Consider the following 72,089-nt stretch of genomic DNA (forward strand, 5'->3'; position numbering starts at 1 on the left):
TTTCATACACCAATGCCACATTGCATTACAAGCTGCCCAATAGATGACTGATGCTTTAATCCAGCTCTCAGAGGAGATCCCTCAGGAGAACATCCCCCACCTCATCAGGAGCATACCCAGGCATTGCAGGGAGGTCAAAACAACAGGAGAATCAGGAAGGGAGATGAAGGTATCAAACCTATATACCAAGTAAGTCCAGATCCATGTGGTACGTAATAGTGTGTGGGTCGGACCGGTATGGCAAGTAACACACCAAAGAGAGGCTTCCCATGAGCATACACAAAAACAAAAGGTACCCCTTTGAGGAGGGACAGGGAAAAAGGGGTAAAAGGAAGCACTATGAAAGATCAAATTGAGTCTGAATAATGGTAGTAAAAAATACTTTATTAATGACTATTTAAGACAGAATGATAAAAGCAGGATGAGAATCCTCAGACAATGCTGAGGGGGAATGACAGTGCAAGGCGGCGACAACAAATGAGAAAGTCGTCACCCCGGGCAGACATAGGAGGAATTACACATGGACAAAGCATGCACATGTAATAGGTAAGGACAGATGGTACATATAATGAAGGCAACAGGTGTAAAGTGGCACACAGCTGCTAACATGCATAAACATAGGTAATGTGCACAAACAGGTAGAGATAATACCTTACCAATGAACAAAAGGTGAGATGAAGTGGACCTCCACTGTCCGGGATGGTGATATCCCCGATGCGCGTTTCGGCTCGTAACAGAGCCTTCGTCTGGGGGTAGCATCATTCCGGTGAGGGGAGTGTTAAAAAGGAACAGTCAACCAATGGGAGCGCAAAGCCCCTGTCATGTGCGGGGGCGGAGCTGAATGGTGGTGTGACGTATCAGTCACGTGATCGCTGTCATGTGTGGGGGCGGAGCCGAATGGGTCACGTGATCGCTGTCATGTGTGGGGGCGGAGCCGAATGGGCCACGTGATCGCTGTCATGTGTGGGGGCGGAGCCAAGTGGTAATGTGACGTGTCGCATGGTAACCAGTCACGTGATCAGTGATCACGTGTATCTGGCGTAGCGGTATTGCACGACAGCGTGTAAATGCAGGGAAGCCAGGTATGTATTGTGACAAGTAATGGGTAAGTTGAACACCATTTAGTGCAAATACATGTGTTACAAGAGATTTGCAATGCGTAGATGTATAAAAACTTGATTCAATTACATTAGTGTTACAATAATAGCGTTAAAGCCTGCATACAAAAAAACTTTAAAAGGGACTTCAAAACATTATCCCAACATGTATTTATGGCTAAGGTGCCAATTAATATGCATGAAACATACCATACAGGGGATACCTATATAAAAATGGATGGTAACATGTACAATGTAAGGTTCCCGAGAATGAAATGAAAAACTTGTGATAATAATGAATATCTAATGAGATCGCAATTTTACAGTGATACCATATTATGAATCATAACGGCGGTGAATTATGACTAGGGAGGTCATACAGGAACGTGGAGGCCACACACACTGCTGAGGCTCATTTCGTTGTCTTGAAGCGTTTCGCTTCAGTTGGATGAGCCTAAAATTTTCTTTTCCGGTTTGAAGTTTCAAGTATCATTCCAAATCTAGACCTCCATGGGATATTATTATTGATTTCTTAATTGATCATTTTTTATGTTTTATTGTTTTCAACAGATTCCACTATGTAATGAACAAAGAACTGCAACAGGAATATTTAATTCCTTGAGACTAGGGTGTAGTATGTCCTTATTTTTTGAGGAGTGTACATCCCATTATATGGAAAGTCCATTATGTTAGAATGCATGATTTTCAGCATGTTCGAGACATCCTACATAAAACCGAGTATCGTAATTAATTTTCTCCTGGCTTGTTCCATACATGGGAATGAGGCTAACAATCATAGTGCGTATTACCTACAAGAAAATGGGGAAGGCTCCTGCAGCCAGTCAGCAAGAGTAGCAGGGATTATTATGGATCTTCTAAGGTCACATTCACACATAGCTTTTGCATTGCATTTTGAAACAAAAAAGAGCTACAGTTGATCCCATATGGGTTTAGCCCTAAGCACTTATTATCGGGAACAAGCACCATGTGTTTTGCATTGTTTACAGACATACTTGCAAGTATAACTTAACTTATAGAATTGGATGTTAATTTTCATGGACTTCTACTCCTCCCCTTGGAGGCATGCTGTGACATCATGTGATCAGATAAATACATGAGGTAGATTGTGAAAATTTTAGTGGCTAAAGCGCCTTAGATGACATCCCCCTTGTTGCATGACATTGAGTGATGAATGATTAGAAGGGGGCATTGTGTATGGGGAAGAAAAGAGTGAGGTTGGGAGGGCCTGCTGGCTGAGCTGGACACATCCCCTGGCTGCTGGAATCCACCTGTATGCCAGGCAAGATAACAAAGTTCATTTTATGGGGATGTGAGGTAAACAATTTTTAACAATTCAAAAGCCACTAGCTGTATTTGTGAAAAATGCGTTGACAGGTTCCTTTTAAGATATTATTTTTTGGTCACTGAAATAGTGTCACCAAGGGTTTATGTCTGTCAATGATATTGTGAGATCTGTGACTTAGTGTTTAAAAAAAAAAGTGAGATAATTAGAGAAATGTAAAAATAGAACTACACGTGGCACTAAATCATTCAGTTTATTCTCTGACCCTTACCAGTTGACATAAACTTTGAATTCTTTAAAAACTAATTTGCTGACAACGACTGTTTCTTCTCAATAAAATAACTGATTTCTAAGCAAAAATCCAATTTTCGTTTTCTCCAGGGGTCTGCTGAACCTCCTATCTAGATGATAGGACAATGTGTTGAAAAAACAACGGATGTCAATGACACAGGTCAAACGTGAAAACAATGGAAAGATTTTGCCTCTTTGAAATTTTAACCCTTCTGCAGCATCGTAATAAAAAAAAATTGCCCTCTCACTTTCCTTTTCCCTTGCCAGAAATTCCCAGGCAACTGAAGTACACATAGTTATAGTAGATAAAGTGAATCTCAATCAAAACATATTCCTAGTACTAGCATTCCATAGAAGCAGTGACTGCGTGGACTATATTTTGGCCTCTAGAATGTGGCCCCATTTTTCATATCTGTCCTGTGTCACTGTAAGTGCTTATAGCTTGGAACGCTATAAGATATCCAGAGGATTTTGAGATTGTTTTATCGTGACACATTGTACTTCAAATTATTTTAAAAATTTGGATGATATCTTTAGTTATGAAAAAAACTGAAATTTGGCAAAAAATTTAAAAAAATTCTTAGTTTTCAAAGTCCTAAATGTTCTACTTTTGAAGCAGATAGTCATAGCACCCAAATTAATTCATAACTTACATTTCCTAAATGTCCGCTTTTTGTAGGCATGGTTTAGGATTCCCACTTATTTTACTAGAATGTTATAAAGCTTAGAATTTGGGTAGCCATTTTTTACTTTTTTTTTTTTTTTTTTTTAAAATGGCCAAAACTTATATTTAGAGGGACCTGCTCAACTTTAAATTGACTGCGAGAGGTCTAAATAATAGCAAGACTTGTAAATTACCCCTTTATGGAAACTACACCCTTCAATGCATACAAAAACAGTTTGTTAACCACTATAAAAAACCCAAATGGTTAAGACAAAATGGAGGTGCAGTCTACAAATTATTTTAGGTACTTTTTTTTTTAATTTTAATGTATTAAACATTTTTCTTACTGTCCTATTTTTAAACTTGAACTAGTTATGCTCTGATCCCTTGCTCAATTCCAATACACTGGCAAGACGGTGGCTGAGTGGGTAGCACTTCTGCCTTGCAGTGCTGGGGTCCTGGGTTCGAATCCCACCCAGGTCAACATCTGCAAAGAGTTTGTATGTTCTCTGCGGGTTTCCTCCCACTCTCCAAAAACATACTGGTAGGTTGTTTAGATTGTGAGCCCATTGAGACAGGGACCATTTTGACATGCTTTGTGCAGCGCTGCATAATCTGTGTGCGCTATATGAAGAATTATTATTATTACTAATCTATTATAAAGCAGTGTAAAGTGTCTGGCATGAGGAGTGTGACTGCCAAGGACATTGGGCAGCCCTGGGACACTCAGCAGACCTAGAGGCTGCCCTAAAGAGGATTGGATCTGGCACCGGGGTTCGAACCCTATGGGGAAGACCCTTACATACCGTGGTCATGCTTGACCGCAGAGTGTAAGCAGTTAGCACTCACAATCAGAGTCGGCTCCACTCGTGAGGTGGTGCCAGAAGCTGGACAGAATAGCACGTCCCAGAGCGGGATGTATCTTACCGCAAGGATGTACTATTACTTCCTAGTGCGTGTAGTGGTTAAAAAGCTACTTTATAACCAGACTGAGTGGTTATCAGGTAGAGGGGGGAGTGCATACAGTAATGACTACACAGCCTCCTCCATCCACCATAAACCAGCAGGAAACCATTTGAAGTCCTAAAGTCTGGTGGTCACATGACCCATGGCTCCCAAGAAACTTTTTCAGGTTGAGTATAATATGGGTGATCCTATTAGGGTCTATATGTGCCCTGTTAAAGTTTCCTAGAAGTGACCAAACCCATGAAATGAGTCTTCTGGGACATGACAAATATGGCTGCAATATTTTGTCAGCACCTCTTTTGACCATGGGTAGTGTAGGGCACTGCAGTTTAGCTCTACTAAACTAGGAATTAAATAACATTTAAAAACAAATACCTAGGTAGGCCATAAAATTTTATGGAATTTTTTTTTACCCAAAAATCAGTTGAAGCATTTAAAATAATAGGGCTTGTACAATTCGGCTCAATAGTAACCGGATATGTTTAATTCTATCTATATATTTGTTTTATTATATTTCTATAATGATGGGGACTGATCAAAAGGAAAGTTTCCTCATGTATCAGTTTCCTAGTTTATCACACATCATACATGCCAGGGTAACAGAAGGGCTTGTAAGGTAAAGGACAGTAAACAATGGAACATGAGATGGGGAACGATGGTTAGAAGTGAGGGCTAGACCAATATCGCTGTGTTATGGCTAACAATGATAAGTATAGTGACCTTCATGATATTAACAGAAAACTACAGTTTCTTAAAGGGGTATTCCAGGATTTTACCTGATCCGCTCTGTGGCATCTTCAGTTTACCAAGCTCATTGCTGTACATTGTATATTGGAGCACAGAACCCTTCACTTGAATGGACACAACCACAAACAGTACGTGCAACTGATGGATGTAAAGGGCATCTACCACCAGGATGAAGGACTGTTTACAAATGAGCTTGAGGGGTTTATAGGGGTTCAATGGAGCCTGGAGTCCCTCACAGTCATTTGCATACAGTCTTTTATCCAGGTGATAGATGTTCTTTAAAGCAGTGGTCCTCTACCTTTTTGTATCTGGGGAGCGGCTGCACCTAAAAAATTTTTCCAGGGACTGGGAGCAAGTAACCCTCTTTCCATGGTCATTGGAAAAAAATGTGTGCCCCACAAATACTCGATATCTAACCCCATCCCATATAGTGCAGGTTTTTTCTGTAGTCCTTTTTTAATATCTTGATAAGAAGCGGCTACAGAAAAGGTGACATTATAATACCCTATTTCTATAGCAACCTCCCCACACCTATATTGTCCCCTTTGTCTTTGGGCTTCTCACAGAAATGGCCCCACAGCAGTGCCAAGCCCAAATGAAATGGCCCCACAGCAGTGCCAAGCCCAAATGAAATGGCCCCACAGCAGTGCCAAGCCCAAATGAAATGGCCCCACAGCAGTGCCAAGCCCAAATGAAATGGCCCCCAGCAGTGCCAAGCCCAAACGAAATGGCCCCACAGCAGTGCCAAGCCCAAATGAAATGGCCCCCAGCAGTTCTCCCCCCACTGAAATGCCCCTAGCAGTGCCACCTCACTAATGAAATTCCCTGAGCAGAGCTCCCCACCCCTCATAAAATGCCTCCAATAGTGCTCTCCCCCAAACCGATCCAAAGAAATGTCCACAGCAGTGGCACAATAAAAATAACAAAGACAACACTTACCTCCAACTTCTTCTCTCTTCAGGTTCTGGGCAGAGACATGCTTTGGCCCGGAACCTGAGGGGAGAAGAAGTCGGAGCCGGGGACTGAAGAGGAGTGCCAGAGGAAAGTACATATTTTTATCTTCAAGTTAAAGTTTGTGGCCGCGACCATCAATGATGTTGTAAAAAAAACAAATCTCGCCTCACAAAACATAAAAAGCCAATGAAGAAAATCTCTGTATAGCATTTCCACACTTTAAATCTGCAGTAAAATACAGGAGAAGTGTAGTGTATGGGGTATTCCACTAACCCATTCAATGATTCAATGCCAGGGGTGGGGGTGGGGAATCGGCATCGGAATTGATAAGTTTTTCATCTATAGCAATAAATAAAATATCATTTTAAGCATCAGAATCCAGATGGCTGGGGGATTATTGCAGGGTAAATCCGGCAGCCATCACGCTACCATGTATGGATACCCCAAAAGTCTTTTTTTGCATGGCAAAGTATTTGGCATTGAGTGTTGCGATACTACACCAAGTTTCCGTATCAGAATCCAAATTCTGCTACTGGTGCAACCCTAGATAGGACGCTGCTGTACCGAACTGTCCCCATGTACAGGCAGTCCCCGGGTTACATACAAGATAGGTTTGTTCTTAAGTTGAATTTGGATGTAAGTCGGAACTGTATATTTTATCATTGTAATCCCAGACAGAACTTTTTTGGTCTCTGTGACAATTGGATTTTAAAAATGTTGGATTGTCATAAGAACCAGGATTAACAACAAAGCTTCATTACAGACACCTGTGATAACTGTTATAGCTGATCATTGTAGCCTAGGGCTAAAGTACAGTAAATTACCAATATCCAGAGGTCCGTTTGTAACTAGGGGTCGTATGTAAGTCGAGTGTTCTTAAGTAGGGGACCGGCTGTAATACCTTATAGTTTCTATGTAACAGGTCTTATTATATTATGGTTTTTATGCACTAAACTTCACATCATTATAAATTGCTAAGAGTTTGGGAAGGTCACAATCTGTTTAACCGCTTTCAGTTTCTGCACTTCCATATTTTTCTCCCCATCTTCAAACATCTAGAACTCTTATTTTTCCATGTACAGATCTGTGTGAAGGCTTGTTTTTTGGATGAAAAATTGCACTATATAATGGCAGTATTTACTATTCCATGGAGTGTACTTGGAATAAATTTTCCGAATGCAGTAAAATTGTTGAAAAAAATGCATTTGTGCCATTTTCTTGTGGGCTTGGTTTTTACAGCTTTCACCATGCCCTCCAAATAACACCTCTGCTTTATACTTTTGTGGTGGGATATCAAATCTATATAGATTTAATTGGGTTTTTAACTTTTTCATACTTCAGTGTACGGAGCTGTGTAGGCACAATTTTTTTGTGGGATGAGTTGAAGTTTTCTTTACTACTATAGATTGTATGACATTTTGATCACTTTTTAATTACATTTTTTGCAAAAAGGAGAGAAGGTGGAGTTTTGGACATTTGGATTATTTTCCATTTTGGGGTTCCAAGTTGGGAATAACTTATTACATTTTGGGATATGGCAATACCCAACACTTTATGATTTTTATATCATTTCTAGGGAAAAGGGGGTGTGGATTAGAAATTTTTTAATTAACTTTTTTTGTTTTTTAATTTACTAATCATCTAATGTGCCACTGGCACATTGTAATAGATCTATTGAATATACACTCACCGGCCACTTTATTAGGTACACCTGTCCAACTGCTCGTTAACACTTAATTTCTAATCAGCCAATCACATGGCGGAAACTCATTTAGGCATGTAGACATGGTCAAGACAATCTCCTGCAGTTCAAACTGAGCATCAGTATGGGGAAGAAAGGTGATTTGAGGCCTTTGAACGTGGCATGGTTGTTGGTGCCAGAAGGGCTGGTCTGAGTATTTCAGAAACTGCTGATCTACTGGGATTTTCATGCACAACCATCTCTAGGGTTTACAGAGAATGGTCCGAAAAAGAAAAAACATCCAGTGAGCGGCAGTTCTGTGGGCGGAAATGCCTTGTTGATTCCAGAGGTCAGAGGAGAATGGGCAGACTGGTTCGAGCTGATAGAAAGGCAACAGTGACTCAAATCGCCACCCGTTACAACCAAGGTAGGCAGAAGAGCATCTCTGAACGCACAGTACGTCAAACTTTGAGGCAGATGGGCTACAGCAGCAGAAGACCACACCGGATGCCACTCCTTTCAGCTAAGGTTGCAATTTGCACAAGCTCATCGAAATTGGACAGTAGAAGATTGGAAAAATGTTGCCTGGTCTGAGGAGTCTCGATTTCTGCTGCGACATTCGGATGGTCGGGTCAGAATTTGGCATCAACAGCATGAAAGCATGGATCCATCCTGCCTTGTATCAACGGTTCAGGCTGGTGGTGATGGTGTCGTGGTGTGGGGAATATTTTCTTGGCACTCTTTGGGCCCCTTGGTACCAACGCCACAGCCTACCTGACTATTGTTGCTGACCATGTCCATCCCTTTATGACCACAATGTACCCAACATCTGATGGCTACTTTCAGCAGGATAATGCGCCATATCATAAAGCTGGAATCATCTCAGACTGGTTTCTTGAACATGACAATGAGGTCACTGTACTCAAATGGCCTCCACAGTCACCAGATCTCAATCCAATAGAGCATCTTTGGGATGTGGTGGAACGGGAGATTCGCATCATGGATGTGCAGCCGACAAATCTGCGGCAACTGTGTGATGCCATCATGTCAATATGGATCAAAATCTCTGAGGTATGCTTCCAGCACCTTGTTGAATCTATGCCACGAAGAATTGAGGCAGTTCTGAAGACAAAAGGGGGTCCAACCCGTTACTAGCATGGTGTACCTAATAAAGTGGCCGGTGAGTGTACATAGTTTTGGGTTTTTGAAAAACCCGCGGCTGTCATGACAGATTGTTGCTCCCCGATGACGTCACATGGAGTGAAGGTATTAACCCCTTGCCACATCGACGCAAAGTCCACCAATGAGCCTCAGTATACAAAAGGTAGCATCAAGTTATACTGGAGCACCAGAGAGGGGCATGCATAGCAGGCATGTTATTTATGTACCCCCTGGAGCCCATCTAAAAAAAATAAAAAAACTCCTGAACAATGCTTTAATGTAAGGCCAGTTAAAATGATCAGTCAAAATCGAATGCGCTGACTGGAAAGTCCAACCCACATGTGAGCGATCAGAACCAAACTGATATGTCGAGCACAGTTCCAGTTGTTCAGCGTCGGGCCAGCACACAATGCAAATTGGACAGATCACACTCGCTTGTGTGTAACCGGCTTATATGTGTGAATGAGGTTTCACATACCATGAATTGCTGATGTTCATTACATTGGGAAATTATCAGAAAATGTAAAACTGTTCTACTTTCCCATGCAAGCATTGATTGTGCAGGAATGGACGGCTATCAGTCAGGATTTGGTCCAGAAGTTGATTGAGAGCTGCCAGGGAGAATTGCAGAGGTCCTACAGAAGAAGGGACAACACTGCAAATACTGACTCGCTGCAGTAACTCCTTCTCACTGACAATAAAAGCTTTTGTTACACATAATATGATTGCACTTATATTTCTGTATGCGATATAAACATCTGACAAACCAGAGGGCAACAGATCATGTGAAAATATCATATTTGTGTCATTCTCAAAACCGAATTATAACCGATAATCACTTATTCTCATAGTAAACGATCCAGACAGCCAAAGGGTTCACTTACTTTTCCCTTGCATCTGCATACACAATTATGACATTGTTTTATCCTGTCTTAACTGCTACAAAACAGCACAAAAAGACTTAGCCATTTGGTTAATAGCCAAATCCTTACATAGACCAGCATCCTCTAGTGACTGATCTGTTTTAGGGCATATTCACAGGCAACAGACAAGAAGGAATTTAGGCAGCAGGCCCATTCATCTGAACAGGGTTTGCTAAAAATCCATTTGTTTGTTGCCAAAAGAGCTCAGTTCGCATGAATGAAACAAAAATCTGTCATGCAAAAGGGTACAGTCCAATCAATGGAGCAAATATCTCTGGATCCCTGAATACTCCTACAGTTATTCAGGATCCCCTTATTGACTTAGAGCACATTTTGTTTTAGGGGAAAAAAAACTGCTGTAAAAAGGATCTTCTGGCCTCATGATGCTCCCCTTTTTGGAGAAATGGAGAAAATGGTTGAAAAATTCTAGTCATGCGAAATTTTTTTTGACAAATAAAAGGAGGGGTTTGTGCCTTTCCTACACCAAAATTGATAAATGTCTCCAAAGGAGAAGGTACAGCACTTTCCTATACGATTGAATAAAAGGGCACACCCCCCATGTAGTGATTGTTGGAGGTCCAAGTGGTATTTATACATACATGATACCATGTCTGATATTTCTATGCAAATGAGCATCATGGAGCAGTTAAGTAGAAGCAATTTACACATTTACCATTTATTTTAATGCATTGTGAACCAAACATACCATGAGAATGCAGTAGCTACACTGATGCAGAAACCTAATCTTTAATCCCTGATACCAGTGGGTTTAAAAAAAACAAAAACAAAACAACAACAATTATAAGAATTAACGACCTTGGGAAAGTTGGATGAAGAGTGCCTGGCATGCATAAACACATTACACAGAGCTTCCTGAACTGTCCAGACAGGACTAATCAACCTGAGGAGGATGACTCCTACACAGCAGCTGGGGGATGGTGCAGCAATTGATTACGTCTGCCTGTCAGGGACAATATGGTGATTGCATCATTCACTGAATCAGTGCAAGTTATTTTTTTTTCTTTTAGCAAAACCACTAAGTTCAGGAATTAAACAAGATATTTTTGTAGCTACAGCATTCTCAAGGTATGTTTGCTTTGGAATGCATAAAAACAAATGGTAGATTTCCTTTAATTTTACATGTTTTTACTTGTGGGATCGATTTATACCTTGTCCATTATCAGAAGTCTCCACCACAAAACCTCATTCTGCATGTAAGCAACTGGGAAATAGCCACACACCTGCATTATGCTGCGACAATATGGAAATGAAGTTCATGTGACTGCAGAGAAATGTTTTATTAACAAGTTATTGAATCAGAACATAATACTGGACATGATGTACAAACAGTGTAAATGTATAGACCTCATATTGACAAAAATGAACCAAAAAAAAAAAAATACAAAAACTAGAAAGAAGAAAAAAATAATAAAATCACGGCAGCCGAGTGATGTAGCATTAGAGCTGGAAAGCCGAGCGAACAATAAAACATTTCCTGCATTAAAAGGCCGAGTAACAACAGAATATGAAAACGTTCCTGGTCAACAGAAAAAAAGAAAAACAGTCATGGTTTTTGGCAAATTAAGACTATTGTTGACAGAAGCAATTGTCTACCCAAATATGTCTCCCTGATTGGATAAACCTAATAAAAGGTGTGGAAAAACTACACTACATTGTCTTACAGATATGGACAACTCTGTTACCGGCCTTTTAGAAGAGCACTAAACCCAAATCACATGCCAATCACCGCAGAGTTATGGAATTTGTTACTTTTTGTTTTTTTAACACATGGATACAGTATTGGAAAATGAACATCTTTTAGGGACTTACAGATGGGTTAGGCGCAAAAAAAAAAAAAAAACACAACCTGGAAGATTGACCGAAGACAGATTTAATACTTAGCCCTTGGAAAGCGCCATTAATAGGATCCTACTGGTCTACTAGACCCAAAATTCTTGAGCAATTGTGTCATATTTTCGCATTTGTATAACGCACTCAACGCCCTGAAATTCTACTGAACGCAACAATGATCACCATAGGTACAGACTGTGACCCCAGTGACTATTAGTAGAATACAGCCGTCTGCATGACTGTCCGGTTCTTCATAAATTATTTCATTTTTAGGCCTCATTCACACATACAGTTTTGGGAAGTGTACCAAACATTGGCTTCCTAGGCTAGCACACGTCCTCGTGTATTTCTATAGGCTCAGCCACACGACGGTGGTTTCCAGAGTACCGTGTATGAGCAAGAAGCAAATTTTGGAGCAGGTCCAATCGCTGCCGGAGTTTGCAGCTGGGGCAGTCTTTTCTCCATTGGTGTGTGAACGGACATGGCTGCTGGCCTATCGTTACGGGCTTGTCAATGTAAACACTCATGTACAGGTAGCCCAACTCTTCAATGCATAGAAGATGCCCTTAGACCTTTGTATATAGAAGAAGCAGAGAAGAGCTCTTACAGATTTGGTTTGATCAAGAACGAATGTGTTGTTTTTGAAGAGAGGCGGCTTATATCCCAGGGAAAAAGATCATTGGGTATAATAAAAGCTAAACCGCCTGACCCTTCCCTAATAGGAGAGGGTGCAGAAAAAGAAACGTTCATATAAAACATTTGCCCACTGCACTGATTTTTAAGGTAAGGGCAATCTTCTCAATTGTGTATATGGCCTTAAACGTCTACAAAAAAACTTTCCATAATAATAATTCTTTATTTCCACGAAGCCAAATCAACCGAGTGACTACAAGAAACATATCGTAGAGAAAATGGTCTCTCTCTAGTTTTTAAATTATTTTTTTAACTCTAAAATTTCTTCTGAATTCCATCTACTTAGCAAGACAGACAGAACATCAATGTCGTATCAGATTACACGAGGTCTACGGAGAGGCAGGGAGTCACAGCAGATAAAATAGGAGCTATTAAAAAAAAAATCAAGTTTTAGGATAACCAAAAACATTGTTATTTCCACATAAATGAATTCTGCAGTTTGTTGACAAGTTAAAAGGGGTTGAATTGGTCGTTAAAAAAAAAAACCAAAAAAAAAATGGGGGACATTTAGCATGGTTTTCTGGTGTACAAGCCCTAAAATAATAAGAATGCCAAGTGAATCATCATGTATTGCGATTTCCCCCTTTACGCCACCTCCACAACTAGCGGGCATGGTATACTGTGTCAATGCAGAGTGCTCCGGCTATCCCGGAGCGGTGGCGCTTCATCATATTCCGACAGGAGAAGCCCAGTGTATGATAAATGTCACCCAATGTATATGTATAGCGGGGATTCTTCTACTCCCCTGACAGAGGTCTATAAAGAATGTTGGAGCATGTCGAACTTTGAGGGGTTGTTCCTATTCTGGACTTCTGCTTAGCCCCTCTACCCAAACACAGATACATTAAATGGCATACAGAGGTACTATGTGGGCACCGAATAGTCTGCAGTGTCATTCTGCACACAGCCGCTTAGCAAAAATAACCACATAAAAAAAAAAAAATGAAAAATGTGAACTTTTTGTAAAATTGAGCCATTTCAACAAAATTGTCCTATTATACCGAACATCCTTTTCAAATATTGTAGGCCAAGTGTACAATTATTATTTTAGCCGTCACTACCCAATAGTCTCTAATGGCAGAAAAACAATGCCCCAATAGGAAGTAAAGAGTAAATTTTTCACAAGAAGTCGCTACAATAAATTTTTCACAAGACAGCATGTGTTTTAGGTTTAGTGCCCCAGTCAAGTAGAATTAACAAAAATCTAAATGAAATATCCCATCCAAGGTATCGTTTATTACTTAATGTAAGTGGCCAGCAAAATTGGGGGGTGTCAGGGGTCTAGAGTGCCAGAAGTCACCAAACACCAACCGCTCCACAGATGCAAATGTAGGATCACAAAACTTTCTGAGATGGGTGAACAAAGAAGATTCAAACTTTGACTGAACTTTCGGTTTTGGTGAAATTTCCTTTTTAGGGATAATAAATGAAGATCTTTGGTTGCCTCCATGGGCACATTGTTGATGCAGTGTTCACAGTACAATGGGGGGAGGGCACAAAATAATCACAGATTTCTATGAAGAAACACCAAGGTATGTTCACATGCAGTTGTTGCTACCGTTACACCGATGTTGCAGTAGTGAAACCAATATTAAAAAGGATTGTCCATCAAACTCAATTTTTGGCTCAGAATGGCATAAATCTATTTGTTAAGCAATATCTTAATTCCTGGCACCTCTCAAGGCACTGTACATGCCACATAGCTAGTCACCGATGTAAGACCAGTCCAACCAGTGAGGGAGGTGCACCCAGTGACCGGCGAACTAGGAGAGAGCTGGTAACCAAGTCGTAAGGACACACAAAATAATGAAGCAACAAAGCTAAAAATCTTTGCTTTAAAGCGCAACTAAACTTTTAACCAATTGCATAAAAGAGTAGAGATAATTGTATAATATAAGTACGCTCCAGTGTCGTCCTAAATCTGCTTTCCTTCCTGTTCTCACACATGACAAGAGATTGATAATGGAAAAGCGGATAGTTTTTAATTACTTAAAGGGGTTTTCCCACAAAGAAAAGTTGGCCCCTATCCACAGGATAGGACCCAACTTGCTTTTCAGTTGGTCTCTGTGCCGAGACCCTCACAGATCACGAAAACAAGGGGTCCAATGGGGTTCCAGGTACCACCGTCGGACCCCTCGTTGCTCCGTCAGACTAATAGAGAAGACCGTTGCTCATGACCGTTCTGTTCCAATAATCTCCATGGAGCGGACGCAGATTGCCCTCTGCTCCATTAGCCTGACGGAGCGACGAGGGTTCACCTCGTTTTCAGGATCTGTGGGGGTCTCAGCACTAAGACCACCACTGATCGGCAAGTTGGGATAGGTCCCAACATTTCTTCGTGGAAAAACCCCTTTAACTATTTACACACAGTCACTGGAGTTAAAGGGGTTACAAGTCTAATCTCCTCAAGCGTTCACTTATCCAGTGAAATATTCTCTAGGTATGCAAGGAGTTAATCTGTAGCCTCCCATCCTTGTCCATTTGTTGAGTGCAGATTTGAAAACACTTTCACTGCTCTCTACAGGAGAAGAAAGGAGCAAAACATGTTATCACCTGCGCTATTAATTTCAGAAATGTAAAAAAATAAAAATAGCTTAGTTTGTTTGTTAGTTACCAAAAATGACTGTCTGGCCAATCTCTTTAAAATGGTAAAAAAAAAAAAAATACTTAAATCACAGTTTTTTTTTTTTTACATCACGGCTTAAAAATAAAACCTGCAGCACAGAGAACACCATGTAATAATAATTTACATGTGCTTGTGCAAGTTGGTTTCCTTAAAGGCAAATTTTTAATAGCAATTGCACAAAGCCATGTGTAAGCTACATGTATGGTATGTATGTATGGTATGTATGTATGTATGTATGTATGTATGTATGAATGACATTGTTCTGCAAGTATGGCAGTGGTTCAGCTTCCATGTGAACATACAGAACAGTGGTGGCAAGTGCTAAGGCTTGAATACCCTGCATCAACAAGCTGCACATAAAGACAACCCCTGAACCAGGTTCATACATTGCGTTCCAAAGTTTTTAAACACAAAAGGTTGTATTTCTTATATCATTTTTTTTTTTTTTTTTAAAAGGCAGAAAGTGCATTACGACAACTGGCATCAGCAGAAGAAGTTCCCTGCTGTGTCATCTTCGGTAGGATAAAATAATTTTTGTATAACTGTATAACTTTGTTTTACAACTGATACCAGGTGGTGTATAAATAAATAGTCCTAAACTCAGGACTATCCAGCGATCCAGCTCAGCACCTCCCATCACCGATGGTACCTGGCGGTATCCAGAGACGCAGCACTAACGTCCCATTGAAAACATAGCCACCACATCCTCTGCCCATGGCCTATATTAGGCTGCAGTGGGCGTAGGATGCCGACTGAATATAATTTATGAGCCTCTATGTACCAACAGAGGCTGTGCCGATCCACATACAAGAACTGCAACACCTGGTGCCAATCCCAGTCAACCCTTCTTTTTCAAGCCAACACCTGGTTTATAGACGAGATCAATGGGAGATTAAGCACTTTTTTCCATTGCTGGATTTCTACAAAAAAAAAAAACATTGCTTATTATGGTTTACTTTTCCATTTACATGAAAAAAAAAAAATTAAAAGTGAACATACGCAAAGTAAGAACCCAGTTTCTTTTCATGCGGCATTTAAAATTCTTTGATGGGACACAAATACAGAAAACAAGGCATATAGGGTTAAAAAAGAAAAAAAAAATTACAAAATTAACTTGATCCATTTTATGACAGAGATAACTTTTGTTAAGTTTATAATTCGAGATGAGTGGAGCTGAAGTCTAGATTTGGGCGTGTACCTCCCCTACTTGGGCCTATCGCTGGATTGGCTACCGATCCAGCAATTAACACCCCTCACAGCTAGCCATGGACACCCTTGTGTTGCACCTACATTTGGCTCCGCTCGTCTCCATTTATAACCAGGAGTGACCATTTACAGTGCACATCCTGTACTTTGCCACTCTATAGATCAAGCCTCGTTTGACAATTTTTTTTTTTAGGCAACTTAAAAAACTGTTGGGTCATTTGTTTTTCCTGTGGCAATAATAAAAAAAAAAAACCCAAAACACATAACATTGTAAAGGATACTAAACTCTGTAGCAATTTGTGCATAATTCCAGCAGTAAAAATAAATAAAATCCAAGCAACAATTGGCCGATATGTTCTATCTAAACTTGTCTACAAAAAAAAAAAAAAAATTAAAATTTGCTGCCAATGTTTTGTTTTATCCAAGCAGCTTTTCTAATGAAATGTTATAATCATATACATGAGATCACAATCTGCTTGGAGACCGTGCCAACGACAAATGGTTAAATTATCGCTAGACCCAGGGTGATAATAAGGGGACGTCTTACCCCTCCAAACCCTTGAGGGTCCCATAATAGCATAATAAAAACCAGGTGCCTTCTAAATATATATATATTTATAGCACCATTCAAATCTAAATAACTTTTTTTTGTCGCAGAGGCACAAATCTCACAACTATTGGCTGCATAGAAGCCCAACACTGTGTGCTCTGCATGGGTGGTATAGGTAACAAAGCAAACAAGCATGGAGGACATTGCCTGAAGACGAAGCGACAGCGAGCCACTGCGGGGTGACGCTCCCTGTGCCGCAGTGACTCTCCCAGCGGCTTCTGACACATTGCAGGCCACTCGCTTAATAGAAAGGGTTAATACCTTTATTGCTCAAGTCCTGCTTCCAGTAATGTCCTTCATACAGAAAGGGCACCAAAATTATAGAAAAAAAAAGTAAAAAAAAAAAATATATATATGTATCCAGCCCCAGTTAAAGGTGTGGGGAGGGGGCTTACAACATGATGTTTGTGTGCAATCAGGTGATATTCCATTCAACACAAGGGGGGATAAAAGCAGATAACCAAAAAGGACAGGTATCCACACACATGGAGATGATGCAGCCAGAGTCCAGGACATCCTCTCACGCAGTTCTCTCCCCTTTCATACAATGACATCAAATATGGAACAGATTCCATTCTCTTTATATATATATTTTTAAATATATTAAATGCCTAAATAGATTATTTCTTTTGCGTTTCGCTATTTGTTTTTTTATCAATTTTTTTTTGTCCTTTGTTCTTTTTATTTATTTATTTTAAAGCCTCTTTTCTAGTCTTCGACAGATGGGACACCAACAGTCAGAATTTAAGAAACCTGCTTGTCCGAAAAAATTTTTTCCAGAATTTGAAGAGAAAAAAAAAAAAAAAAAAAAAAAAAAAAAAAAAAAATGTGCATCTGTCTCCAGTTTAAAAAAAAAAAAAAATTAAGACAGCTTGCGTTATTTTTTTTTTATTTTTTTGAGTCATTTTCTTTTAAATCCCAGGAAAAAAAAAGCAATAGAAAAAAAAAAAACCATGGTATATAAAGTGTTATTTATTTATATATATTTCATCTAAATAAAAACGTGTTCGTTGTTTTAGCCGAGATAAGTGTCGTATGCAAAAGCCATTTGAAACACACAGGGGGGGAAAAAAAAAATTTACAAGGTAGAGGAATAGGAGTGGGAAACGATATGACGTGCTCTCTTATTCACTGGCGAGTACACAAGCCTCCATGTCACGGAAGAAGGGTCACATCTACAAAGCTTTTTTTTGCTCTCCATTCACTTTAGTCTTGAGTGAAGATGATAAAAAGGAGGAAGAAAAAAAAACAAAAAACACAACAACGAAAAACCTGAAAAATAAATTGCGAGGTGGGGAAATAAAAAATAAGTTGTACCAGTTTTTACATTTTTTTTTCCCCCCTTGGAAAAGGATGTTATGGATCCTGACCGGATGAAAACGGTTTTTAATAACATTCTCATTTTCAATTTGTTTAAATAACTATATATTTATATAGATTTATATAGATAGAATTTTCTATACATAGTTATCTAAACAAAATATATAAATAGGTTCTATATAGTCCTATATCCAAGGATTTGATTCGGTTATCTTCTCCTTTTCCCCTCCTTTAAAAGGAGCACGACAGCCAGATATCGTCTCTCATGCACCAATGAAATGACTTAGGAAAAGAAAGGCCAGCAGTCCCCCGGCGGAAATCTCAGAGATCAGGGCAATCCATGGCTTCATTATAAGTGATTATCCTACTGGGATCTGAAAAATAAGAGAACAAAGAGAAGTCTTTAGGGGGATGAAGATAAAATAGTTTAAATAATTGTAATGACTATCAATTTATATTAGATAGAGATAGATAAACTCTACATACACGCAACACTGTCCACTTTCGGTCTCTCTTGGTTTACGGAGGCTCAGCAGAGACATCACCTACCCGATAAAGCCCAATACATACATGTGACAACATGACGTAACCAAAAGGGATCGGCATGGACACCAGGCGCCGTATTGGTTGAGGACCGAGGCAAGTATTTTATCATTTATAGACCACAAAAAGCCTGTAGTTTAAAAGTTAACAAAACTCAACACCACATTTAAAAGGAAATCTGCCATGCTAAAACAGGGACACTTACTCATAGATCCAGGGACCATGACTTTGGTAATCTTCTTGTATTTTAAAATGAATCAGAAGGGCACTGGGGGAGTTACCAGAGTCCCTGTGTGTGATGTAGCTTCACAGGCTATTACACTGTCTCACCCTCCGCCTGATGTGATCTCATGGGAGCATAAAGTGTATAACAGTTTGAGGTAAGGGCGTGAAACTGTAACATGGATGGGGCTCTGGTGACACCACTCAGAGCACTTTAGACTCATTACCACAATTTAATAAGTTGATTTTAAAAAGGAAGGAGGTAATGAATCACAAATTTAAGATTACCACAGTCACAGTACTTGGATCTACGAGTGAGTGCCCCTTGTTTCTGATGATGTATTTTAAAGAGTAGTTTTACTTTATGTACAAGCATACAAATACCGTTCCCCCTACTGTTATAAAGGAAAGGGGTTGACATTCCCCCCTATCATGTACACTACACAGACATGACTGGAACACCCAGTTGTCAATTTAGTCATGAAATTCAAAGGGGAATAATAGGGGAAGAGAACATAAATGACTAGGAAAATATGCAAACCAAGTAGGATTGTATAGGGCAGTGGCGGCGAACCCACGGCACGGGTGCCAGAGGTGGCACACGGAGCTCTATTTTTGGGCACCCAAGCCATCAACATAGCACTCGACATAGAACTCAAAGAATCATCCTAAAGAAACACTTTCTTGATTGCATGGGACTGCAGGAAGAGGTAGAACATGTGGAAAGAGGAGGATTATCTTTAGATATCCTCTAGGCCCCACATTTCTTCCTGTTCCGGGGGACCATAGCGAGATGCTACAATATTAGTCCAAATTTGCCCTTCTTCTTTCAACTGTTTTATTGTCCTCAAGAGGCCGAAATGATTGAAAGTTGTGGTAGAACAGGTAGCAATAAATTACTACTTAAATTGCCGTAAATAAATAAGTGGGTTTTGGTTGTAGTTTGGGCACCCAGTCTCTACAAGGTTCGCCATCACTGGTATAGGGGATATATAGCAGATCCCATTTAACCAAAATCGGATCTATAAACAGCGGATGTCACTGTGTGGCCTTATAAAGAGCTGTGAACGGGCCGCGTTAATGATTACAGGTACATAAAAGACATAGATAAGGCACTTTGTTTGGTCAAGGTCAGCAAATGTTCTCCGCTCGCCCCCTTGTCTTATGTCTCAACTTACCTTGTTTTTGCAAGTTCAAAATAGATTCCATTTCTGGAAAACAAAGAAGAGAGAGCAGATGTCAGTACATGGCATAGATAGGTCAGAGGTCACAATGTCCTGAAGCTAAATTCTCAGACAAGACAGAGTATTGTCATATACAATGCAAGAATCAAGTATGGACCAGAGAGACAGACAGACTGACTGACTGACTGAATCATGTAATGACATAGGTAAGGCGCATGCTAGGGCCAGATGCATACAGGTCATGTGGGTACATAGGGGGGTCATCATTGATGCCAAGTAAACCAAGACTGGCAGGGAGCACAGATTTTCTATGTGACCCAATTTGGATGTAAACTTTAAAAAACTTCTTTCACTGAAGCTTTAGTCTTAATAAAATGATGCATGAAACTGGGTTTAAAGGAAAAGCTACCACTAAAAGTTAAGGAGGACCCGTCAGGACGATTTGGTACACTAAACCCCCCACAGATCCTTATAGACTGGTGGTTTAGTGTCCCAAACGGCCGTTTATCAAGTCCTTTCACCTCATTTGACTCATCTCTGGGCAAATATAAAGCTTTTCTTTTTCATTGCGGGCACGTAGGGACTTGGTAAAAGGGGATTTGGGACGCTAAACCACTGGTCCACTGGTGGGTGATTTAGTGTCCCAAGTCGACCTGACAGGTCCTCTTCATGCTGGGAGGTGACGTTCCGCGAGAGGTGTGAATAATTAACACCCCGGAGCGGCGCACATTGCGCCCTCGCACTCCTGGCTACATTGTGAGACTCTGTTTTACAGCGATTTTGGCGTGTCAATATTGAAGACGACCAATCACAGTAAACAGACACTGGCAATGCTAGCCCTCACCTCTGCACTGCTATAGTGAGCAGAAAATCAGTATTAAAGTAAATACTTAACATATTTAAAGCTTAAATGAACTGCACATCTGTAAATACTTTCTGTATGCTGCTTTACATTCTAGTTTGCCTTTTCTCTGAGCTCATGTTTGTATGATTTAGTTGAGGTGAATGTGTCTGCACATTATGTACATGCTCAGTAGTGAAGCTCCTCCCCTACAGATCAGAGGGGATGGAATGTCTGCACTTATTCTAGAACTGCCTAGAGTGATCGGGAAAACTGGAATAAGGCAGGATTGTTCAGTATCCGAGTTCATGTTGGTATAGGTTAGCTGCTCTAATAGATTCTATACACTATGCATAGAATATGAGGGGTAACTGTTCTATGAAAGATATAGTTATAAGGTTGTATTCCATTAAATATTTTTTTTATGTTCTACCTAAATGACTGTTATTAACTGTAAATTTATGACTTAAACATGCCCCTGTATGTAGGAGTCAGAGTTAAAGAAATAAAGAAGTTAGACATTTGGGCTTACGGACTCCACTCCACAGCCCTGTGCCGAAATAAAAAGAATTTTTTTTTTTAATACCATTGCATTTTGGTCCCATCTCTACACAGGTCCCTATTGGTCCCCGACATACACAAAAAAGCCCACATAGCTGACCATAGGCTGAGGTAGGTCACTAAATTTTTCTTTGGTTGGCTGAGCAAGTGGAGATTAGCAACTACCAGGGTGGCAGTGTGACTGTTTGTGTTAAGAGAGAAAAATTAAGTTTTGTTATGTTTGAGCCCCCATGATCCATATTTTCATAGAAATTTTTGTCATAGGCTGCCATGAAATGGCACTCAACAAAGAGAAATAGCTACCAACTGCATAATATAAGACAACTATATCTCAGATCTGACAGGTATGATTAAGGACTAAGACGCTTACAAAGTCCGAAACGCGTTACCTCCACCACACTGTGCTGTGTTTCTTTTGTCTGCCTGCCTCTGTGTCCATATCCTAGCATGTTGGCTAGTGATGTTTTTAACTTTGTTGAAATAAACCTTTTTGGAATACCTTTTTAAGAAGTCGTTTTACCCTTGGACATTCTTGTATGGCTGCCGGATTCCCGACCTTTTTTCCTTCGTTTTCCTTTCATCATGAAGCATATCACTGTGGACTGCCGGACCAGTGAATGGGAATATTCCGTGCACCTGGCCTGATCTCACGCCGAGCACAAGCTGCTGCTACATTTGGGTGAGCCGATACCACTACTTTTTTCTCTCTTTTTTCCTTTCTATATCTCAGATCTACAGGCGTTGATCAATCAGAAATGACACCCCCCCCCCCCCGCAAAAAAATTATTTAACTCCCCATCCCAAAGGACATCTACCACCAGGATGAAGGATTGTTAACAAGCACACCGTAGGAGTAGGTGTGTGCCTACTCTGTGCAGGATCTGCTCTTTTATTGGCTTCTTTTGCCCTGCTGTTTGATATCAGAGCCCCTCACTTGCATAATTTTTAAATCTTTTTTTTTTCTTAAAAGCAAGGGCATAAAAAGCTAAAAGAATAGCAGATCCTGCGAGAGGGGTAACACGCCTGCAGGTAAGTGTGCTTGGTCTACAATACTTGACCCTGGGGGTAGTTGTCTTTTAAGAACTTGCTGGAGACAAACAGATGAGATGTATTATGTTATAACTTCCCTTAACGTCTGATTTTGGAGACATAGCAGCGAATGTCAGCAGAGGTAAAAGCGCACAATGAAGACAGCGATTTAGTCAGCTATTTGCGTACGGGGATTTAAAGAAGAGCATTATAATTAGGGGAACAATAGCCCAACATATTATAGACCAGCTCATTGTGAAATCCTATTGTTACCAGACCTCAGCACCTAAAGACACCGTAGTCCATAAAGGGAACCTGTCCACCAGGGACCCAATTTTCACAGGTTACAGAAGCCCACACCCCTGCATTGCAAATATGCCTTTCTGCTTTCTCTAAGCATTTCAATATAAGGCTACATTCACACTGACGTAACTTACTACGGTACGGCGGGCACACAACACACAATTATGAAAATGCTTAAAGTCAGCAAAAAGATATATTTGCAACGCAGGTGTGATGGGCTTCTGCAACCTGTCTTAAGTAAAAGTTAGCTCCCTGGTGACAGGTTCCCTTTAATTTCTAATAGTTCAACGTGCACCAACATCCCTGCAGTCACTATACAACAACGTATCACACACTGGACTCTATATTTTGGTCATAATGAGCAGATTGTTTTTTGCAATTCTTAAAGGGATTTTCACAATAAGCACACTGCAAAAAAAAAAAAAAAATTCATGTGCTGTTAGGCCAATGCTGTAACCAGAGGACATGCCCATTCCTTAGCCATCATGAAAACAGGGGTCTGCTGGTGCTCCAGCGCACCGTACATATGGAGTGTAGGTTTGCATGCTCAAACTTTCACCTCTATGAGAATGAGGAACACTGGTAATACTATAGAAGGATACAAGCCAACACTATTCACATAGGACACATGTAGGCCCCTGTCCCCTTGATTGCTGGAGGTACCAACATTTAGCCACACACGATCCATGCAAATAACGTGTGCAAGCAGCAGTTTTTTCAGTATTAATATACACCTGAAATAGTAGAGGACCGTCAAAAATTATTGAGATTTTAAAAGACACAGTGCAGTTCATTTGTGTAAAGAACAAATTTAGGTTTTATGTGCGGTTTGCAAACTGCAAACAAGGGGCCCTAATCCCCTCGGCCAGGAATAGGACCTGCTCTATTTTTTACTCCGGCACAGAGCCGTTGAATCCACAGCCATGGGTGCACAGAAAAAAAAAAAAAAAAAGGTACGTAGGCTAGCACATACTAGCGCCATTTTATGTGCACAAGGCCATAGTCTGCGAACTTTCACATCTGCGTCATGTCAACTTTCCTCTACGATCCTGCAAAGGTTTTTCCTTACTCCGCTGGAGAAGATAAATCCACAACTACGAAACATCACCAAACCTGTTGACCACCAACAGCACCGCAGGAATCAAGAGTCAGAGCAATGCACATTACTTTTCTTCTTGCCCCCCACTCCAGCAAATCTGAAAAACCTGTTTGATTGGCAATCCACACACATACCTTTAGCTATTACCACTTTGCAAAATGGAAGAGAAGATATAACCAAAACCATCTAAATTCTCGTGACAGCCATTAGGAGCTGGCCATTGTATCACATGTACATGCCAGTCTTTATTTGCCACCCTCAAATCTGTCCATTACCTCCCATTGCACATCACTTATCTCACAAATGATTAAAAAAAAAACACACATTTTTTTTACCTTTAGTGTGATAGATTATAGCAGCCCTCAGGTCAAAAGAACCCCAGCTATCTTTGCAGTCAAGATCTCCGTGGTACCTCTTATCTTTGGCGGAGTTCTGTAAAATGTTTTTCAGAGAGGTCTGAGGAATTTCGTCGCTTTCGCAGACCTTGGCCTGAAACACCAATAAACCCTGGCTAGCAGCTTCCGGCTTTTGCAGCAGCTCCTCTATATGCAGAGTCTCTAAGGATGAAGCACCCCCGTCTCCCCCAGAACTAGGAGCTGCTTTTATTGCGGCACCATCTGGAAGTTGAGGGCTAGTCCGTTTCTCCAGGTCATAGGCCTTGGGAAAAACAGGGCGCTCATTTCCTGAGGGAACAGATTCAGCACCCTGTAAAACACAAGGGGTTGGGTGCTCCCAGACAATCGGCCCAGTGTCCGGCTTTTCTGCTCCAGCCTCAGGGCCAGCGCTTGGTTCATTTATAAAAGACAAGCCCCACTGGTTCTGAAATATTTCTCCCAAGCTATGCGGATTGGGCTGTCCAGACTGGTCTCCCTGCATAGTGTCCGGCAGGGCATGTTGCATATTTGAAGGATAAGTAAAAAGGCCAGATTTCTTTTGATCTGAGGGGTTCAAAGAGGCAGAAGACGATTCGGTGGGCAAAGGCTCTGCTCCCCCAGGCAGTGCATGAGAAACAGTACTAGCAGCAGTCACCATAAAACCCACATCAGTTCCAACTAAAAGGGGTCCATTGGCAAAATTAAGTGTAGATACAGACTTCATGGCAGACATGGGAACCTGGGACACACAGTTTGATGATGGCGCCTCTGCAGTTTGAGAGGAGAAGGTAAGGGAAGAGGGAGAAGTTGCGTTGTTCTGGGCTGCTTTATTGAGGTTCTCTTTAACTTTACTTGCATAACTAATTTTAGGAACTATTTTAGCACTACTGTTGTCAACAGGGAACACAGGAGGGGGTTTAAACAAAGTCCACGAGTCCTCCTTAGCGGAGCTAACGGGCGAAGCTTTCCCCTTGGGCCGATCATCAAACTTCTTTCCTGCAGCAGGTTTGGCGTCAGAGTTTTTCCTCTGTAAATCACCAGGGATGGATTTCCCCCGAGTTGTGCCTGCAGCTGAAAGTTCACTTTTCCAAGTTGCTTTACCATTATCTGCCCGAGTTGCCCCTTTCTGTTCCCCGAAAAAATCTGGTTTCAAGTTTTCAGAATCCAGCTTGGCGTCAGAGTCGGCCATCTTGCTATTCAAAAAGCTGGAGTTGTCAGCGGGCTTGGCATGGCTGAACTTGGCTTTCCTTTTGTTAGATGTGGCATATCCGCTCTCTGAACCGCTGCCATCGTTCTCGCCACCTTTGCTTACATAGCCGTTAGTCATAAAACCAGAACTGTTAGACAGCAAACCATTCTGAACGGGCGCGCTCTCGCCCTTCTCGGCGGATTTGATATCTTTAGGTTTGCTTTCGTAACATTTCTCATTCTTTTTGTCCATACTGTTTTTATGAAGCAAAGTTTTAGTTTTGTTGTTCGCTTTCCCAAAGTTTAGATTCTTGGCTAAGTACTTGGTGTTTTCGGCAGGGGCTTGCTGACCACCGTTGGAGATCCTGGAGGCAGTCTGGTTGGCAGATTTGTCAGAGCCCACAGTCTTGCGGTCTCCTGTAGTACCATTTAGCTCTCCATGAACTATAAAAAGGAGAAAAGAAAAACTGAATTAGTGCTCACGTGTCACCTATTAACTTATCACCAAGTCATGGCGATTACTATATATGCTATCAGGGATCCCCTGAAAAGACTCTCAAAGGGGTAATGGTACAAAATATAACAGCAGTGTTTTCCACATCTGGTTTCAGCCCGGCTTCAGACAACAAGTGTCCCGCGCTTACAGGGGACAAAAGGAAGAGACATCCTCATTGGATGAAGCAGGTACCTACCACCCACCCAGGAATTACGTTTGGGCACAAGGTCCGAAAATGGAAGTAATGGAGCAACACAGAAACCGTGGCATTCTCACCTCAGTCCACTGGGGGTTCTCCATATTCATATGGTATAGTCATAAATTGGTAATTTTTATAGATGTAGGCATCAAACCATTCTACGCTGTGGATTTTTAGAACAGCCTGACCAGGGCTTCAGTTTTGGTGATGAGTAAAAGTAAAACCCCCTGGCTTCAAGTCAATAAATACTAAACGGCTTCTTAGTCACATCCTTTATTAGGAAAGCTGAGTCACAACCAATGCAGAGTTCCCATAGCGTCGGTCATCCTATAGCCCTGTATATTGAGTCCATGAGGTAATAGAAGATCACTCTGACTAGCCTTAAAATGCTGCATCACAGACATAATGGTTGTCACTGGCTTTTCTGTCGAACGTTACAAATTAATAATATAACAATCTGTATTATGCGGTGCATTTCACAATCAGGGGTAATACATGTGGGTTTGAGAGATGCTCCGACAACTACTCAGGGAATGTACTCCAGGCAGCTGTCGCTTCCCCTCCACCTAATAAAAGCTTTCCCAGTCCACACTACTAGAATGATGGTGGCGTTCTGCCATGAAGAAACATGGCCTACATACTTTCATCACCCGAAATACCCCCTCAGGCCGGGGACACATGGACTGGGTTCACAGCGGGTAACAGCAAATTTACAGATAAATAAATCCAAAGTGCAAAGACTAAAACTTCTACCTTGGCAAAGATTGAGCCCCATATGGAAACATCATTGGAACAAATACTACAACACTCAGCAGATTTTAATACCTCAAACTTCAAAAAAAGCAAGTAAAGCATCAAAAATATATCAGATATCCATAAAACAAAAAAACAAACAAAAAAAAACTAAAAAACAAAAGACTTGTGAGCCTTACATTGAATATGTATGCAAGTTGGAATAGGTGCATTTTATAATTGTAGCTTCAGACAGATTTGTTTTTCGTCCCAGAGACGATTGGATTTTCTAAATTTTTGCTGTCACGGGAACAAGGATTATCGATAAAACTTTATTACAGACACCTTACATCTGATCATTGCAGCCTGGGACTAAAGTAACATCCAGACAGCTTCACCAGAGATCACAGGGGACAGAGAGGTCCGTCTGTAACTAGGGCTTGTCTGTAAGTCGTAGGACCGTCTGTATTACCACGATAAAGTATAGCTGCATGTAATCTTAGGATATTGGTGGGGTTTGCTTAGTGGATCTGCAACTATTAGTGGATGTATGGGATGGGGGAGAACAAGCTAATTGGGGAGAGGGAATCCAATTACTGGGACTTCCACTGATCACCGGAACGCACCCCCAGCTATCTGGACACCGTCATTTGATGAAACATCAAGTTGAATTTCCATCCTGCCACTCCACTGAGTAATATGCGAGTGTCAGCAATTGCTGAGTACAATGCTTTAATATCCTGGAGAGTCAGAGATAAATTAGCCATTTTCTGACGCTCCCAAAATATTGAAAGGAGCAGCAGGACACATGTTAGACCTACCGCTCCACCCATCTGTGAGAATGAGACCAATATCCTCTAGATTGCTGGAAGACCCCCTTTTATATGCTTACCTGTCCCTTTCTGGGTCGACCACTTAACGCTATCCAGATTTTACTCCACTAGACAAGCAGTACCTTTACATAGGGTGTGAAAGGTCCGTTCTTTCTATATAATATATATATATATATTCTAGATTTCACATTAAAGTCACATGAAAATGAGCAGTTGAGAAGAGTCATTTTTTGTCCAAGATGAGTCAAATTTATGGGCTGCAGGGGGAGCATCCAAGAGGAGATTATCACCTTTAATATAACACCAGAAGCATATATCTAGGTCCCATATGACCAAAGATAGTGTTGTCCCTTGCAGCCTCCAAACTTGATTCATCTCAAACAAAAATTGACTCTTTAAAAAAAAATTAAAAAAGGGAATACGAGTAAGGACATTTCATACATTAATTAAATGGTGGGGTATTAAAAAAATTAAATCTGGTAATATAAATGTAGTATGTTACCTTTAATCTGGGGATTGGCACAATACTGATTTTTTATTTTTATTTTTTCCTAATTAAAAGAAAATTTTCTGACCCTGATAATTTTATAATATTTCTTTCTAATGGAGATGTGCGAAAGCCTATTTTTTTTTTTTTCAGGATGCTACAGTTTGTATTGTTACCTGTAACAAGGAAGAACAGGCACAACGTGACTGCTATAACTAGTGGATGACAAACTAGTTTGCCATTTTGGAAAACATCACAGCAGGCAACCCTATAAATCCCAGGATAACGAGAGACACTACAACAGGACCCAGGAGACCCTATTATGAGTGAATGTGCTACTTGCAGCGCTGTTGGCGTCCGTCATGTGACAGATTCAGTATGATGGTGCAGTTTCCATTTATAATGTAACCACAGTGTGAACAGTAGCTAACATGCATAACTAACAGCTCAGAATATAAGATATAGAATAAGAGGTACTGTAACATATAACACACGCAGTGATTATCACAATTATACATTTACAGTGCTGTGACTGTAGCTCAATGTCCTGGAATAATTACACTGTATTTTAAATAATACAATTACACAATCTCACTTCTAGTACATACATTACAGTACAGGCAGTCCCCGGGTTACGTACAAGATAGGTTCTGTAGGTTGGTTCTTAAGTTGAATTATGTATACAGGAATATTTTATAACTGTAGATCCCGACAAATCTTTTTTGGTCTCTACGACTATAGGATTATAAAAATGTTGGGTTGTCATCAGAACCAGGATTAACAATAAAGCTTAATTGCAGACACCAGTGATGACTGTTATAGCTGTTTATTGTGGCCTAAGGCTAAAGTATAGTAAATTACCAGATGTCTGTTTGTAACTAGGGGGTCGTCTGCAAGTCAAGTAGGGGACCGCCTGTATACACGGACTCTATACAAAGACAGTAAATATCCCACATTTATACAATCACACCAAACTACACTACACAAATCAGGCATATGTACTGTACACAATACTTTAAATCACACATAAACTAGACACAATTCTACAATAAACAAGCATAAATATGTGTAGCTCAAACTATACAGCAATATATAACACACAAGCACACAGACTATTACACAATCTCTGGTACAGCACATATATTACACAATCACACAGAGACAGCAGACACTTACACAACATATACAGTCTATGGGCAGTGAATTACACAATCACACATGTGTACCACACACTACACGTCATAATACAATCACAGTATAATGCATTATATAATGACATATATACCTGACACACAAGTACATTATATAACCACACAGCACACTGTTATATAACCGCACATACACAGCAGTACAATGCTCCCGGCCGCTATCACTACCTTGTGCAGGCGGTAATTGCCATCGGTCACCTTGACTGCAGGGTCCCGAGTCGGAGCAGTAGAAGGGCGGGTGTCAGGCAGTGGTTCTCGCACATGCAGCCTGGTGCCCTACATCCAGCCTCATGCAGTGCGGGACTTTACAGTAGGGGGCGCTGCTGGAGTGCGGCTTCGGGCGGCGCTCTGAGCTCCAGCCCCGGCGGCGCTGCACTGTCCCGGCTCTCACTCACCATTCAGCCACCGTGTGCCGGAGCCGGGAAGTCTCGCTTCGCAAGAACTTGCAGTTCACGCGAGACTACGAAGGTCCGCACTGCGCATGCCCCAAATTATAACCAACGCGAGATCGTACGGAAACTCTACGTCAGGTAGAGCACGACAACGCATGCGCGGAACCACCCTAGTCTTCCGCCTGTCCACCAATCAGAGCAGGAGACGTGACACCGCCCGGCGCTTGGAGTATGTGTGGCGTTCTAGGCAGTGCACGAAAGGGAAGAGTCAGCAAAAGCGCAGGACAATGGCTGAGGTTATACCAGGCCCGGCATAGACACACCATGACGAGCCGGACAGCCATACATGGAAACTAAAGCCTATACAAATGAATACAGAAAATAAAAGAAAAAACAGAAGTTGCTTTTTTTTTTTGGTTTGGACATGTAAAAAAACCTGAACGTTTGAAGGCTCCCCTCAGGGTGCGTTCACACGTTGCTTTTTGGCCTGCGTTTTTATTGGGTATGAAACGCATTACAACAGCTGAGGAGATGTTATTTGCCTAACTGGATTACTGTTAACATTAGCATTTACAAAACGCATCGTAAAGCTGATGTTAACACATGTTAACATTGCATTAAATGTAAACAGTAATGTAATAGGGTAAATCGCCTCTCTAGGCTGTTGTAATGCGTTTCAATACAGGCCAAAACGCAACGTGTGAACACGCCCTCCAGGTGCGTCGACACGTTCAGTATTTCAGATGCAGTTTTTGAAGCCAAAAGCAGGTGTGGATCATAATGGGTAAATAATTGACAGGAGCTGCTCCTCTTCTACTCCATTCCAGGTTAAGTGCGATTCACACATTGCGTTTTCAATAAAACGGATGCGGTTTTTACCATCTGAAAACGCAACTAAAAACGGCCTAAAAAAACGCCATGTGTGACATCAGCCTTAGGGTGAAGACACACGTGGCGTTTTTGGGCAGTTTTTACTAAGTGCGTTTTCACATAGTTAAAAACGCATGCGTTTTTGGCCGGTTTTTATTGCGCAATTTCTGAAAAACTGACAAAAATGCATGCGGTTTCAAAAAAACGGATGCGTTTTTTAACGTTGTGAAAACGCACTAATTAAAAACGCCACGTGTGTCTTCACCTTTAGGCATCAAAAACTGCATCTTAAAAACTGAACGCATAGCATAGCCTTTCCAAGCACAGGGGCCATGCTTCAGCCAGACCTCATAAGCATTTCCAGTGAACCACTTGGATTGCATTCACCCCCAAGTCCCGCCCCCCATAGCACCAAGCTGCGCTTGTAAACACTTTCTGCATATTCCATGAGACCTTCTGTTAATAAAACAGAAAAAAAGTGTAGCAGATCTGTCTACCTCCCCAATATAAATATTATAAGGTTAGGGTTCTGACACACATTGGCGTTTTCATTCTGTTTTATAACGGAATCAAAACGCACTGGGCCGGACCACATCCCCAGTGTCTTGTATTTAGACACCGGGTGCCAATTGTGTGCAAAACCCATGCGATAAGCAAACACATATGCAATTGGACGCGGACTGGCCCAGTGCGTTTTGATTCTGTTTAAAAAAAAAAAAAACAAATTAAAACGCCAACGTGGGCAGCAGCCTTAAATGTAAAGTCAGGACGCGTTCACACGTTGCGTTTTCATTGCGTTTTAAAACGCACTTACAACAGCTGAGATGAGGTGATTTGCCTAATCACATTACTGTTAACGTTTGCGTTTACAAAACGCATTGTAAACGCAATGTTAAATAGTAATGTAATTAGGCAAATCACCGCATCTCAGCTGTTGTAAAGCATTTTAAAACCAAAGCGCAACCTGTGAATGCGCCCTCAGGTGTGAACTGAGCCTTAAGACAGCTGCAGTCAGTCCAGGAATCACAGACCGTGCTTTATCCGCTTCCATGGAACGACCACAGCACAGAGGACAGGGCATCATATGATACAAGGAGTCGTCTTTTACACACAAGTTGCAAAAATCATGAGGGGTTTATCAGTGTAAGGCTACATACACACAAATGTCACTGGGACCATTACCCGGGCATAGCAGACGGCCGGTTGGAGAAGGGGGTGAGGAATGGGGTAGAAAGCCAAGCTGCTGACGTGCAAATCTCGCCAAATATAGGACGCAGCTCAGTCATTATGTGGTGAGACTGCTGGCGGAAAACTCCAGTAGACCAGATCGAAACTGGCAGAGTTTTCTACTTTAATTTCCACCAGACTATAATGAGGGGCCGGCCATTCACACCCCGGCCCACCAAAAATGGCACAAGGGTTGGAGATTGCCAGAAAACTGGCAGAGAAGCCATAATGAATCTCCCCCACTGTGTGCTCCCCAGACCTCTTTGGGGCCATGATCTGGTACGATCAGTAATGTGTAAGTGTAGAATAAAAAAAAGAAATTGCAGTCCTGGAGAAACCCTTAGGGCGCGGTCCCACGGTGCGTTTGCAAACGCAGACGCAGACCAAACCGCGCCCACCGGGGCGGTCCGCGGTCCAATCGCATCGGCGTTTCTCTATGTTTCTATGGAAAACGCCGATGCGATCGGACCGCGGACCGCCCCGGTGGGCGTGGTTTGGTCTGCGTCTGCGTTTGCAAACGCACCGTGGGACCGCGCCCTTAGGGTGAAGACACACATGGCGTTTTTGGGCCGTTTTTACTAAGTGCGTTTTCAGATCGTTAAAAAACGAATGCGTTAAAAAACGCATGCGTTTTTTAAAAACGCATGCGTTTTTGTCCGTTTTTCATTGCGCAATTTCGTTAAAACGGACAAAAACGTATGCGTTTTCAAAAAACGCATGCGTTTTTAAAAAACGGATGCGTTTTTTAACGATCTGAAAACGCACTTAGTAAAAACGGCCCAAAAACGCCATGTGTGTCTTCACCCTTAGGGTGCATTTATCATGGCTTGTGCGCTAGTGAATTTACTAAAGCCTGTGCCAGATCGTAGCCAGGCAGGACCTGTCATAGTACTCAATCTGGGTGCTGGAGCCTCTTCATATAACCAGCATGACCTGCGCCAGCTCCCCATCGACTATGATGGAGTTTAGTTACACTACATTGGTAATGGATGTGTCCGTTTATGGCTCTGTCCACCACATGAAGGGGTAAAAAAGACAACTATGGTTGGTCTGCAATTCCCAAACCTGCGTAGATCACATTATAGGCATATGGACACTCTGGTTGGTCTATAAATTCCTGACACTGACCTGTGATTTGCCGACCAGCCCTGGTAGTCTATTTAAACACAGTTTTGCAGTTTTTGGAGACAAAAGCAGGCGTGGATCATAATGGGCGAGTACTTAGAGGAGGAGGAGAAGCGTCTCTCAATGCTATTTTCATTCCACTTCTGGTTTGGACATCAAAAACGGCAACTGAAAAACTGAATGTGTGGACGCACCCTCATTCTGGTCTTTCAGATGCCGCTTTTGATGTCCATATCAGGAGTACAGCTAAAAAAGGAGGAGTAGCTCCCCTCAATGATAAGTTTGTACCCATTGTCAGCCACACCTGCTTTTAGCTTCAAAAACGGCATCTGAAAAAGTGATGTACCATGACCCTCCTCCAATCTAAAAATCCAAGACGACCCCTCTAATTCTTTTACCTTATCCTATAAATCCAATATACAAGCAGGTGCTCTGTAACCTACATGAATAACATTTATTACCACCCGATACATATACGATTGTTGGGGCTCTGTCCAATTTATAAGAGCTTCCTAATAAATGACACAGGAAGTAGCCGTGGCTGTGCTTTACTTCTATTCCTAATTTCTGAGAGTGAAAGTAGGAAGTGTATGACTGCATTGACTGGAAAACTTGTGTGATGTGAAATGAGTCAGCTCTTACCCTTATAGGGCTAACAATGGTCTGCAGTATAGCAAGGATCCTGGTACCACAAAGACATCAGTACACGGCTCCCTGTGCCGCCCATAAGGCACTGAATACACAGACAGGCAAATGCTGGAGTCATTTGCACTGGATTGTAAAGGAAATACCCATTTAAGGCTGAGGATAGGAGAACTGCCTGTTCATTAATAAAATAAAGCATTACAGAGCAGTTTTCCATAGGAGCCCCATCTGTAACCCTGTGTAAGGAGAGAACATCATGTTCTAACAAAATGAGTGATTAGAAGATTTAATACACTGTACTGTACAATGCAAAATAATATGTATTCATCAATGATCTCCGTCTAGAGAAACAAAAAGGCAGAAAGAAAAGAGGCGAGTGTCGGCTGAACTTAGCGCGTGTACGTAGGAAGAGGCGTCATTCCAACAAAGCCATCTCTGCAGGTAGTACGCTACATTTGCGAGTGCCCTTTTATTTTAAGAAAACAGCCCCTTTAATTTTAAATTCAGGAGTAATTGTTTTGGGCTTGTACAAAAAAAAGGGGGGTAAGCGGTCTCACATGGACAGGGTTTCAGTGGAAAAAGGGCTTGGTTATCCCATAAAGAACGGTTATCCCTTATCCACAGGGTAGGTAATAACAGTCCGATTGCTGAGGGTCCAACCAGTTGTATTCTCTGCTGTATGGAAGCCGTGTTTTTATAATCGGTGGTGGTCGCAGTGGTCATTCAACTACTGATCTGAATTGTATCCTCTACCCTGTGGAAAGGGATAACATTTAAACATGCTACATAACCCCTGTCCAGTTCTACTCAACCCTAATCTTAAGGTACTGAATTTTAAAGGGAACCTGTCAATTGGCCTAATAAAACACTACCAGTAAATTGGTCCAGTGCGGTGGCATCATCCAGAAAATCATAAATTAATAATAAATTAGTTGTATAAAGTCAAGGAGGAGGAGAGTTTAACACTAAAGTCATGATATCATGCAACATACTTCAGGAGATCTGTTAAGTGAGGTCTCTTGATGCAGGACTAATTACAGTGAGAGGACTTTCTGAGGAAGAGAGAGCTTGACTTCAGTGTTAAAATCTCCGCCTTCTTGACTTTATACAACTAACTTGCATCTCACTTCAAAGTTGATTTTCTGGATAATTCCACCATACTGGGACACGAAAGAAACTTGTTATTGAAGGGGTTCAGCTGCCTGACAAAATACTGGTAGTAGTTTATTAGGTCAATTTCTGCTGACAGGTTCCCTTTAAAAGGGATTTACAGAGGGCAAGAGAAATAATAAATCAGTACCGATACCACCAAAGTTACCGGTGCCCCTGGTCCCAACTGCACTAAAAATCTATGGTGGAAAATTGTGATTTATTCAATCCCATAACTACACTGCAACTGTATTACCGTACACTGCCAATTTTCCAGACTGAAGTTCAGTGCTGTAAATCCAGGTAGGTAATGCGCTACATGTGTGGCTGCCCTCGGAGACAAAAATAAAATATCACAAAACGTATAGATAACTGGACTGTCTGAACATGTGCCAGGTTAATATCACATCAGTGGGGTTACCACACTATTAACTCCAGCGCTAGGAAAAACTATGGACAACGGGCTGCTGATCCCAGGTCAGAAATAATAATTATAAAAAAAATTAGGACAAACCAAAAACTGCATTGTAAAGACGTTGCTAAGTCCTGGATTTTAGAAGGAGGAATGCAGAGGTTCAGTCACAGCTGTGCTACACATTTATCATCATCTGAAGACAGAATCTGAGGCCGGGGACGTCAGGTCAGACCTGGTGTCTGTTTAATACAGTCTTAAGTGTTCCAGACATCTATCATGAGATACACAATGGACGCAGCGCTAAACGGTTTGTTTTTATGACTAAGCACCTGTATTGTAGAAAGGAAAAAAGTCACTTAAATAAAACTGCAAGCTGTTTTCTAGTGTTGTTTTTTTTATGGTTGAAACGAACATTTAAGGATATATGGATGTATATCACAAAATCTGCCATAAGGTTGGTGAAAAACATGGGTGCGCTGTGACTCCGTTTTTAAATGGAATCAAGTTGCCCGGTGGCCCACCGCAGCCGATCAAATATTCTTTTCCATTGGAACACGTGCGATTGGCACCCAGCCCCACCCGTGTCTTGCATTTAGACAACACAAGACACCGGGTGCTAGTTGCCAATGCGGTTTCATTCAGTTTCAAAACTGAGTCAAAGCTCAATCATGTGACGGCACCCTGAATGTAGGTGCCATCTCTGAAACCCCAACCAATCTGAGGAATGTGTGTGTCCCTGGCTCGCTTTTACTGCTGCTGTGAATGGAGAGGTGACCAGTCTTTTCATAAACGTTTGTGTTAATGCAATGTTACCACAATTTTGTTTGTAAACGCAATGTTTACAAATTAAACATTGAGGGCGCGTTCACACGTTGCGTTTTGGTCACGTTTTCATTGCCTTTGAAACGCATATACAACAGCTGATGAGAGGTGATTTGCCTAATTACATTACCGTTTACGTTTGTAAATGCAATGTTAACGCATGCGTTAACAAAACGCATGCATTAACGTGTTTGTAAACGCAAATCACCTCTCCTCAGCTGTTGTATATGCGTTTCAAACGCAATGAAAACGCAGGTCAAAACGCAACGTGTGAACGCCCCCTGACAGCAACGCATTTAGGGAAATCTCCTCAGTGGCTCTGATAAAAATGCATGCATTAACGGAAAGTGTGAATGTAGCCTTAGGGTGCGTTCACATGTTGCGTTTTGGCCTGCGTTTCCATTGCATCTGAAGCGCATTACAACAACTGAGGAGAGGTGACTGACTTGCATAATTACATTACTGTTAACATTCGCATTTACAAAACACATTGTAAACACAATGTTAACACATGTGTTAATAAATGTAAACAGTAATGTAATTCGGTAAATCACAATGAGCACAATTCCTTGAGAGGTACTCGTTGTTTAGACATCAAAAACTTTCCCACAAACATTGAATGCACCTTGAGGCTGAGGTCACACGTTGCATTTTTTGTTTGTGTTTAATGCATGCGTTTTAAACAGCTGAAGAGGAGATTTGCCTAATTACATTGTTGTCAACACTGCGTTTACAAAAAGCATGCGTTAACGCGAACAAAACGCTATGTGTGACCGCAACCTAAAAGCAGCTGCCTGGAGATCCTTCTTTCAAAAACAGCTCCACTCCTCACTATGGGTTGTGTGTGGCATTGCAACTAAACAACCCTCTTCTCTATACAGAACTGCAATAGTGGCACAAACCATGGTCAGGTGTGGAGCTGTTTTTGGAATAAAGCAGCCATGTTTTTCTACCCCCTGACAATATATCAATAGGACAGGTCATCAATATAAGATCAGTGGAGGCACAACACCCCAAGCTGTTCCCAACTGCATCCAACACAATAAGGCTAGATACACATCACGATTTTTCTCTTCATTGTAAGGAGGGCTACAACATACCGCCCCGTATGCTCATACAGAGGGGTACGTCCTCATGTGGTTCCTTCTCCCTAAAAGCAGGAGGAGCCGCCAGTCACTGCTGATGTTCAGGATGTCTCCCGAGTGATGTAACTGTACTTACATGAACAGTTTCATCACTGGGAACCTCCCAGAGCATACACTCAGCAGAGGCTGGGAATGGATGCTATACAGTGGCATCCATCCTCCATAGGGTATTATGGCCTGCGCCAAGTGTATACTGCTGAAGAAACCAGGAGGAAATAGTGCGTTCTGCTACGGTTTTTTTCATCCTGTGTTTCCCAGTGGACAAAACTAAATGTGAACCCAACCTAATGGCGCCAGGACATTAGGTTGTGCCATGCACATGACTTCACTATATTAATACGGTGCAAGCCAATAGCTAACCATCTCATGTAGGGTGCGTTCTCACATTCAGTTTTTCAGATGCAGTTTTTGATGTCCAATATCAGAAGTGGAGTGGAAACAGAGGGGGAGCAGCTTACCTTTTAATAATCCTCATCAGATGAAAAAAATTGTCTTCTACACCCTAAGGGCATGTTCACACGTTGCGTTTTGTCCTGCGTTTTCATTGCGTTTGAAACGCATTACAACAGCTGAGGAGAGATGATTTGCCTAATTACATTACTGTTTACATTTGTTAACACATATGTTAACATCACGTTTAAAATGTGTTTTGTAAACGGAAACGTTAACAGTAATGTAATTAGGCAAATCACCTCTCCTCAGCTGTTGTAATGCGTTTTAAAACGCAATGAAAACGCATCCAAAGCGCAATGTGTGAACGTGCCCTTAAAAAAAAGAAACGTGATCAAAAAGGGAAGCTGCTTCCAGCAAAACGCAAATGTAAAATCGCATCACAAAACCAGCCGCAAAGAATTTAGAAATCTGTGCGCTTTTAAAAAACACAACTCAAAGGCAAAAACGTAACATAGATACAGGAGGACTGCAAACACATGTATATAAATGTAGCAATAAACAGGACGCAACGCATCATGTGAACGCTCCCCGAGGGTGCGTTCCGTTTTTCAGATGCAGATTTTGAAGCCAAAAGCAGGTGTGGATCACAATGGGTGAGAACATATAGACAAGCCGTTCCTGCTACTTTTTCACTCCACTCCTGGTTTGGACATCAAAAACTGCACCTGAAAAACTGAACATGTGAATGCAGCGTGAGGTTGCGTTTTGATTGCGTTTTGAAACTGAACATCATTTGAGGAAAGGTAATTCGCCTAATTAAATTACTGGTTTGTTAAGAAATGTTTTAAGAAATGTAAACAGCAATGTATTGGTCAAATCACCTCTCCTCAGCTATTGTAATGAGTTTCAAAACGCAACCAAAATGCAACGTGTGAATGCGTCCGGAGGGTGAAGTCACACGTCGCGTCTAACGCATTCCACCAGCTGGAGAGAGATTTGTCTAATTAAACAGCTGTTAACTTGCGTTTACAAAACGCAACAGTTAATGGAGGGTGTTAAAACTGAGTTAACACATGTAATTGTGTTAACATCACGTTTACAATGCGTTTTGTAAATGCAAATGTTAACCATAATGTAATTAGTCAAATCACCTCTCCTCGGCTGTTTCAAAACACTATGAAAACACCAAAACGCCTCATATGACCATGGCCTGGGGGTGTGGTCACACAAACAGCTAGCAGTGCATTTACCAACACAGCACAATCATATTTGCGTTTCTACTGAAACGAAAGCAACTGGTAACCAGAACTGGTGTGTGCCGGCGGTACACGTGGCGTTTTGAGCCACTTTTTGGTCCGTTTTTTAGCAGTCCGTTAAAAAACGCATGTGTTTTTTGAAAAAAAAATTCAATTTTTAATTAGAATAATTGGTTAAACCAGTCAAAAACAGATGAGTTTTCAAAAACGCATGCGCTTTTTAACGGACTGCTTAAAAACGGCCCAAAAACAGGTTCAAAACGCCACATGTGCCGTCAGCCTTAGCGCTCTGTGTCCGATATATCGGCCGTACAGCTGATGCCGGTTCATCGCCATCGGGATAGCCGACACCCCAGTGCAACACCCGCAGTCGGAGGCCGCGGTCACACGCATCGCTAGGCGTCCGTCATAACACGACGCTAGTGCACAGGGGGGAGGTCCTCGGCCCGAACGCACATGCGTTTCCATGTGTAAAAATACGTTATTCTATAAAAAATAAATTAATAAATCAATAAAAATGACCATAAGCATAACTTTTTAAGTAAAAAGCAGTGCCCCCCACTACTTTTTAAGTTCTTTGGAAATTTTCAATGTTTACCAAATGGGAGAAAATATTGTGAAAGTCACGCACTCCGATACTTGTTTACTAAAGATTCTTTCTTCTTATTCACATGCAACCAACCGGCGCCTTATTCCTCAACCTTGTACACTCTGCGCAAAATAGGGTATTCATTAATCCAAAACTCCCTACAGGGGTACCCCAAATCAATCCCTCAATCACAATGTGAGCCTAAAGGTACCTACTATTATACCAGATGCTGGGGGCACCAGCAAGTCCATAGTACATCGATTTTTATTTTTAATAAAGAAAATCATGAGAATACCAGACTCATATCTAGCCCACAGCATGGTAAGCAGCCTGCGAGGATATCCCTCATTATATAACGGAGACACCGGGGGCCATGCTGCCACATCTTCTAGAACATTCATCCGACAGAACTTGTATTATGTCAGGGGTGAGAGGCTGAATATCACAAATCGCCATTCCAATCACCCTCCCTATCTATAGTACACGGAGTCCCAGGCGCAGTCGCCCCAGATCTCTCTGCACACGACAGAAGCTTTTAGGAGAGTCCCCGGCTCCTGACACCAGGCCATATTGAGCAGCTGACTGGAAGAGGAGGAGAATGTGCGTAGCCGGCTCGGAGAATTCAATTAACCCCCTGCAGCAAGCAGCCGGTCCTGAGCGGCTTTACATAACTACACAGCACCCATAAGAGAACACAACAAGTACAAGGAGATGCCCCAGCGCTCCGCCACATGGGGTTATCTCCACCCTACACCCCCAAAAAGTGACTATAAACCCCTATAATACACCCATCAATGCTGATATCACAATCTGGGGCACAGCACATGCCAGGCTCTGGTATTAGATCACACCCTGTTGTAGACATATTACTACATTCGGAGATAATGATACTCTATGGATACAAAAGCATTGTAACAATGTGTCATAGCCGTATATAGACGGGGGCTACACAATAACTTATAACCCTGTAGCCCAATCTATATGGGGGGGGACTCATAAAACTGAAGGCTATACGTTGGCGGAAACCCAAAGAAGACACCAAGTTTTGTCGCTGTCTGTCCAATAGTCAATAGAAATGAAGCACAACATTGGCGCCTTCGCACGCCACCGTTTGACAACCATTTGCCAGGCTAATGTGCCCATATTTTGGGGAATGGGTCAAGGCCAAAGTGCCAGGCAGTATATATTGATTTGTGCGATTTCCATTGACGTCTCAAACCTCATGAGCAATGTCTTCCGCCAGCGCCACCATAGTGCCAGCCATAACCCTGTACTCCCCATAGAGATTGTAAACCATGGCAGTGCCCAGCATACAGTGTGGTGCCCAGTATACAGCCCCCTCCTCCAGTATACAGTGTGGTGCCCAGTATACAGCCCCCTCCTCCAGTATACAGTGTGGTGCCCAGTATACAGCCCCCTCCTCCAGTATACAGTGTGGTGCCCAGTATACAGCCCCCTCCTCCAGTATACAGTGTGGTGCCCAGTATACAGCCCCCTCCTCCAGTATACAGTGTGGTGCCCAGTATACAGCCCCCTCCTCCAGTAGGTGCCCCCATAGCGGACCTGTTTTCTTCGGGTGTGTTTCCTGGTGCTGTAGGGCGTGCTTCTGCTCATGTTTTATCGGCTTTGGCTGGTAGCTGGCGGCGCTGCCCTGTGCTCCGGGCTGCAGGCTGCTGCTGGCCGGGTAGTAGTAGTAGCTGGAGCCGTGGACATGGGGCTGCTCCTCCATTGAGAGTGTGTGGGCTCCCCGGCCGCTGCACAGCACTCAGCCCTCTCTGGGTGTGCGGCCACAGGCGCCTCCAGCTCTCACCAGCAGCCGGTTGGTTCAGGGACTTTCTAGAAACGATTGACTGTCTCTCTCCAGCAATCAGACATCTCCAAGTGCCCGACTTCTCCTCCCACCAGCCCTCAGAGCAGCCTCCAACATGGCGCCCCCTCCCCTCACTGCTCCCTCCCTGCACAACTCCTGCAACCTCACAGGGCTGGGCTTCAACGTCAGCACTATGGCTGCTGCACTATGGCTGCTACCCGGCTACACTATGGCTGCTACCCGGCTACACTATGGCTGCTACCCGGCTACACTATGGCTGCTACCCGGCTACACTATGGCTGCTACCCGGCTACACTATGGCTGCTACCCGGCTGCACTATGGCTGCTACCCGGCTGCACTATGGCTGCCACACGGCTGTGTGCTGGAGGCAGCGGCCACATTGTGTGAGGGGGAAGACGAGCAGCTACTCACCGACTGTACACAGTGCAGGACTACTTACCGACTGTACACAGTGCAGGACTACTTACCGACTGTACACTGTGCGGGACTACTCACCGACCGTACACAGTGCGGGACTACTCACCTACCGTACACAGTGCGGGACTACTCACCGACCGTACACAGTGAAGGACTACTCACCGACCGTACACAGTACAAGACTACTCACCTACCGTACACAGTGCAAGACTACTCACCTACCGTACACAGTGCAAGACTATTCACCTACCGTACACAGTGCAAGACTATTCACCTACCGTACACAGTGCAAGACTACTCACCTACCGTACACAGTGCAAGACTATTCACCTACCGTACACAGTGCAAGACTACTCACCTACCGTACACAGTGCAAGACTACTCACCTACCGTACACAGTGCAAGACTATTCACCTACCGTACACAGTGCAAGACTACTCGCCTACAGTACACAGTGCAAGACTACTCGCCTACCGTACACAGTGCAAGACTACTCGCCGACCGTACACTGTGCGGAACTACTCGCCGACCGTACACTGTGCGGGACTACTCGCCGACCGTGCACAGTGCGGGACTACTCGCCGACCGTGCACAGTGCGGGACTACTCACCGACCGTGCACAGTGCGGGACTACTCACCGACCGTGCACAGTGCGGGACTACTCACCGACCGTGCACAGTGAGGGACTACTCACCGACCGTGCACAGTGCGGGACTACTCACCGACCGTGCACAGTGCGGGACTACTCACCGACCGTGCACAGTGCGGGACTACTCACCGACCGTGCACAGTGCGGGGACTACTCACCGACCGTGCACAGTGCGGGACTACTCACCGACCGTGCACAGTGCGGGACTACTCACCGACCGCGCACAGTGCGGGACTACTCACCGACCGCGCACAGTGCGGGACTACTCACCGACCGCGCACAGTGCGGGACTACTCACCGACCGCGCACAGTGCGGGACTACTCACCGACCGCGCACAGTGCGGGACTACTCACCGACCGCGCACAGTGCGGGACTACTCACCGACCGCGCACAGTGCTGGACTACTCACCGACCGGACACTGTGCGGGACTACTCACCGACCGGACACTGTGCAAGTGACTACTCACTAGACTGGACACTGTGCAGGTGACTACTCACTAGACTGGACACTGTGCAGGTGACTACTCACTAGACTGGACACTGTGCAGGGAACTACTCACTAGACTGGACAGTGTGCAGGGAACTACTCACTAGACTGGACAGTGTGCAGGGAACTACTCACTAGAATGGACACTGTGCAGGTGACTACTCACTAGACTGGACAGTGTGCAGGTGACTACTCACTAGACTGGACAGTGTGCAGGTGACTACTCACTAGACTGGACAGTGTGCAGGGAACTACTCACTAGACTGGACAGTGTGCAGGGAACTACTCACTAGACTGGACAGTGTGCAGGTGACTACTCACTAGACTGGACACTGTGCAGGGAACTACTCACTAGACTGGACAGTGTGCAGGTGACTACTCACTAGACTGGACAGTGTGCAGGGAACTACTCATTAGACTGGACAGTGTGCAGGTGACTACTCACTAGACTGGACACTGTGCAGGTGACTACTCACTAGAATGGACAGTGTGCAGGGAACTACTCACTAGACTGGACAGTGTGCAGGTGACTACTCACTAGACTGGACATTGTGCAGGGAACTATTCACTAGAATGGACAGTGTGCAGGTGACTACTCACTAGACTGGACAGTGTGCAGGTGACTACTCACTAGACTGGACACTGTGCAGGTGACTACTCACTAGACTGGACACTGTGCAGGTGACTACTCACTAGACTGGACACTGTGCAGGGAACTACTCACTAGACTGGACACTGTGCAGGTGACTACTCACTAGACTGGACACTGTGCAGGTGACTACTCACTAGACTGGACACTGTGCAGGTGACTACTCACTAGACTGGACACTGTGCAGGTGACTACTCACTAGACTGGACACTGTGCAGGGAACTACTCACTAGACTGGACACTGTGCAGGTGACTACTCACTAGAATGGACACAGTACAAGCAACAAATACTCCCTATATTGTATGCTGTGCAGAGGACTACTCATCAGACACCATGCACACCAATCAGGGAACTACTCACTAGACTACAAACGGTGCAATAACTTGCTCTACCTACTACAATGTATTTATTGTAGGCAACAAATCCACTCACCACACTATGAATAGTGCAGTGTACACAGTACAAAACAAAATACAACATGCAGAGAATACTTACCAGATTGTACACAGTGCAGAGAACTACCTATGAGGGTTACTCGTAATTAAATAGACCACATTAGTCACAATTCCCAGAGCAATGCGACTTTTACTCTCTATACGCCATTTGGGAAGGGGCATTGCATCCCCGGGTCTGTACACTACCTATAGCTTGCGCCAATTCAGGCACTGGCTTTGGCACAATTCTATGCCAGGTTTGACCTGGCCTCCTGATAGATGCTGGGGGGGGGGGGGAGATCACACGATAAATGTGCCCCTAAGTGTTTACACAAGAGTATAATAATACAATGCTATAATATCACAATATATAAGAATACACTTCATAAACGATATATATGTTTATATATAGGCAGAAAAAACACTAGAAAACTATCCGTTCAGATACAATACGGACTGAACACGAACACATTTTTTTTTACTGATGTCCAGTGGGCATGTGGGAATAACCCTGAAGTTGGAAAACATGCAGGCGAACAAGGACATTACCCAATACCCAACATTGTTTATGCTAAAAACTTCTGGTACACGCCCTTTACACAATGCTGCTTGGTAGGTGGGTCACCAATGTAACAATGGGGCACATTTATGCACTGTGCCTGTGTATAGTGCAGGGTGCGCCAGCTTCATGAATGATGGAGCAAGTTCTTCATGAATCTGGGGCTCCCTGCACTGCTCAACCAGAGTTTTTTGGTGCACCTTCAACATAGGGCGTGCAACACATTTCTGTCAAATTTAGCTTGTGAAATCTGGCACAAGGTCCGACTGTGCCCCTTTCAATGATGAAATTTGTGTCGTGTGAAGAATAGTGCAGCCGCGACACACAAGGATAACACTTTTAAAGGGGTTGTTCTCTATTCTAAAACTTTATCAGGGTAAGCACAAGCCCTAATAGTGTCATCCATATAGTACTTACCCTGGTAAAATCTGTGTATAGCTGTTGGGACCTGCAGGTCACGTGACTCACCAATAGCAGGACTCCAGACTAGCAGGGCGTTGTACTTACCCTGGTAAAGTTTAGTGATGGTGGCAACCCCTTTAAGCCCTGTCCTGGATAGCCAATAGACCTGCCCAAGCACAAATTAGTCCCCCTTTCCCCAGTAAAGAGTCAAAGCAACCTTGTGGTGTTTGCAAGCCAGGCCTTTCAAGTTTCGGGTACCCCTTGATCTTGATATTTTAATAGAGTTGATACAGTGGCCCATATTTACTAAAAACAGTCTGTACTATGTGCAGTTGCCTGTGTATTGAGCAGGGGGCGCCAGATTCAAGATTTCTGGCACAATTTCTTCATGAATCCTGCGCCCCCTGCACTGCCCTGACAGAGTGCACCAACTTTTTTTTTGGTGCACCTTTAACATAGGGCGTGCGCCACAATTCTGTCGGGCTCTGCATGAAAAATGTGGCACCGGAACGCCCCCTTCAGTGCAGTATGTGCAAAGTCAGGCAAAAATCTAGTGCAGGTACTTTAATAAATCCGGGACATTATGTTTACTCCTTTAAACCATTTTAATGGACTTATTATCCTTTTGTATATAACCGGTCACCAAAAGAAAGTAACTAACAAAAATCATCCCATAGTTTCACAAAATCATAATATTTCACTTTAAAACTCCATTTTCATCCAATTCTTTTTTGGGTAAACTTTTCTTCTTCACCATACTGGCATTTTTAGAACAAAGCAGGAGACTGCAGTTTTAAAGAAACCACAAAATAACTACATGGCATGAAACAAAATCCGGATAATTTGTAACTTCTTTTTAGTTTATATTCACCACTAATTTTACAGGCATCGTACACTTATAGCGCAGGGTCTCAAAGGAGCAGTGCATATTTCTTGTGTGAAGGAATTTTATTATATAATGGCTGTGGAGGTCAAAGCACAAATTCTAATCATTCTACATGTAAGCAGTTTGTATTGTGCACATTACCTCTAGAGCTCCCATTCACTGTCTATGAGAGTGATGGAAGTACCCAAGTGTGAGAAAATTCTGGCGCTGCCATGTGGGATAACAACCAAAATTGGACATCCCCACTAAAGAGTTTTTTCAGGACAGTGATATTGATGACCCGTCCCTGGGATTGCACTAGTACTAATCAGATAATTAGTGAATGGTCCTATTGCTATTGTTTTTAGCAGTTTTTTTTGTTGTAGCTGATGGTGCACCCACTAATCTAATACTAAAGACCTATCCTATCCTGAAAGACACCTTTAAACTTCCAAGTATTACAAATGAAAGGAATGGTAATTTTTTCTGTATGTATTGAGAATGAAAGGCTTTCTACACTTAAAGGGGTTGTCCAGATGTTGTAAAAACAGGGCTACTTTCTTTCAAAAACAGATCCACACCTGGCCAAGGTTTGTGATGGTATTGCAACTGAGCTGCATAGAAATGAATAGAGCTGAGTTGCAATACACTGAGTTTGGAAGAAATCAGCCACTTTTTTCAACCTCTGGACAACCCCATTTAAGGATAGAGCTCTATAGTAACTGGTTACCGCAACTCAAAAAGTTAAAAAGATGCCTTGCTGAGAATTATTATGTGTTTTGTATCAGATCCAGAATGTAACTTGTTTATTATAAACTAAAATAAAGTCAGAAAAAATTCTGGAGGAGGATAGTTCTAATAGAAGATTCAAGTGATGTCTTTATAAGGGACTCCAAATTCTTTTTTTAATTTGTTTTGCATATATTAAAAAACATACAGATCTTTGTAAAGTGTTTAAAATGTACATCTATATATCATTAGATGATCCCCCTTTAAAGGCAATTGGCAATATACCGTAGCACAGCATGACCACTTGATCCCTTATATGCAGGGGTGAACCTAAACTCTCTTGCTGCAAGTGTTGCTGCCTGAGGCAACAAGCTCAACTTGCCTCATGGCTGGTACACCCCTGCTTGTACACTATGGTCAATGAGCATACCTCCCAACCGTCCCTGATCTAACTGTCCAGGTACTGTCCCGTCCAGCAGGAGATATTTGTCTGGACATCACCTCTGTCAGCATCCTCCAGACACTACAAATCTTTTGTACTTCTTTCTCTCCTACAAAAGTTGGGAGTTATGGCCTGTGGAATCTAAGAAGTTTACAGAAATACATAAAATGATTGTATACCGATAGTAATGGGGTCTCACGGAGACGTCAAGGTCTTTCATATTTGTCAATAGTTTGCTTTTAACTAACATACAAAATGGATCAACTACTGACAACACATGTTCCTGATATCAGCAGGATCATGTACTATCCACGTTCTATATGTCATATGCACATAGTCGACAAATGGCCATTGAAAAACATAATTTGTGCTATAAAACAAATACTAAAAATTTGTATCTTGCAATGAGATGATGAAAAAATGTAGGTCCTAAAAAGGTTATTTGTGCCAAAAGAATTTATGTTCATTACATACTGGGGCACATTTACTTACGCGGTCCTGTCGCGATCTTAGAGATTCACAAAGATCACGCGCCCGAGATCCTGCATGTGTCGTTTCCCCTCTGAGGTCTGCCGGAGTTCACCTTCTTCTTGCCGGTGTATGTAAGTGCATTGTCTTGCGACACAATTTGAATTTGCGCTTCGTCCGAATCAGTTGAGTTGACCATCTGCCATGTCCCCCCCCCCCCCCGATTTGTGTTGCATGAAAGTCGGCACAATTGCGGCAAAATCTGATTGTGTGCCCCAAAAACCCCTGTTAATTGCGTTGTAAATCAGATGCGGTGTGAGGACCCTTAGTAGATGTGCCCCACTGTCTTAATAAAAATATAGTCCTGGATTGCACAATCATCATTGGAATTATTGCATTTTGTTACGGTTTATTCGATGTTTACACTGTGAACTTAGACAAAGCTCTTGCAAATCTGCTTCCCAGACCTCTTATGACTTGGCGTGTTCCCACTGATGGCAACGTCAGCATTCTCTCCTCCAAGACTGCACTTTCTACACGGTGGGGCCATGGAAAAGGTAGCAGAGTCTTCAGGAGAGCAGATTCCACACGCTTCCTAGGAAGTCACATGCCTCTGAGCTGGCTACATTGTCAGCAAATGTGTTCTGGAAAGAGAAAGCAACTTGTGAGAGAAGTATCAGCTCCCATCTAGCATATGCTACAGAACAGTTGTATCGTCTGCACATGCTGTTCCATCGTAAGAACATAGAATCTTACAAAAAGATTACAAAAAATAAAAAAGTATATAGTATGTCATTTCACTGAAAACAAAATTGGTTAATTTATTGATCTGTAGAATAGACTGAATATGAATACATATAACGATGTTTAAAGACTAAGGGTAGCGCCGTTTTGGACAGATTTCACCGACAAACCACAGCACAGAGAATGGGACTCCAAATATACTCCAAAAGTAAGAGGTGCGCATCAGATTTATCATTTAGAATCAAAGAGGGGAATGTATTATGTGCTAGCATATTGTGTACCGTGTATGGTGAAATCCCCCCTCCTCCCTCCAGACCCGCTTTATACGGTATATCCGACAGACAGCTGTACAGTTCACTTCAGCAACATTGCGCCAAAATCCGATCACGTCAAAAAACCCTGTTAAATGCGGCGCGATTCAGAAATTGTCGGGAAACCAGACAAAAATGCGGTCCGCAGACCCTTAGTAAATGAGCCCCTATGTGTCATCTGCCAATGAGATCCAATCACATCCCAGGCTTGCACCACAAACACCGGTAGGAATATGACCTGCTTTGAGTTTCATGGCTCAGGCAGTCACCTCAAATACTGGGCTGTGGAAAACACTGCTTTGTGTATGAACCCATTGAAATTAATTTGTCTGTGTGCTGAATCGCCTACTAGCCTAGTAGTGTATGGGTGTCATGTCAATCCCACACACACATTGTGAAGAACAATTGCAGAAAATATATGTAATGTCACTTACTAATGCAGTGCATGGTGCTCTATCCCCCCCAACCCCATGCCCCCACATAATTGTGACATTTTACCCATCAAAAACCAGCATGTATTGCCCGATTTCTGATGCATGTGTAATTGCAGTGTACAGTGGTATTACAGTTGAGCGTAGAGCGCAGTGTCGGACTGGGATACCTAGGACCCACAGCTATAAGTTTGTTACATAATCAATTAATATAATTATATAATTACATAGGATAGTTGAGATGCTCTATGCTAAATGTATGTATAAATTTAAGAGAGGATACCTTGTCCAGAACTACTTATGTAGGGCCTGGGGGACCACCTAACTCAGGGCCCAGTGTTGGATCCACCTGTTCACCTGTGGGTCAGTCCGAGACTGGCAGAGTGCACAGACTTGTCTCTGCCCGCACTACTGCATGGGACGCCACGGGGAGAAGAGGAAACTGGAGAATGAAACGTAAGCACTGAGTTTTTTAAATAGGACGAGCAGCTCTGTGATTGCTTATTTATAATGTATTAGTGAGTGGAGGCTTCTGCTAGACATGTTATCTAGTGGAGGTATTTCTAAGTATAATGGGACACATTTACTAAGGGCTGCGTGCCAGTTTTTTGTCAGACTTTGTACGTTCATTATAGTGCAAACTGCTTGTACAGGTAAAGAAAAAAGAAAATAAGTTTTCAGCTCACCCAACAGCCACATATGCGGTGCCGGTGCACGGATGTACTGAGCCGAGTCAGGAGCAATTGGAGCAGGTGGGAGCGGTGAATCCAGCAACCAGGCAGGTATAAGTTCAAGTAGTAGTGGGATAAAACTTCACGTTCATTTCATCATGGATTCTTTTATCCATGATGAAAAAACGTGAAGTTTTATCCCACTACTACTTGAACTTATACCTGCCTGGTTGCTGGATTCACCGCTCCCACCTGCTCCAATTGCTTGTACAGGTACTTAAGAAGTGTCTGCACCCCATTTGTGTTGCACGTGACCCTTTTGCAGTGCGGCTGCACTAGTCTTCATGCAACAAAAATTTCTGCACTGAAGTGGGCGTTCTGGTGCTCATTCGGACAGTGCGCCAGATTTAACAGACAGATTCCAACAGAAGTGTGGCACACACCCTATGTTAAAGGTGCACCAAAAAAAGTGGTACACTGTATCAGAGCTGTGAAGAACGGTGCCAGAAATCCTGACTCTGGAGTCCTCTGCAGTATAAACAGGCAAACTGCATAAGGTGCAGTTTGCACTGTTGTTAGCAAATGTGCCCCAATGTGTAGGACAGGGGTGACAGCGTTATTATAGGTATAGAGGGCCCTAATACAAAGTTCGCACCTGTACCCACTGGTGTCTTTTTACGCCATTGGCAGTGTAGATACTACTGGGGGTGAATCCCGTAACCAATACGCTGAGTGTGCAAATACCATAAAACTGTCTACCTTTTCACTATCTGTCTTTTATGTAAGTTTGATAAATTTGCCCCAGTACAATGTATAGATTGCATATGGCGTAAGTATAGCTCAATCTCAAAATGAAGTTGAAGATACTGAAGCTACTTTAGACTTGAGCAGTCACAAACACTTAGCATAATAATGCAGTTTAGAATGGCAGTGTAGAACGCACTGTTCTAATGTAGACAAACAGAGCTTCACGTTGCAGTTGTAGGTGAAACTGGCGGTGCTGCTGCCCATACAAATAATGCATGGGAGGATTTGTCTCCAGTTTCTATAGCAGCGGAAGCATTTTCAAAAGCCAGACATAAAGCATCTGCAGTCTATCTTTTCAGTATTTTATCCAGAGGAAGTCAACGCCAAAGAAGTTTTGAATTTATAAAAGTTTAATAAAGAACAGTTTATGCGCTATTTCACTGATTTCACTGGGAATTATGGAAATTAGATAATATTATGATGCAGATAACATTGGTAACTCCGCAGTCATTCCTCAAGCAGCCGAGACAAAATCAGCTGCTTTCTGATCATTTTAGGCCGGGCTGATTTTGATGTGTCAGGCAGGTGAACTTTACCTTTACAAAGGTTGAATTCCACACAATGATCTACAGCATATAAATTACATGAAAAATCAACTACTCTGGTCTTGTATTACACTGCAGATTTTCAGCACAAACAATCAGAACACAATGGGGCACATTGCATTTCCGTCTATTGGGTTTCCCGACTATTTCCGATTTGCGCTGCAATCGGGTTTTTGGCGCACACTATCTGATTTTGCCGCAATCGGGGGTGTGGCCGCCTGATTCGGACTAAGCGCGGGATTTAAATTAAAATTGTGTCGCAAGACAATGCACTCACATAAGCAGGAGGAAGATGGTGAACTGTTGCGGACATCAGCGGGGAAGCGACACATGCAGGATATCGGGTGCACGATCTTGGTGAATCACGCGGGACTTCATCCTCGTTGGACAGTCCGAATAAGGGATCGCGACAGGACTGGGTAAGTAAATGTGCCCCAATGTGTGGGGCAAGTAGTCCTATACAAAAATGTGTATACTAAATAATACCCTAAAAATTGTACATTTATTATCACTAAAGTTAGACCGTGGAATAGCAGGAGTCAGCCTGGAGATGATAAGTAGCAAAAATATACATATATACAGGCAGTCCCCGGGTTACATACAAGATAGGGTCTGGAGGTTTGTTCTTAAGTTGAATTTGTATGTAAGTCGAAACTGTATATTTTATAATGGAAGTTCTAGACAAATTTTTTTCTTTTGCCCCAGTGACAATTGGAGTTTCAAAATTTTTGGTGTAATTGAACCAAGAATTATCAATAAAGCTTCATTACAGACATCTTACAGCTGATCATTGCAGTCTGGGACTATATTAAAGCATCCAGAGAGCTTTACCAGAGGTCACATGGGGCAGAGGGGTCCGTCTGTAACTATGGGTTGTCTGTAAGTCGGGTGTCCTTAAGTAGGGGACCGCCTGTATATATATATATATATATATATATATATATATATATATAATTCTTTATTTATATAGAGCCTCAGATTCTGCAGCGCGGCACAGAGTTTGGCTGACCAGTCCCTGTCCCCATGGGGCTCAAAATCTAATCAACCTACCAGTATGTTTTGGAGTGTGGGAGGAAACCAGAGGACCCGAAGGAAACCCACACAAACATGGAGAGAACATACAAACTCTTTGAGTGGATGGGACTTGAACCCAGGACATGGTGTTTACAGATTTACTCAAATGTGCATAAGGTGCAATGTAAGGTGTATTAATGGACACTGTAGATCAGAAATAGTTGGTACTTGGAATTTGACTTTATTTGATTTGATTAAGAAGTTTTCTCCAAGAATAAGTCACCTTCAGACCAAAAACGCTAGCATATTTCCTCTAAAAACCTTTAGTCTAATTTTTCGTGCTTGTGTAATTATATTTAGCATCCATCCACCTCCTCTGCCATGTTTGTTGTGCCAGAACGTATAGACCTTATGTTGTGTCGACTTGTTGAGTACGATATTTTGCCTGGTCGTCCACCTCTTGGTTTTGGAATGGATGGACTTCATTTCATATTCTTCCAACTTTCATGGCACTCACATGCTACAGTGTGTCAGGATCGGAGGTGGTGGACCCACTGAACAACAGCGAGCGATGACTTAAGCCGACACCTGGGAGCAGAATCTAAGTGGCACCTGGTACTCACCAGAGCCCGCCGCAAAGCGGGTTGGATTTGTTTCTTACGGGATACCACCAGATCGTTCCACAGGCGTGGCTTGCTCACAGTAGTGGCCAGGGCGAGGTACAGAAACGGCAGGCAGAATCAGTCATACTCAGGCAGGACGATAGGACAGGCAGCACAGGATCAGAGTCAGGGACGTAGCAGAAGGTTAAGACAGGCCGTAGAGAATTGAGGACAGGAAACAAAGTAAAGGTCACAACTGATATATTGAGACTATTCTGATCTATCGCTTTCTCTTAGGAGATAGGGCACAAAGATCAAGAAGGGGTCAAAGGAGGAGGCAGGCAATATATCAGGCCAGCCATAGTGGATCCGTCGCTGGAGCGCGGACAGGTGAGTCACACACTTGCTGAGGTGAGTGCAGCCGCTGTTCTGGGGCACCTCAGCACAGAGGCACGCGGGTGCACCCGCGACACGGGTCGCAGGAGCACCCGTGACGCAATGGGGCACATTTACTTACCCATCCGGAGGAATTCACCTAAAGTGTATTATGATTTGTAAAGCCCTACGGAATTTGATGGCGCTATATAAATAAAGATCACTATTATTATTGTCCGACATGAATGCACTGTGCCACGATTCACTAAGCAGCGCCTGATGTCCTACATGTGTCACTTCCCCGCTCAGGTCCGCCGGAGTTCACCTTCTTCTTCATGGTGTATGTAAGTGCTTGATCTTGCGACACAATTTGAATGTTAAATCCTGCCCTCATTCCGAATCCGTCGAATCGTCCTGTCCCCCCCCCCCAATTTCTGTTGCATGAAAGCCGGCGCAGCTTCGCCAAAATCCAATCACGTGCGGCCCAATCCCCAGTTAAATACCAATCACAGCCAGGCAATCCCCAAAAACAACAGAAAATGTGACGGTGGACCCTTAGTAAATAAGCTCCAATGTTTGCAAGTTTCTTGGCCAAGAGACCACTATAAATGAGCTGGATCCATACAGGATATCCCTCTGTGTGTATCTTTGGTAGTGTAATACAACCTAACATACTAAACATACTATACATCTATTATGTATATTTGGTTCATTCAGATTTAAGACCTAAGGATGTAGTAGTATAAGCCATTATGTAAATGCTGCAGATATTATTGTGGGCAGTTTTGATTAGTAGGAAAAATCAATGGGGAGCCAGTCAGTAGTAAACCATTTACTGGTAGAGTACGATAATTCCGTGGTTACACAGCGGGCTAATCACGCTAGGCAAATATTTCTTAAGAGAAAATCTTAACCCCCTGCAATGTGCTTTTTTCTAAGCTCTACTCATTGTAACATGAAAGAGAACCATATACAGGTCATTAAAGTGACATATATTTGTATGTAGTACTTGGGTATCTTTTGATACATTTTGAAACTAAAATACATAAATCTCCTATACGGTGATTTTTTAAAGAGGTTTCCCTTCCTAGACAATCCCCACTGATCACAAGAATGGGTGTCATCACTAATTGATGAAACGGAGGGTCCAATGTGCATCCTACTGCTCCATTCAATACTATGGAAGTGCTGGAAATTGCCGAGCACAGAATTTGGTTATCTTCAGCACTCATTTAGAAAGTTAATGGAAGTGCTGAAGATCCTGGCATTTTGCTGACACTCGCTTAGTATTGAGTGGAGTTTAAGGATGCATGTCACAGGTGCCCCTGCGACCCATGTTTCGGGTCACAGGCGCACCAGTGTTCCCCCTGTGTGTTGTCTGCTGCAACACCCAGTGGTGTCTCCCATGGCTCGTTGCGTGTGTCTCCGCCCCCTAGGGCTCGCAAGCCAGCTCTGTTAAATTTAAAGGGCCAGCACACCGATGATTGGCGCTGGCCAGTCACCTTTCCTGATAAATTCCCAGCCCCTTCCTGTGTTACCTGCCGAATCTTTGTGACTCACAGCCTTAGAAAAAGCTTGTTCCAATGTCTTTTAAGTTGTGACCTTGTTTTCGCTCCTGACTCCGCTCCTCTGCTGCCTTGTATGTCCCAGACTCTGATCCCGTGCCGCCCGTCCTGACCTCCTACCTGTCCCCAACCACGATTCTGCCTAACATCTGTGTACCTCACCTTGGCTGCCATTGTGGACAAAGTTGCACCTGTGGAACAAGCTGGTGGTACCATGCCACAGCAAGTCCAACCCGCTTTGCGGCGGGCTCTGGTAAAAACCGGGTGCCACTTAGACTCCGGTCCCAGCTGTCGGCTTATATCATCGTCGGCAGTGGTCCAGTGGATCCACTGCCCCTGAAGCCTGACAATGCATGCTAGACCTGCCATTCCATCAGCATGTAAAAACAGGATCCCTATTCTCCAGAGACGTATGTAGTGGTTTATTATAGGGGGGAGCCACTGAGTGGGCCACAAACCTAGGAACCTACCTATAATCCACTATATTGTGACCATATATTGTGGTAAATACTGGTTATCCTCACCTCTCCTTATTAATAATCAGTTACTATAAGTTACTATAAGTTACTTATAGGAGACATCTCAGTTCTCATTTACATTTCCTGTCTCTTCCATCTGACCATTGCTGCTCTGACTTCTACCAGCTTTATCATGTCAGGTGGATAAACTACCCACAGGTTCTTATGGAGCATTTATACCTACCTAGATCCGAGTGTGATGAGACACATAGGGCTCACATCTGGAGCTCTTGGCGCTTCTCCTATCTCAATAATTCAATGAAGCTGGAGTAAGTAGTACTGTGTTGTGCCTATATATACAGGATACGAGTAGTAATACTGTGCTGTGCTTATACAGTGTATATTCAAGATAGGAGTAGTTGTACTGTGCTGTGCTTATATATTCATGGCAGGAATAATAGTACTGTGCTCTGCCCATATATTCAGGATAGGAGTAGTAGTACTGTGTTGTGCCTATATATATACAGGATAGGAGTAGTAGTACTGTGCTGTGCCCATGTATTCAGGATAGAAGTAGTAGTACTCTGTTGTGCCTATATAGTGTCGGATTGGTTTAGTATTGCTGTGCAATGATATAGTGTAGGATTTGTGTTATAGTGATGTGCTATGACTAAAGTAGTAAAAGAGTTACAAAGAAGATATAGACAGAAAACGCAGACATACACACAGAAAACACATATTTAGCTCACACTTGCATTCTGTATCCACTCAGGACCTTTGGAGGACTCACACTCGCAGGTCCTGAATGGAAATTGTAATACATAGAGACACAAATGGAGTTGAAAGCTTTGAGTGGACGCCTCAAAGTTATGGGTTTCAATGCCCTCAGGGTAGTTACGCTCAGGCCCAGCACCTGGCATACCTGGGCAAGTGCTGTGGCCCAATGGTGCTAGAGGGGCGGAAAATTGTACCAGTATCGCTTTAAGACACTGGTACAAATATTCACCTTCCGGCTCCTCTTGTTATATGCCCCAATTCTGCGATTGTTGGGAGCACAGCATAGAGGCAGTGTCCAAATCTCACCTTTCCTCACTACCCCAAAGCAGCACTCACTGATGTACACTACAGCTCATATTATGGGGGGGGGGGCAAGGTGTATAAGTGTTTATTTTCCAGAATGGGGGTAGCGGTAGTGTGACTACTGGCGGAGGATGGTGTGGCTACTGGGGAGGAGGGGGACAGTGTGGCTACTGGGGAGGGGGTAGTGTGGCGCGGGGATGTGAGTTTACTGAAAAGGAGCCTACTAAGGCTCTGTCACCCAGGGGCCTAACAATTAGAATTGGTGCAACCACATTAATGGTGAATTTCTAAAAGCTACTTCTGGCATCTCAGCTCAAGAACATTCTTTCTACTTCAGGGAAGGGTAAATCTCGCTTCCTTACTAAAAGTATATTTTACTTTCCTTGCAGTTAGAGCTCATGGTTGTGAATGCAGTACACAGGTAAATGTTCTTCTCTTCAATAATTCAGTCAAGGAAGCATCTTTTCAGTGAAGGCATCTATGAAATTAGCCTTCTCCTTATATGACCCAGAAAACAATTGAACCTTTGACAATACATCATAAGGAATCATTTATTTCCTTACATTATGTAAAATCTAGAAAGTAAAACCTTCTTGCTTTTACTCTTCCAGGGTTTCTAAGGACAAATAGTTGTGCAAAGAAATTTCTGGGATCGGTTGACAAGAAAACTAGTTTATCTATGTTAGCAGGTTCTATGTAGGAAAGTATTTTCATTTTAAAGGGATTACTTAGCCCTTTAACCCCTATTTTATGGGTGACTTAATGGTTAAGTTCCCGCCACAAAATTCACATACCCTATGTCAGTGATGACCTTTTACAGAAAGAGTGCTCAAACTACAACCAAAACCTACTTTAATGTTGCAAAGTGCCAACATGACAATTGATCCCTGCTGTAATTCCTGAGGACCCCAATACAATAGAAAGAAGATGGAGAAATTTGGAAGGTAGCTTCCCTCCAGGGTCCCCTGAATAGGAAGAATCAGGGGACCCGGAGCAGGAGCTCCAGCGATAATCCATCTCTTCTTGCTCCTACTGTAGTACTGGCAGCCAAGGGTGCGTCACCTTAAAATAGCACTGAGCGTGACACATCCTGGGATGTCTTGGACCTGAGTTCTGTCTGGCAAATTCTGTGCTTTGGTGCCCACAGAAATGGCTTGGAATGCCACCTCTGGCACCCATGCCATAGGTTCTCCACCACTGCCCTATAATAATAATAATTATTTATTTATTTATATAGCGCACACAGATTACGCAGCGCTGCACAAAGCATGTCAAATCAGTCCCTGTCCCCATGAGGCTCATAATCCAATCAACCTACCAGTATGTTTTGGAGTGTGGGAGGAAACCGGAGGACCCGGAGGAAACCCACTCAAACACGGAGAGAGCATACAAACACTTTGCAGATGTTGACCTGGGTGGGACTAGAACCCAGAACTCCAGTGCTGCAAGGCAGAAGTGCTACCCACTCAGCCACTGTTCTGCCCTATGTCCTCTTACCAAATCCTAGAGCAGAATGTTTCTTTGTAATGGTGAGGGTATATAAAAACCCTGACTAGGCCTTCTAGAGGTCTACAACTAATGACACTTATTTCCTATCCAACACACAGGAGTAAGGATACAATCACTATATAAGTGTCTTAGACCTCCATGTGAATACAGCAGTAATAACCAAAGGACATCTTTTTGGCTCTATTGTACTGACAGATATAGGTAGGAGTAACAGTTATAAAACCCCTTAAGATAAGTCTCATGAGTGGAAAAATACATCAATTGATTTTATTTTCGTTAATATACGTTTAAATAATTTTATTTTGTAATTTTTAATGTTTTCCCTTTTTTGTCTTGAGTGCTGCTCAGGCATCCCCCGTATTAGCTGGGGATCATATATCTGTAATAAGCTGTAATATTGATTACAGCGTTGTACTTTCTTGCCAGCTCATAACCATCTTATTGGACTGCATTTACATGTTGATCTTCTCTGAAAAAGCTGTATGAGACCTCATGCACAAGGCCGCAGAAAGCCCTGACAGACTATTCCCAATGAAAATCTATTTGTGTCAAATCAACTTTCTATATTATGCTAATAAGCCTGAACGGTCCTGGGGGCGCTGCAGCTTCATAGGTTACACTGTCTTATCTCCCCCCTGCTCCCTCAGAACAACCCTCCCCATCCTGCTGTAATCTCAGCCTGTAAAGCGGCAGCACAGAGGGGCTCTGGTAACGCCCCTGAGAGCCCTTTTAGCTCATTAGCTTAATTTTAGCATGATTATTAGAAGATTATCACAGCCCCAGTGCCGGACTCTGGCCATGAGCTGCAAGTGCTTAGGAGTGTGTTATTCCCTGTGCAACTGAAGTCTGGATGGGCTCTATTGACACCCCTCTGGAGCACTTGCAGCTCATTAGAATATTTTTATAACATTTTTAGGAAAAGAAGACCATAATAAGCTATTACATGTTCTGCATCTGGGTACAAAGTGGATTCAGTGACATATTCAGGTATATTTCATTCAAAATTATAGTCCCCTGTCTGAAAAGTCATTTTGGTCTCCACCATAGTATGTATTAAATAGTGATGGTGTTAAAAGGATTAATTTAAGATATTCATCCCTGGCCTATGTTCCTCCCCATCCACTGATTTACTGGACAACATAATCTGGAGATGCACATTAGGCTGCTGCTTTTCTCATATTACCACTGGAAGAAGTAGTAGGCAGAGAGTTGGAGTGATATCTGCCGCTACGATTATCACTGCTGTCACACTAACGCCAAAAGGATGAGAGATGATGATAACTATTCCACCCTGACATTATATCTAGAGACAGTCATCAAACAGTCACTGTAATCACATACTAATAAAAATTCCCAATTTTATGAAATACCAAAATTTTCTGAATGCTCTTTGTGGCAAGCAATTAAAGGAGTTGTAAAGGAATTCACATACCTGAATAGACGGGCCAGCACAAGGCCCTTACACTGCTTACCATACTATAAGGCGCACAAAAAAATCCTTTGATTTTCTCAGAAATCAAAGGTGTGCCTTATAGTCCAGTGCACCTTATATATGAACCGTACTTACAGACAACAGCTGCCTTGAACTGTGCACAGGTCTGCCACCTGCTGGTCATTCATCATTATAATCCGGTGCGCCTTATATATGAAACTAGACGTTTTAGCAGGCATTTATTGATGGTGCGCCTTTTAATCCGGTGCGCCTTATAGCTGCAAAAGCAGAAATGAATAGTATAGATCAGTGATGGCGAACCTTTAAGAGACCAAGTGCCCAAACTACACCCAAAACCCACTTATTTATCACTAAGTGCCAACACAGAAATTTAATGTGATTTATACTCCCTTCTCTGTCACAGCTTTCATTGATATCAGCCCCTGAGGACACCAATAAAGCAGAAAATAATAGAAATTTGGATGATCATTGTAGCTTCCCTCCAGGGTCTCATAAACAGGAAGAATGGTCAAGGCCGGAGCAAGAGCTACAATGATAATCCAGATCTGTCCACACCTTCCCAATCCTCCAGTAGTAAAATAGCAAGTCCTGGGCTGTCTGGGACTGCAGGAAGATACCTGGAGTCCTCTCTGGTGATGGCCCGAGTGCCCACAGAAAGGGCTCTGAGTGCCACCTCTGGCACCCGTGCCATAGGTTAGCCATCACTGGTATAGATGAATAAAAATAAATTTTGTTATGTCTATTCTCAAAGGAAAATAAGTCTATCCACTTTTATTAGTCCTTATCCTGCCTGCAAAACTATTCACTGCCCAGATCTATCTTCAGTAAATACAGTATAAGTGTATGGAGAAGCAGGGGGAAGAATCTGAGTAGGGGAGACATATTGGTGCTTATTTACTAAGGGTCCCGCGGATCGCACTTTCGTCGGTTTTTAGACATTTTCGGGATTTGCGCCGCTGTGACAGGTATTTAGAAGGGGATTGTGTCACACGCGATTGGATTTTGGTGCAATTGTGATGACTTTCATGCAACAGAAATGGGGGGGGGCGAGCTGTCTGAAGATCCTGCGGTTTCGGACTGAGTGCAGGATTTAAATTTAAAATTGTGTCACAAAACAAAGCACTTACATGCACCGGGAAGAAGAAGGTGCAGGGCCGATTCTAGCATATTTGCTGCCTGAGGCGAATATTAAAATGCTGCCCCCCGCTCCCTGTTAAGTAAATGCTGAAAACTTTACTAACAATTAACAACCTTACAGACAGCTCCCTGACACTGTGTGACTGACTACAGGATCTGAGAGGCATTAGTGGCATCTAGTACCTTATAGATGACAATCTCTTCCATCAGGAGGACTTTATTCTGGGTTCTCCAATCCATGACATATCACGGCTCAATTCACGGACAGATATCTTCAGCTCCGTGCAGCATCTCCACCCGGCGTCCCTAAAAATACCACAGTCACTTACAGTATAAAGTATATACCCCTCACAACACAACTGACCGCACTCTCCCCACATATAAAACATCCATTCATTATATATATTCTACTGGAATTAAAGCATACACAGCACCAATCAATATACAACACCCCAATTTATTAATACAGACCCCTAACATTTAGTTTAAATTATGCAATGTAATCTATGGTATCCTATAACTAATATATTCCACCCTGTTATTATGTTACATGATTTTACATACAGTGCAACCCTGACCAATGTGAATATATAGCACCCTCTAATATACAGCCCCCCCAGCTTAGTAATATACTGTATCCTATACAGCCCCCTCCCAGCTTAGTAATATATTGTACCCCATATACAGCCCCCCAGCTTAGTAATATACTGTATCCCATACAGCCCCCTCCCAGCTTAGTAATATACTGTATCCCATATACAGCCCCCCAGCTTAGTAATATACTGTATCCCATATACAGCCCCCCCCCCAGCTTAGTAATATACTGTATCCCATATACAGCCCCTCCCAGCTTAGTAATATACTGTATCCCATATACAGCCCCCCAGCTTAGTAATATACTGTACCCCATATACATCCCCCCAGCTTAGTAATATACTGTATCCCATATACAGCCCCCCCAGGTTAGTAATATACTGTATTCCATATACAGCCCCCCAGCTTAGTAATATACTGTATCCCATATACATCCCCCCAGCTTAGTAATATACTGTATCCCATATACATCCCCCCAGCTTAGTAATATACTGTACCCCATATACAGCCCCTGCAGCTTAGTAATATACTGTACCCCATATACATCCCCCCAGCTTAGTAATATACTGTATCCCATATACAGCCCTCCCAGCTTAGTAATATACTGTACCCCATATACAGCCCCCCAGCTTAGTAATATACTGTATCCCATATACAGCCCCCCCCCAGCTTAGTAATATACTGTATCCCATATACAGCCCCTCCCAGCTTAGTAATATACTGTATCCCATATACAGCCCCCCAGCTTAGTAATATACTGTACCCCATATACATCCCCCCAGCTTAGTAATATACTGTATCCCATATACAGCCCCCCCAGCTTAGTAATATACTGTATTCCATATACAGCCCCCAGCTTAGTAATATACTGTATCCCATATACATCCCCCCAGCTTAGTAATATACTGTACCCCATATACAGCCCCTGCAGCTTAGTAATATACTGTACCCCATATACATCCCCCCAGCTTAGTAATATACTGTATCCCATATACAGCCCCCAGCTTAGTAATATACTGTATCCCATATACATCCCCCCAGCTTAGTAATATACTGTATCCCATATACAGCCCTCCCAGCTTAGTAATATACTGTACCCCATATACAGCCCCCCAGCTTAGTAATATACTGTATCCCATATACAGCCCCCCAGCTTAGTAATATACCGTACCCCATATACATCCTCCCAGCTTAGTAATATACTGTATCCCATATACAGCCCCCCAGCTTAGTAATATACTGTATCCCATATACAGCCCTCCCAGCTTAGTAATATACTGTACCCCATATACAGCCCCCCAGCTTAGTAATATACTGTACCCCATATACAGCCCTCCCAGCTTAGTAATATACTGTATCCCATATACAGACCCCCAGCTTAGTAATATACTGTATCCCATATACAGCCCCCCAGCTTAGTAATATACTGTATCCCATATACAGCCCCCCCAGCTTAGTAATATACTGTATCCCATATACAGCCCCCCAGCTTAGTAATATACTGTACCCCATATACATCCTCCCAGCTTAGTAATATACTGTATCCCATATACAGCCCCCCAGCTTAGTAATATACTGTATCCCATATACAGCCCTCCCAGCTTAGTAATATACTGTACCCCATATACAGCCCCCCAGCTTAGTAATATACTGTACCCCATATACAGCCCTCCCAGCTTAGTAATATACTGTATCCCATATACAGCCCCCCAGCTTAGTAATATACTGTACCCCATATACAGCCCCCCAGCTTAGTAATATACTGTACCCCATATACAGCCCTCCCAGCTTAGTAATATACTGTATCCCATATACAGACCCCCAGCTTAGTAATATACTGTATCCCATATACAGCCCCCCAGCTTAGTAATATACTGTATCCCATATACAGCCCCCCCAGCTTAGTAATATACTGTATCCCATATACAGCCCCCCAGCTTAGTAATATACTGTACCCCATATACATCCTCCCAGCTTAGTAATATACTGTATCCCATATACAGCCCCCCAGCTTAGTAATATACTGTATCCCATATACAGCCCTCCCAGCTTAGTAATATACTGTACCCCATATACAGCCCCCCAGCTTAGTAATATACTGTACCCCATATACAGCCCTCCCAGCTTAGTAATATACTGTATCCCATATACAGCCCCCCAGCTTAGTAATATACTGTATCCCATATACATCCCCCCAGCTAAGTAATATACTGTATCCCATATACAGCCCCCCAGCTTAGTAATATACTGTATCCCATATACAGCCCCCCAGCTTAGTAATATAGTGTATCCCATATACATCCCCCAGCTTAGTAATATACTGTATCCCATATACAGCCCTCCCAGCTTAGTAATATACTGTACCCCATATACATCCCCCCAGCTTAGTAATATACTGTATCCCATATACAGCCCTCCCAGCTTAGTAATATACTGTACCCTATATACAGCCCCCCAGCTTAGTAATATACTGTACCCCATATACAGCCCTCCCAGCTTAGTAATATACTGTACCCCATATACAGCCCTCCCAGCTTAGTAATATACTGTACCCCATATACAGCCCTCCCAGCTGAAATCTGGACCCATATAAATATATAACCCCCCCAGGAAAAGAATAATCTGGCCTCATACAATATATACATAAAATTATTCTGGCCCCATATAATATATAGAGCACCCCCCACCCCAGTTTAAATGTATCTGGCCCCATATAATATACACAATACCCCCGCCCCAGTTTAAATGAATCTGGCCCCATATAATATATACTGCATCCCCCCAGTATAAAACAATTCTGGCCCCATAAAATATATACAGTACCCCCCCCCCCAGTATAAAACAATTCTGGCTCCATAATACAATATATACAGTACCCCCCCCCCCCCCACCCCCAGTATAAAATAATTCTGGACCCATACAATATATACAGTAACCAAACCCCCCCGCCCCAGTATAAAACAATTCTGGCCCCATGTAATGTATACCCCCCCCTCCCCAGTATACATCAATTATGGCCACATATAACTCCCCCACATAAAATAAATGACAGTACATGAAAAATAATAAAATAATACTCACCTGCAGGCAGCTGCTCCCTCGGCGCGCGGGTCCCGTCTGGCAGCCGCGGCTCCGCACAGTGACACAGGCGGCGTGACGTCATGACGCCTGTGTCACTGATTAGAACGGAGCGACGCAGCTGCCGGAAAGGCGCATATAAATCGCGCCTGTGTCTTAAAGAGACAGGCGCGAATTATTTAGCTGGTGGGCGATTTGGGCGTTAATGGGCGCCTGAATTGCCCACTTTAGAGCGGCGAATTTCGCCGCCCTTTACAAGGATCCGCATTCTGCCGTCTGAGGCGAGATTTTCATCTCGCCTCATGGCAGATGCGGCCCTGAGAAGGTGAACTCTGGTGGACCTTAGCGGGGAAGCGACACATGCAGGAAATCGGGCACACGATCTTAGTGAATCGTGGCAAAGTTCATTCTCGTTGGACAACGCACAGCAGGTATCGCACAGGACCGGGTAAGTAAATGTGCCCCATATGGCGATACCTAATGTGTTTACGTTTTTTACTGTTTATTTATATTCATATCAGTTCAAATATTCATGAGGTAAAATGAAAGCTGAGCCGTAACTGGTTGCCATCCCAAATGAGGCCCCTGCCAGTGAAATTGTTGGTGCGGCCATAAGCGGCTATTGCTGATGTAACACAGCGGTGCGTGCGACGCGGCCGCAGCACCTGTCGCACTGTGACCCCTGACGCGCAGCAGCATGATGATGCACTCACGCTGCCGCACCTCTTGTTCAGTGTACAGTCCTAGTGCAGCGGGGAGAAGCGGAGGACGCGGTACCGCTGTTATAGGTAAGTGAGTTTTATTATTTTTTGAACTATTCACAGTCCGGAAGAAAAATAAATATTATGGGGCTTTTCGAAATGTGCCAATATGTGGGGCCTTTATATGATGACTACAAATTACAAGAGGGGCGCTACTAAACTAAATATATAATAAGAATGGCAGGATTGTATATATATTAGTAAAGGGTCAGAAGAGGACTATATGAAATGCGGGGGGTCATTATAGGACTATATATACCAAGGGGGGCACTACAGTACTATAAATTATAAGGGTAACCATTGCAGTATTGTTTATACTAAGAAGGAATATACAAGATAGGAGTAGTAGTACTGTGCTGTGCCCATATATACAGGATAGGAAAAGCATACCTCCCAACATTTGTGAAAGGGAAAGAGGGACAAAATGGCGGCACGCGTAGCGTGCCCCCTAAGCCACACCCCCAATCACTCCCTGGCCACGCCCCAAATTTTAGCCATATTATAATAAAAAAAAAAAATTATCCTCATTGGGATTCGAACCCAGAACCTGCAGTGTCCATGTACAATAATGTCACAGTGCCTCAACCAACTGAGCTATAACCTCTGTGATTATCTAGGTGTAGAAATTTGGAAACTAAGAAATATGACTACTGTTACACTGTGACACAGATTTAATGCTTTGGTATATAGGGAGGGATCTTCTCAGAGATTATTGTAATTATTGAGACTATTATTATTATTATGGAGATGATTATTATTATTATTGAGATGATTATTATTATTTTTACTATTATTAATAATCGTCTCCATAATAATAAAATTTATAATAATAATAATAGTTTCAATAATTAACATAAATAATCTTTGAGAAGATCCCTCTCTATATATCAGTGCAGTAAGTCTGTGTCACAGTGTAACAGTGGCAGATAACACTTCTTAGTTACCAGAAATCCTCTGATAAGTATCACTGGGCTTTTAGCTCAGTTAGTTAAGCTTCTGTCTACAGTGCAGAGGGTCCCAGGTTCAAATCTCAGCCTGGCAAAACTTTATTTAATTTAAATTAGCATGGACAGATACTGATCTGACCTGATGACATGGTCCGTGCTCTCCGGCTAAGCCGACACTTCTCTGAAAAGGATTCCCTGCCCGATGTCTGCTCTGGGGAATCCTAGGAGATGCAGTGACCATATATGGATAGAGATCTGAAGCTGATGACGTGGTCCCTGCTCTCCGCTAAGCCCGACACTTCTCTGAAAAGGATTCCCTCCCGATCTCTGTAGAAGCCATTCTGTACTGTGAGTTCAGGCTTTCAAAGTATTTACTATGCGGACACAGCGGGAAAAATCCGTGACAATCTCATAGCTGCCCGTGACGCGGGGCAGAAGTAAGAAAAACGGGAAAGTCCCGTCAAAATCGGGACGGTTGGGAGCTATGGGAAAAGTATTACTGTGCTGTTCCCATATATACAGGATAGGAAAAGTATTACTGTGCTGTTCCCATATATACAGGATAGGAGTAGAAATCCTGTGCTGTACCCATATATACAGGATATTAGTAGTAGTACTGTGCTGTGTCCATATATACAGGAAAGGAGTAGTAGTACTGTGCTGTGTCCATATATACAGGAGAGGAGTATTAGTACTGTGCTCATATATACAGGAGTAGTAGTACTGTGATGTGTCCATATATAAAGGATAGGAGTAGTAGTACTGTGCTGTGTCCATATATAAAGGATAGGAGTAGTAGTACTCTGCTGTGTCCATATATACAGGATAGGAGTAGTAGTACTGTGCTGTGCCCATACCTACAGGATAGGAGTAGTAGTACTGTGTCCATATATACAGGATAGGAGTAAAAATCCTGTGCTGTGCCTATATATACAGGATAGGATTAGTAGTACTGTGCTGTGCCCATATATACAGGATATGAGTAGTAGTACTGTGTTGTATCCATATATACAAGATAGGAGTAGTAGCACTGTGCTGCGCCCATATATACAGGATAGGAGTAGTAGTACTGTGCTGTGCCCTTATGTACAGGATAGGAGTAGTAGTAGTGTACTGTACCGATAGTAACAGGTTAGGAGTATTAGTATTGTGCTGGTCTCATATATACAGGATAGGAGTAGTAGTAGTCTACTATAATGATATATATAGGATAGGAGTAGTAGTATTGTGCTGGTCTCATATATACAGGAAAGGAGTAGTAGTACTGTGCTGGTCTCATATATACAGGATAGGAGTAGTAGTAGTCTACTATAATGATATATACAGGATAGCGGTAGTAGCACTGTGCTGGTCCCATATATACAGAATAGCAGTATTACAATTATTAAGACTTTTATATAAAATATTTCATAAGAAGAAGAATAACTAAGGAGAGCATTATATAAAACATAGTTAATAAGTAGGAGCCCTATAAGACTGTATAAATGATTAATTGGAAATTATATATTATGTAATTAACTATGGGAATGATGTCCAATTAAATTTATTAGGTGTACAGTATTATTTACTCAAGGGCTATAGTGTGTATTGTAATATACTGAGAAGTTGAAATGTAATATTTGATTTATGGAGAGGGGGCAGTATGGTTTTGTTATGGGGGTATATTTGATATTTGTGGGGGACACCGTGTGGTCAGTTGTGTTGTGATGGGCAAATATTATTTAGGAGCACAGTGTGGGACATCCAGGTGACTTTATATTGTAGTGACTGTGATACTTTTAGTTGCACAGTGTGCAGATATGCCACATGGAGCTGAAGATATCTGAAGATAGCTAAAAACAGGGAGAAGTTGTCCTGCAGTTCAGTACCCAAAGAAGAAGACGTGTGGGGTACTGAATCCCACTTCTTAGTCTAATAACTGTAATTACTGACTAACTATCTAGACTATTTCCTTAGTGTCAGTGCCTAGTCTTCTTTATGTGGTGCAGCGAAGATACGCTAACTATTGTTAGTTATTCTTATTGGTAAGTTAGTGCTGAGCAATGACACTTGCATCCCTAATATGTATGCCCTGGCATAAATTCATCAATGCAGCCACTGTGAACTCCAGTGAAATATGGAATATTTCCAGGTAGCAGTATGGTGAGCCCTCAGAATAAATTTCTCTGGTGGGCCCCAGGCACCTCAGTCCGACCCTGATTCTATTCCATCTTTCAAAATCATAAAACACGATTTTATACATAATTTGTGGTTTATCATATATAAAACAATTTAGAGCAATTTCATGATCTTAGGAATCAAAAACTATTTAAATTTTGAATAGCACCAATAATTGGGATATCTAAATACAGTAGGAAATGTATGGACATACATATGTTTCCATCTATGTTAAAATATATCCCTCAAACAAAAGTTCTGTATGAAGACTAGTAACTACACTGCCACCTACAGGTTATAGGATGCAAACCAAACACAAGGACCAGCAAAGTTAAAAACCTGATAAAAATTGCAACAGATACAAGAAAAAAAAAACTTATTTCCAACATCAAGGTAAATGGCCACATCAGATTAAAATCAAATGTGTATTTTCTAGAACAGTGATGGCTAACCTATGGCACTGGTGCCAGAGGTGGCCCTCAGAGCCCTTTCTGTGGGCACTCAGGCCATCACCAGAGATGACTCCATGTGCTTCCTGCAGTCCCAGACAGCCCAGGACATGCTGTGCACAGAGCTATTTTAAAGTGACAGCTCTACCTGGGACTATTTTCTGCTTTATTGTTGTCCTCAGGTGCTGGTATCAATGAAAACTGTGACAGAGAAGGGAGTATAAATCACAAATTAAATTTCTGTGTTGGCACTTTGCAATAAATAAGTGGGTCTTTGTTGTAGTTTGGGCACTCGGTCTCTAAAAGGTTTGCCATCACTGTTCTAGAAACTAGTAGAGAGACTGCACCATCTACACTTTATACTACAGTATGCAGCAGATCTTTCCGGATATGGAAGCTGGGTATATGCTGAATTTCTAAATGCGGACTTCATGTTTAGTCAAAATCTAACACCCGAGAAAATACCCATATAGTCCATATTTTGCATGCGGTGCTGTTTTACAGACAAAGAATACAAGGCGATATTCATTTGCAACTAATTAGGAAAAGATTGATTGAGACAGAGACTGACTTATGTCCCAGAATTACAGGACGTAATAGTAAAGCAAACAAACCTTATAGTCCAAGGTTATTTCCAATAATAGAATTGTGCTTTGACTATCTGTCCTCGTTTATTGAAGCAGAGGCGGAAAGGAGATTAATAAGGAGCCTCATTTAGGTGTCGGAAAAGCTCTGGAAAGACATCAGTGATATAATGACTGTGGAGCGTGTCATATATGCCAGACTATCCTCATGCACTTCTCTGGAGAGGGTGCTCCCTATTTATCAAAAATAGATACTGGTAAAGGCAAAGGCTGCTGGAGCTAAATGGTATCTGTTTCACCCCAAATGCTTTATTCACAAACAATACTTCTCTATGGGGCTTATTATTTACTAAGGGTCCCACGGCCGCATTTCCCTCGGGTTTCCCTCGACTTTTCCTGGATTGTGCCGCCAGGACAGGGATTTAGAAATCAGGGACAATCCGACAGTTTCGGACAAACCGCGGGATTTAACTTTAAAATTGTGTCGCAAGCCAAACACTTACATGCAACGGGAAGAAGATGGTGAGCTCCGTCGGACCTGAGCGGGGAAGCGTCACATGCAGGATATTGGGCGCACGATCTTTGTGAATCGTGGCAGAGTTCATCCTCGTCGGACATACCGGATCGGTGACCGCGCAGGGACCGGGTAAGTAAATGTGCCCCTATATGTTCCTGTTGAGGAAGGAATGCCAATGGTGAAGAATACAAATCCTATTATTGCCATAGAAAAAGAATTATTAACTTATGTAAAGTTAGGTGGAAGGCGAAACGTACTTTAAAGGGAATCTGTCAGCAGGTTTGACAATACAAAGCTGCAGACAGTGTTAGAAAGCTGTCCTGAAGATGTGTGTAACCAACAATACCTTTGTTGTGTTGTAAGTAGTGACAGGACAGTAAAAAGTAATGTTATAATCCAGATCTGCAGGTCTTTCAAGGGCTCTGGGGCAACCTGAAGAGCTTTCTTCTGCTCCACAGCGCTTTCCCTATGCTAGAAATAGGAGCTGTCTTAGGATTTTGGTTGGATACCTACAGAAGTCACTCAGCATAGGAGTGGAGCAGTGGAGCATGAAAGATCCTCCCAGAGCACTTGCAGGAGATGCAGACCTAGATTAAATTTTCTGCTAGATTAAATTTCACAGTCCTGCTGCTACTTACTACATACACAAAATATAGTTACCCAGCTCTCCAAGGTCTATACCTAGCAATTTGCTGTTTATTATGGTCAAAACTGATGGCGCATGCCCTTTAAGCATTAAAGGAAACCTACCACTTGAAGTGGCAGGTTTCAGATGGAAATACCGGGCACCGGTTTAAAACACTAACAAAAATAAGCTCCGGCACCAGCTCACCCTGAGCTGGTGCCCTGTATTTCCATCAGAAACCTGCCACTTTAAGTGGTAGGTTTCCTTTAAGCCTACATAAAAGTCTACACTGTATATAGTATGCTTGATACAATGAAGTCCAATCTGAGTATAATTTTTACGCACCAAGAGTCGTGGCGGAACCTGGAGCCACAAATTATACATTTGTTCCTTAGGCTGAGATGCAGTAATCAAAAGACATCAGTTTAAATGACTGAAATGATATTTGTACAATATTTTAGAATGCTAAAAAACTTTTGTGTGGGATTAGTCCAGCAGAATTTATGGAGTCGTCCTCATATGTGACAAAGTTAATTGGATATGTGAAATATGGTTCTAGGGATCACTATGGACAGTTGTACACAAGTGAGTTTCTTCCAACAAACTCTCTCCGTTAGCGTGCCAGATTTACCGGACCGAACTTCAGAATCACGAAACTGAATGGACATGCTGAGTTCTTTTCAGAAGTTCTGAGTTTGGACCGGTAAACACTCTACGCACACCACGCTAACTAATTTGTGTACAACTGACCTAGTGTTGAGTCTTCCTGTATGCGAACCTTTACAAGTCTTGCACTTTAGTCAGACGTCTATCAGCATTAAGCCCTTTGCACCTTCTTCTTGTAATTCAATCAGATTAGTAAAGTCGGGTGCAGCTCACAGCTGTCATGTTATTGGGACCGTATGTTGTTTTCATATATATTCGCTTGTGCTATTCAATAATCGCTTTCTGTCCTTGATTTCTTGGATCAGACGCAAACAATACCGTTATTCGTGTCATTAGATATGGCCAATAGAAAACCTGTTTATCACCATTTTTCCCAAACTTTTTTTCTCACCATGTTTTTCCTCAGATTCAGTTTATCCTAAATCTTTATTGTTCTGTGAATTCATGTACCGTTATGTTCTTCAACTTCAATTTTCGCCTACAATTGAATCCCGATTATCTTAGCACTCAACTTCTCCTATTTGCTCGGTGCTTTATAATTCTTTGGTTGCCTATTCTAAAAATATCAGTGCAAGGCCGTGTGATCACCCGAGCCGTACCTGGCTGAGTGCTGGGGGAGCTCAGGTGCTCTCCTCACAACTCCCCTCTCTAAAGAAAGCTGGGCCGGCGGTGGGCAATACGGCCAAATGGATAACCGTATTGCTCATTAAAGTGAATGTGGTTGTTTGCTAACCATATTAAAATGTTATGGGCAGCTGTAAAAAAACGCTTATGTGTAGTGGGCCTTAGGCCTCATTCACATGACCGTGTGCAAAGGCTGTGAGGTAACCGCACAAACTGCAGCTAACTCAAAGCCTCATAGCCATCTGCAACACCACTACCAATGCATAGACGGTGTATCTCCCTAGCAGGTGAGCCTGCGCAACTCGCCTCAGGGAGAATGCAGTCAGTGTTAGGGCTCAGTAATTTTAGACCCTGCCTGTATAGCAAAGGTTAAGGTATGTGATGTTTCTTATCCAATGATATTCTTCCATGTGAACTGGAGTGTGATTGGAGAGTGAGCCACCACCTGACCAGGGAATAACAAAACCCCTGGACAGGAAGGGGCAAGCTCTCTTAGGCCCAGGCTCTCAACACATGAGCAGCTCTTAGGCCCCAGCTCCTGACAGAGGAGAAGCTCTTTACCACCAGCTCTCCCTAGAGAGCAGACCTTGCAGATTGTCAGTGACCAGAGAGACAGTGTGACTCACACCTTCAGTGCCACACACGGAACACACAGGACAAAGCTGCAGCTTCTGGACACATCCCAGCCTGCACCTACTACCAGGCTGGTGAATATTCTCCTGCGGATAACTCTCCATGACCATTCCAGTAATACGGACTCTCCAGAAATCCAGCACCTGTACAAGATCGTTTGGCCCATTTCCTGCAGAACCATGAGTTATTTTGCACAACGTTGCCTCCTTCTGTTCCCTGGATACGGCTGTAACACCAAGGGCGCCCCATCCATTACCCAGGGACTCATACTACTGACACCAAAGGGCTCCCTGGGAGATTCAGTACATCAGCCTCTCCCTCCATCTTTCTTGCACACAACTTCTGCTGGAGACCTGCTCCAGTCCCCATACCAAGCACCGTGACACCAGCGTGCCCT

At 42.6% G+C, this 72,089-nt stretch overlaps 1 protein-coding gene across 4 annotated transcripts; it reads right to left on the bottom strand.

The window, feature by feature from the left end:
* Positions 1-17,725: 17,725 nt before the first annotated feature.
* NUFIP2 (nuclear FMR1 interacting protein 2) lies at positions 17,726-41,354 on the bottom strand. 4 transcript variants are annotated; one of them, XM_072138320.1, is made up of 4 exons: positions 40,984-41,354; positions 24,211-25,881; positions 20,037-20,069; positions 17,726-18,467 (listed from the first exon to the last, which is right to left on the bottom strand). In XM_072138320.1, the coding sequence occupies exons 1-4, from the start codon at positions 41,147-41,149 to the stop codon at positions 18,415-18,417; spliced, it is 1,923 nt and encodes a 640-aa protein (XP_071994421.1). In that variant the 5' UTR covers positions 41,150-41,354; the 3' UTR covers positions 17,726-18,414. The 4 variants fall into 4 exon arrangements, with proteins under 4 accessions (XP_071994421.1, XP_071994424.1, XP_071994423.1 ...); XM_072138323.1 differs by lacking the exon at positions 40,984-41,354 and adding an exon at positions 29,788-29,852; XM_072138322.1 differs by lacking the exon at positions 40,984-41,354 and adding an exon at positions 29,591-29,781.
* Between the last annotated feature and the right edge of the window lie 30,735 nt (positions 41,355-72,089).

Source organism: Engystomops pustulosus, chromosome 2, assembly GCF_040894005.1.
Source record: "Engystomops pustulosus chromosome 2, aEngPut4.maternal, whole genome shotgun sequence".
NCBI lineage: Eukaryota > Metazoa > Chordata > Amphibia > Anura > Leptodactylidae > Engystomops > Engystomops pustulosus.

Bases quoted from the DNA above. Each gene is read 5' to 3' on its own strand.
- NUFIP2 (XM_072138320.1), bottom strand. From the start codon at position 41,149: ATGGAGGAGCAGCCCCATGTCCACGGCTCCAGCTACTACTACTACCCG. The intron at 25,882-40,983 runs GTCCGCTATGGG...TCCTTTTTATAG, and splicing joins AACACACCCGAAGAAAACAG to TTCATGGAGAGCTAAATGGT. The intron at 18,468-20,036 runs GTAAGTTGAGAC...CTTATTTTTCAG, and splicing joins TTTGAACTTGCAAAAACAAG to ATCCCAGTAGGATAATCACT.